At 31.7% G+C, this 72089-nt stretch overlaps 1 protein-coding gene across 4 annotated transcripts; it reads left to right on the plus strand.

Moving 5' to 3' along the window:
• Positions 1 to 6327: 6327 nt before the first annotated feature.
• Positions 6328 to 48295, plus strand: LOC139527870 (neurofascin-like). 4 transcript variants are annotated; one of them, XR_011665472.1, is made up of 8 exons: positions 6328 to 6485; positions 7980 to 8071; positions 9031 to 9070; positions 10096 to 10284; positions 11388 to 11569; positions 13126 to 13345; positions 16943 to 17179; positions 18955 to 19080. XR_011665472.1 is itself a non-coding variant. In XM_071323546.1 (8 exons), the coding sequence occupies exons 1-8, from the start codon at positions 6416 to 6418 to the stop codon at positions 48179 to 48181; spliced, it is 1029 nt and encodes a 342-aa protein (XP_071179647.1). In that variant the 5' UTR covers positions 6334 to 6415; the 3' UTR covers positions 48182 to 48295. The 4 variants fall into 4 exon arrangements, 2 of the variants coding, with proteins under 2 accessions (XP_071179647.1, XP_071179649.1); XR_011665473.1 differs by having other exon boundaries at positions 11391 to 11569; XM_071323546.1 differs by lacking the exons at positions 9031 to 9070; positions 10096 to 10284; positions 11388 to 11569; ... (1 more) ...; positions 16943 to 17179; positions 18955 to 19080 and adding exons at positions 22743 to 22785; positions 40975 to 41157; positions 41956 to 42110; ... (1 more) ...; positions 46158 to 46409; positions 48168 to 48295 and having other exon boundaries at positions 6334 to 6485.
• The last annotated feature ends 23794 nt before the right edge of the window (positions 48296 to 72089 follow it).

The following is a 72089-nucleotide window of genomic DNA, read 5'->3' on the forward strand; positions in this document are numbered from 1 at the left end:
GTATATTTGTTGAACGTCTGTAATATGAAAAATTTTACTAGAAGTGTCAAATACGCTTAAGATTGTCAATGGTTCATAAAAATACAGATCTCCCGTAAAAAAAATCCCGTACACCAAGTATAGTTGTTCCGATCCTTACAGTACATTAAAAACTGACAAATGGCAAAGTTATTTTGGCCAATTAATTCGGAACATAAGGTCGAAAGTATACGAACCCTGACCGCCAGCCAGACATAGACATCTTACTATCATTCAATGCATGCATGCATGTCTTTTTTTTTTATTTCATTTCCACATCATCTTCACAATATTCGTGTGTTGTTTCAGCAATGTTATCTGCATCTTCAACCTGTATCATTGGATTGCTTTTTTCGGTGTTTTGTTGACCGTTGTCTTTTCTAATTGCCGTAGTTGTTACTTCTTTTTCTTTTCATTTTCTAAAAATATTAATACTTTTAAATGCTTAAATGTATTGAGGATCTTGACTAATCTAGTTGTTCTCAATACCAATAACAAATATTAATTATCATATGATTGAAGAATAATTTACACGTCTTCGTAGCATTAGATATTTCACGATTTTCAAAAAGCGGTACGTGATCTTTCAGGATCCGAAAAATCAATTTTGTGTAAATATTTCTTTATTTACCAAGTTTCAGATTATGTTTATACAAAATAACTACGAGAACCATTTGATTCATTCAAATAGAATGCCCTTATTCGGATAAAAGTAGTTTATTTTATTCGAATTTGTAAAAAAAATCATGTTTGTTTACATCTTTTATGTAGTGAGCGTCACTGATGAGTCTTGTGTAGACGAAACGCGCGTCTGGCGAACTAAATTATAATCCTGGTACCTTTCATAACTATTATGTCATTGAAATGTCGAGAAGCAATCTGCCTTTTGCTGTTTTCTAAAAACTATGTACTTTTAAAACTGGATTTTTTTTCACATACTGATCATAATGTTGAACCATTTTGACAGACAGTTTTATTTTGTTGTAAATTTGTCTGTGAAATTAATTAAATTAGAATATTTACTGACCTATCATATGTCTTCTCGATTAAATGTCTTTCACGATCCGGTACCAGAGCTTTCACGATCGTCTCGCAATACTTGACCACCGTTGGATATTCTTTAACGATCATTTCTCTCGTTAAACCGAATAATACCCGTGAGTTTGAAATATACTCTGTTTATAACCTAGCAGTAAGTTCGTTGAATATTAGTAATGACAATGGAATCAACTTGTTGGCCCAATATGAATTGGAAACGAATAACCTAACGGGAGATAACACACAGATTGTGTATCCACCAATTGCCATCGTTTCCCTAAAAATGCCGTGTTCTGCCTTTGGGGACCAAATCCAATTGACACCCTACTATCACCAAGAAAGTACATATAAGATAAAATATTATCTAGGTAATCTTTAAGGGTTATCATTTAATAAGGCTTAGCTCAATATTATGGGAACCCCTATACAAAACGTTTCCTAATGTTGAAAACTAAAGTTACCTGCCCAGCTAAAAGAAATAAAACAATTTTCCATGGGGATCCTCATAAATGAACTAGGTGAGGTAGATTCGCAGATGAAGCCAATGTCAATTAGATCATTATCTTCAATTATAAGTGGTAATGATTTTATAATAATTTTTATGATAATTATAATTATTTGTTGTCGCAAAAACATATTTCAATGTTTGAAAATTATTCAAAATTTTAAGTGCTCAAAAGGGGTGGCCAAGATTGATAAGAGTAAACAGGAATTGGTACGTCAGCTGGTAGTGGTCAAACTGGTAATGGTCAAACTGGTAATGGTCAAACTGGTAATGGACAAACTGGTAATGATCAAATAGTAGACCGGATGGAGATTGTTAATCCAAGAGTCGATGGACCTGACAACAGAGATGAGCATGTCACTGCCTCTGCACCCTCCAAAGATGAGATGTCCTTTTCTATAAAGCAGTTGTATCCTAAGATCGGTGTTCAACGTACAGCAGTGAGGCTTTGAAGGGACTGATTTATGTATATACGATGTACCATAGATATACATGGATAACAATATTTAACCTATATAGACATATACCGATGTAAACTACGTATGCCATTCAAAAATTAAAATTACAAAAATACTGAACTTAGAGGAAAATCAATTCAGAAAGTCCATAATCACATGGCAAAATCAAATAACAAAACGCATAAAAAACGAATGGACAAGAACTGTCATATTCTTGACTTGGTACAGGCATTTTCAAATGTAGAAAATGGTGGATTAAACCTGGTTTTATAGCGCTAACCCTCTCACTTTGATGACAATCTCATCAAATTCCGTTATTTTTACATTGATGCGTTAACTAAACAGACACCATAAATAAAATAGTCAAAATATGGGTACATCAGTCATCATCGTATAACAATTTTAAAAGGAACAATTTAACAGAACACAAAAACAGCTATCTATAAACACATTCATTTGATTTGTGTATCTGACGTCAGAAATTTTTATACGTCACACGATTTGAAGCGCAACATTTAGTGCAGAATCATTCAAGCAATAATTACTGTGATTATAACGTGTACATAGTTAGATGGACCAGTCATATTATTTTACTACGATGAACATTGTGACAATAACATTATTTGTAAGTTTCAAACATGGATTGCGAACACAAGAAGTACTAACTTTATAAACTCTATACGACGATGAATAACAATTTTGTTCTACGACGAAGAACGGAAAAATAAACGTTAAAGTGAACAATCAATTATTTCTGCAAAAGTGTTAACAGTTTGGACTTAAAGAAAAAAGCTATCTGATGATATCTTTTCTTTTGTTGGGGATGAGTGTAACAATATCATGTTCAAGAAGGATGCCAGATTTTACAAACATTTTAAATGTAGATAAAATATAGACAATTATAGACTATAGCGAGAGATTTAATGACTATATTAACTTTATGTTGCAATTAATTTGCTATTAACTACTTATTCAAAGTTATGTCCAGTTAAATATGGATGACTACATTTTTCATTATGTGATTACTTCAATTATGTCCAGTTGAACTTTTGCTTTAATTATTTTAATTCCTATAATAGAAGTAAAGGCGAGTTGGAATTATAAATGGATATTCCTGGGATCATTGCAATTCATATAATTACTTTAATTTACATTGTTATAGATTGATATAAACATGAAAATGTTTGTAGTTTAGACAGATTAAAATTACCATTGTACTTAGTCCTTTGCCTTGCTGCTCAATAGACGTCTGTTTGATACCGCTCTGAGTCCTTGCTACTGAAGGGTTACAATATACTACAAAGACGTTATGATATAACATGGAGTTACCTTTTCATACTATTCTATGTCATGAAGATATCATTTCACACTATTAAGAAATCTTGCTATAACATGAAGTTACTTTTTCATACTGATTTGTCATTTTACTATACTATTATCTGATATTGCTACATTTGTATATCATAAAGATACATTTCATACTATAAAGACATTTTAATATAACATTAAGCAACTTATTTATACTATTTTGTCACCTCAGTATATTATAATGTTATGTTATTACATGTATCTTATTACGATAAATTTGTATACTATACAATCTTCTTATTTTCATATGAACATAAGAAATTATTTTTGATGTAAAATTAAATATGTAGAGATAAATGAATTACCAGCACTGCGTAACGTTTCTAGGCTATCCACTTGGGCATTCGTTAAATAATTGTTAGCAAGCCTAACTAAAAAATTTGAAAATTCACTGATTTATAACAATTCTTCTTTTAATTTAAAGTAATTACGTTTAGTTAACATAAAATTATCTTACACAGAGACATAATTATACACAGACTATATAAATGATCTATATATATATATATATATTTATGTCTAAGCTATAAGAAAGACGACTTAATGTGTGTCCATCTAAACAAGCGAAGAAGGATTATCGTCTATCATGTCGTTAACTATTTTAATTGCGTATGTAATAAGCGTTTTTTTGTTGTTTTTGTTGTTGTTTTTTTCTCAACAGGCACTCAGATTGGTGTGAACTGGCCAATACCTTATTTGTATGAAAAATCTATTTTTATCTTAAAACAATTTACAACCGTAGTGGTTGAGAATGTTAGTTTGATGTACTTAAAGTGTGATTACATACTGCTTGGAAGAAAAAAGGAGAATAAACAACATTATTTTATTTGTAAAAATCGAAATTTATAAGTTGAAAAAATAAAAAGTAAAAAAGTTTTCTCATCTAGCCTATTTTTTTTGGCTGATTGATAGATGGCTTTTTTTCACTTTATCATCATCGTGTTATTGTGAGAAGTTTTTCAATATTTAATTCTGAAATGAAAACATACGATTATTTTCATCATATCATTAACAAAACAACATTTTAACAAATAAATTTATATAAATTAATTATTGTTCTTATTATTGTTTTTCTTTAGTCTTTGTAGTTCTCTGTTTTGTTTTGTGAGTCTCGTTTCCTTCTTTGTGTCTAATTTGGTTATTTCCAATAATCAAGGCTAAAAACTAGTACTATGAATAAATATGTACCTAGATACTATTGATATTGACCCAGGAAATCAAATTGTTTTCTAAAACAGTTCAGATTCTACTCTCTTTCTTGAATTATAACTGGTACAGGGTCAATATAAATATGTTGTCTCTGTGAATGTAACTTTGAGATAGTACACTATTTCCTCTTTGACTGTTCTTTATATACAGACCAGGGTGAAATGTTGATAAACACTCTAAGATGACTCCTTGATGACCTTATATTGAATGTCAAATAAAAATGACTTTATAACGAAGGTCAATATAAGAAGATGTGGTATGAGTGACAATGACACAACTCTCAACCCATATCATAATTTGTACAAGTTTTGGATCAATCCGAACAGCAATCTTTAATGGACTCCAAAGTGACTGTGTAAAACCATTCAAACTGGAAAACAAACGGTTTTATCTATAAAAAAAACGAGAAACTACAAGCACTTATGAACCACATCAACTAACGACAATTACTGAACATCAGGTTCCTGATTTAGGAGAGGTGCAAACAAATACGTTTGGTTTAAACGCTTGAATAGGCGTCAACCTTCACCCTAACCTGAAACAATAGTATAACATCACAACATAGAAAGACACAATATTAAGCATCAAATGAAATGGCTCAACTCAATCAATACAAAAGTAAATGAATATACACTGACCGAATACATTTGATCTCACAAAACATGTTTAACCCCGCCGCATGTTTGCGCCCGTCCCAAGTCAGGAGCCTCTATCCATTGTTAGTCTTGTATGTTTTCATAATTTTCGTTCATTTATATGTTTTGGAGTTAAGTATGATATCTTTATTCACTGAACTAGCGCACATTTTTATTTAGGGGCCAGCTGAGGCCCACCTCCGGGTGATGGATTTTCTCTCTGCGCTGAAGATCCTTTGGTGGCCTTCGGCTGTGATCTGTTCTTTTGTCGAGTTGTTGTCTCTTTGACATATTCTCAATTTCCATTCTCAATTTATACTTATCTAAGGTTGTATATTTAAAAATAGTGAGACGAGATAATACACTAAGTAAGTAAACATAAATTAACAAAAATGCATTACAAATTCAATCCACAGGTCAATTTAACACGAAAGTACGATTTGAGAGTACTCGCAGTTACTGAAAGCTAGTTAAAAGCCAAAAAGCAATGAATGACACAAAATCATGCATCAGACACTTATACTAATTAAATTACAACCGAGTTTATATCCAGACTGTTCAGTTGTTATTATCGACATTTACACTGCAATATATTACTTAATGATTTGCAAACATGCAGAACAGTATTGAATTGATTATGAGCAAATTATCAACACAGTACTGAACACGAATAAATCTGAAATTCAACCTGTCAACAGTACGCAACCAATGTGAAACATTTGAATTTAAATTTTACACAAACTCAGAGTTTCTTTAAAATATGGCAAACATTCTTTTTGTTCATAAACATGTAAAATCCTCATTTGATTCTATAAAAATAGAAATAGACAGCTCTGGGTTGCAGTGAGCGTACCTTTCCAAATCTATTTTACAGTTTAACCTTGAATTCTACATGTTCTATAAAATAAAACAAAATTCAGCATAGTCTGTTTGTCTGATCCATAGTTTAAATATAAGAATAAATTACTATTAGATTATCAAATAATATTATTGGCGTTTAGTTTTTGAAAATTTAGCTTATAAATTATACATGATTTATGAATAATTGTCATAAATGCAATTGGAAATTGTTTCTGGTATATAATAGGACCATAATAGCTGTTTAAAAGGTCAGATTGTCAGTAATATCTTATAAAAGGCTACCAGCACAGAGGAGACATACTCTATTTTAACCAAGTGTAGTCATGATAGTCAACAGTAAAATAACGTGGATTAATATAGTTTTAGTTTTATCAGTAGTAGCTGTAAACTCAGGTATGATCTATTTTGTTCGCGTTTATTTTGAAATTTATGTTTTTTTTTTAAACAGATAGTAATGTAAATTACACAGATATCTTTAAGTTCCACCATAACGCAAACAGATTTATTTTCAGTCAATTATTTTTTTAATCATCATATGGAAATGTCCTGAATATATCTATGTCATTCTTTTGATATTTCTGTCTAACATGTCTAAGCATACTGGTATTCAAAAAATATAAATGTATGAATTAGTTTTTTTTTACTGATCTGACAGTTCGCTGGTGTCCAACAGAGGTCTGTGATTTTTTGCATCATATTTATCATGAAAACCCAATTCACATGACTTTAAACGATATAATGCATTGTGTGTACATTAAATAATCAATCATGGTTATTACATTTATACAAGGAACATTAACACGTGTACAAAATAAAATTATATATCCAACGGTACTATATAGTTTATCATTATCCTAGCTATACCATCGGCCGCAATGTTCGTCTAAATGTACAAAGCAAAGCTCTATGTTATAACATATCTAAGACTTTACTTTAATAAATGAGATATAAATACTTTTTATATATTACAGAGTTTAGTATGACGTTCATTGTCACTGAACTAGTATTAATTTTTGTTTCCTGGCCAGCTGAAGCAAGCCTCCGGTGTGGGATTTTCTCGCTGTATTAGGGACCCATTGGTGGCCTTCGCCTGTTTTCCGCTCTTTGGTCGGGTTGTTGTTTCTTTGACACATTCCTTATTTTCATTCTCAACTTTATACTGATTAAATAAAGTTGCTTTTGAAACATATTTTGTCTTTGATCAGTCACGGACGTTACAAGTTACTTTTTTTTTAAAATTTTAAAATTACACAATGGACACCTATGATACTAATTTGTACAATAGTTGATTACTTATATAGCTACATTTTATTTTACAGGTAATACAGTATCAATAGTCATGTCATTGACTGTTGATATTACAGACTCTAATTATTGTTAAGTAAACGGAAACGCTTTCTGTGTATTTGAGATTGGTCAGTGTCGTCAGCATTGTATGTTACAAAAGATATATTAGTTATAGCAGTCGTGACAATTTTGTCTTTTCTATTTCCATTGGTAAAATATTACATCCATCAGAAAATAATTTATCGGCAAAGTTTCAGAACCTTTACATTATTGCGCTGTGACTTAATGCCCTCTTTATTGCGTAGCCTTTTCTATCTTATCAAGTAGTCAATTCGAAAATATGACATTTTGAATCACGAATGTAAAGGTTCAACGATTTAGAAACTGTCAAACTGGTGTGTGCAAACTTGGACAAAATCACGACTTTAAATGTCTACGATAAAGTTTTCATCAATTCACGAAAATAAATGAATCTAAAGTAGATTTAACTGACATAATTGCTTATTATGTTGGTCAAAAGAGTATGCTTGGGATCACCATACTAATGGCAGTCATTTTATTGATTTTATATTTGGATTAAGTTGATGCTTTTTTTTGTAGAAGCAAAACCTGACATTGAGATTAAGCATGAGTTTAAGGACGAAAATTGCACAATAAGTTGTAAAGCAACAGATATGCCAGCAAATTCTGAGGTATATGATTTTGATTATGATAAAATGCTCTTTAAATTCGTACCAGATTTTGCCTTTCTGTAGTTTTGTTTAAAGCTTATTAGTCTATTAAAATAGACGGAATGCAATGTCATTTGTAGCACAATATAATATAAACCTCGAATCTTTGTTTAGTTTTATATATAACATGCATAATGTAATCACGCACCAAAGTTACCATATCAAAATGAACAATTGCAATATTTTCTACTTTTACGCACGTCTTCTATTTGTCGAGCGTTTTATAGTCCACATGCATGTACATATGCATTTGTGTCTTCCTCACGTACACACACATGAGTATAATCGATGAATATTAAACATGGTGGGATGCAATATACCTCACAAGATAATACTTGCTTGACAGTGTGTTGCGATAAGCATTATAATATATCTAGTAAACCGAACAGATTTGGTCACTTAAGACATGTAACATATAACAACGCAGTAGTTAAAAAGGAAGCAACCTCATTTTTTTTATCGATTTGATGATTTATGACTTTTGAACAGCGGGATACTACTGTTGCAGAATTGAAAGTTTCAGAACAGCTTATAATCTTTTAACAATAACAAAAAAGGGCAAAATATATCAAAGCGATAATCAAACGTATGTTTGAAAACTGTCAATCTCATGGCAAAACAATCGCCAAAAGACAAACAACGGTGTACAAACCAATATTTACAAATCTTAATATTGACGACAACAAAAACTACACCAACAGAACAGAATGGTCGCAAGTGACTTTTTAAGATATGCATATCCTGTTACAATTATGAAAATCGTCGTGCTGGTCATTAAAAATTATATTTCAGATTAAAAATGATTATTGTTAACAATAAAACTAGAATCTGCGATGTTGTCATATATATGCTTTCTTTTAATGAAATGAAACCTAAATATTACTAGTAACAATACTAGACTTTAACTCATTTATTTGCAGCTACTTTTATCGAAGATTTACTCAAAAGACCATGTGTATTGTAAGACCTGTTACTTTGATTAGTGTGTTATAAAGCGCATGACAGTTTTGACTAAGATATTTGTTCAGATCAAAATATATCGATACAAGCGCTATACTCAATATGGCGATCTATTCTTAAAAAAAAATCTTTAAGCCTTGTTTTCATGTGTGTATCTAGATATCAATTAACAGTTATTGTATGCTTCTTAAAATAGATTCATCCTGTAATTATGCTGAAGAGATAAGTAGAAGATTATTCTTGTACACTTAAAACTAATTCGTATATTGTGTTAGATAATATTGTTTAATTCTAACGAGAAGGTAAAATCTCCCGAAACGTAAGCTGATTTTTATTAGCTTATGTTCAGAGAAGGGGATGAGGCGTCTGCGCGTTGCCTTGCGGTGTTGTCATATAAGTGAGAAGTGAACAGTACACGTTCCAGCCCCGCTCGAGACGGAAGTGAAGAATCAGATCTACTCTTACAGTGTTATGCTGATTTTCTAGATAATTTATAAAAATTATAACGCCAGGTATTTCTTCATTATAAGGTATAACGTGCTCTTGTCACTACACGTAGAAATACACAAAAAAAAAGTCATATACTTAATTGGATTTAACGGGTAGCATCATATGAGTACTTAGACAATATAGATGTTTTCTTAATAATAAAATTAATGTTCCTTCACAGACATACATGTAGTTAGTTTTTAAAACCAAAATCAGCAAGTCATTAACTGAAATCCTTTATCTTTGTTACATATTTTCTGAATCTGGTTATAGTTCGAAGGCTTAACATTATTGTGATGATATTGAGAGTGATCATATATACCAAGTATATATATTACTGGATCTTGCCACATTCACACAAGCAGTTCAATACTGAAAATCGGTGTGGAACGCTGATACTGAACATTTTAATGTGTATCGATTATATATCGGTTAAAAAGATGGTGTTACTAAATTTAGTTTGGTTTTGGATTCTGTATTTTATGAAAATTTTGTCTCAGCATGTGGTTTTATTAAATTAACTTTTGCTATTTAAGTTTATTCGCACGGATTTCCTCAGTACAGTTTTGATGTGATTTATGAAGATGGTGACGGGCAGGCAAGTGTTCTTGTTAATATTAGTTCAAACTGTATAGAATGGGAAGGTACATACCAGTGTATAGTAAGAGAAAAGACGCCTGATCCTACAACATGGACAACAGAACCTGAATATTTAAAGTATCCAAGTAAGTAACATAGTTGTAAGAAAAAAAAGAGTTTAAAGTATTACTTGATAAAATAAACAACCCTTTAACGATTGTGCAAAGTCAAAAATAAGGAAAACAGCAAACAGAATAATTATGTAGTGAATATCCTGGAGGTGCCCACTATATACAGTTGTAGGATGATTTTGGCACTCATTGGAACTACTATGTTGCCATGGAAACTACTCCAAAAATTTCAAAAAGCTCAAAATGTTCCAAACTTAATGAAACTTCACAGTAACAATGAGCAACATTGGAAGATGTGGCATTTGCAGTTGAAATTTCCAAAATGGCTGTTGTTACCATGGAAACAATGCAAAAAGATCAAAACTTTGAATTTTCACAGAACATTCCAGAACATCAATGTTAAATTTATTCTAGAGACATTAAATGGAATATGATGGTATATATGATTATGGAGGGAAAAAATTGCAGCGGGGGTTTGACTTTGAAATATTCAAAATGGCCGCCGTTACCATGGGAAGAGCAAAATTATGAAAAACTTCAAAATGCTTTAAATTTTATGAAACTTATAACAAATTTTGCCTAGCTTATGTAGACTTAACTTTTGAGTTACGAATTTTCAAAATGGCTGCCGTTGCCATGGAAACAGCAAAAACTTTCTACATGGCTGCCGCTTGCCTGGCAATGGGGAAAGGGTGCCATCCGCTATTGCTTGCAATGGCAAATCTAGTTTTTATTGAAATTGTTGCCCATTTGTAATAACATTAATTTTTTACACATGTCATATGTAATGTCTTCTAAAACTAATGTCGCTACAATTGAGGCCAATCGAATTGAGAAAATATATCAAATGCAACGTACAGATTTTGAATTCAGTATTGTTCATTTGAAGAAAATAAAATGTTCGTGTGTGGAAATATCATAGAAGTTATCTGGTTTTGTCATCACTAGGGTTATTATCAGCTGATTAAACATCTATAGACCATATGTCGTGTACGTTATCAACCATACGTCTCCGTATAAACTTCAACATCGACCGTAAACTGGTACATGTAGCAAGCCACATAGATTCTTTATATAAATATATGTTTTTAACGCTATCTCTTTTCATTTGACTATAGCAGGTACTCCAAAAATCACAGGATACAAGTATGATAGAAATTTGTATATTGATTCCATAATTAATGGTTCTGATGTTCTATACGAATGTATAGCCACAGGCATCCCAAAACCCAATATATCATGGATAAAGATTGGCGATGAACAGTTTCAAAATATTCAAAAGGAACACAGTCATTCCCAAGTAAGAACAAAATGATATTGAAAGGAAGATATACACCAAGACAATAAATAAATAATCTTTATTTCAAGAGAATAAGCCCATTAGTTAAAACTAAATAGCCATAGGCATCACAAAAATCCCTATGCGCTATATGTTATATAAAAATATGACAAGCATAACGTCGCTGGGCTTCTAAAATGTTGTAAATTACAAACTTTCCAATAAAAAAATATCTCACAAACAGGCTTTGAAAATTTTGGTAAAATGCATGCTTCCAAAATGTCGTATGTGAACTTGAACATTTTTGTAAGTAGCAGTGAAATAAAAACTTTTACATTTCTGGATTATCCAAGAACTTAAACTATTTTCACAGAAATAAAGAAATGTGCAATTATTTTTTTCCCAAAGCCATTCTACAAAGATTTTCAAGTTTTCATACAACATTTTGGAAGCAAACTTTACAAACAAATGACATCGGCAGTTTTGCAATATGTCTTATTTCACACATTTTGATTGGTCTAACTGTATGCTATTTTGGTATACCAAAGATTTCCTCCCGCCGAGACCATTGATGTCAAGAAGTATTTTTAGCCAAAAAAGTCATAGACGACATTTTAGAAGCCCAGCGACAATAACAATTTCTGCGAAATAACAAGTAAAGTAATAGGATCGTAAGTCATGTCATATTTTAGGAACATCCATTAAAGTCATGGTATATTTTAGGACCAACCATTAAAGTCATAGTATATTTTAGGACCAACCATTAAAGTCATGGTATATTTTAGGAACAACCATTAAAGTCATAGTATATTTCAGGAACAACCATTAAAGTCATGGTATATTTTAGGAACAACCATTAAAGATATATAAGATTATATAGTTCAGTATGTCATACGCTCGTGACGCCCTCATAAAAAAACAGGCATGTAACCGTATGTTTTAATTATATACATTCATTGCATATCATATTTAATTACTAAAGAACACTACGTGTCTAAACAAACAACTGTACCTTTCATATAAAAAAGAAGATGTGGTATGATTGCCAATGAGACAACTCTCCACAAGAGACCAAAATGACACAGTAATTAACAATTATAGGTACCCGTACGGCCTTCAACAATGAACGAAGCCCTACCACATAGTCAGTCTTGGCTCTACTGTCAGTTGTATATATTCTTAAATTTGTTTTTCAAATATGCCTGTCTGAACGCAATGTACGCATATGGTTACACCCTTTTATTTGATGGCTTCGTCTATTGAGAAAATCAATTGTCATTGATGGCAATTGGACATAAGAATGGTCAGTCAAAATATCATTTATTCAACGGATATCGTTGTAGATATAATGTGTGCCAAGGTGAGTAAAGTATAAAGATGATCGTCAATGTAATAACAGACATATCTTGTTCATTATTGCAAAAAAACGACAAGCTTTAACCCTAAAAACAATCCATAAGAAATATGTTCATAAGATGTGAATCGCTCTTTGACAAGATAACAAATTGTCAATGGAATAATTAATGTTGTTGATACTCCAAATCTTTTGTTCAATTTCTTCTTGCCTATTATGACAGGGCCCCCTGTTACATTTTTCATCAATGACTGAAGCTGACAATGGATACTATATTTGTATAGCTGAAAATAGCGTAGGAAGAATAGAAGGTCATTGGAAACGGTTTGAAGTAAGCAGATACAAACCGACGATGAAATATGATTCCGTTCCTATTAGGACATATACAGAAAATCAAATATTAAATGATGGGGTAGATGGAAAAATGGAAGTCTTAGTTAATGGTAAGATTACATAACAACAAGTCATTTAAAATAATATAAAAGGGTATAATTCTTACATGTCTTATATGATTTGCATTTCTATAAATACTTGATTTGGATTGGTCAATTAAAATTTTTCTCTTGGTTTACACTTCGATAAACCGTGTTGGCGAAACTACTTTCGTAACTTTCACTGTGTTCTATTCATGCGCGATACACATGCATGTAGGGATCCCGGTTTTTCAGCAAATTGAGATTAAGAAACAAATACGTTACACATGTTACAGTTGTTTCTATTTTAATGCACATAAAACAAAAAAGAAATGTATTGAAGCTTCGAAAATGTATAAAATTTAAATTTAAATAAAAATCCGCGAAATTTCATGAATGATTTAGCGAATTTTCGTCATGGCAAAACACGTCATACGAATGAAAAATTTCAAGGGAAAGATTATTTCGATACTTGTACGATTCATATTCGGATAATATGACATTAAAATGAAGTTTTTGATGTAGGTGCTACTTCATTTTAGATTATGTTGCATTTATCGAACATTTATAGATTTTAGTAAGTCAATATGGCGACCAACTCCTTAGTTATGACCTGTCTGCATTTGATGGTAATTATAGTAGCCATTACACAAACAAAAGTTAATTAAAAATCGCGGATATTTGGCTGAAGAATTATAAGGATTTAACACTTTTTTTCTAGAGGTTATTTATGTGTTAACTAGGTCGCCTACTCACAAGCTTAACGTAAAAGTCCCGGTTTACACATCAATAACCTCTAGAGGAATTGTGTTTAATCCTATTATAAAGTCTTTGTGTTTGCTCTTTAGTAATATCAATAGTATGAACGAAATACTGGTATTATAAGTAATGTAGATGTCACTTTACCTTGTTTTCTTTAGTCTAATGACACGGTTCTTAATAGACACACGTCGATTAAACATTTTTGATTGAAAGTGTCAATATTTAAACAACGAATCAATGACAGAAAGATCTCTACAGAATCCAGACATTCTGATAGGGACGTCTTAATTCAATGCAATTGGAACCTTAGTTTCGTGTTAATTTCTTACGTAATAAACCGTAAATCAGATAAAATAAAGGTAACCTCAGTTTTGATATATAAGATGAGTTTTATTGATTTAATTAAATTATATTCGTTCAAGCCTGGAAAATTGGAACAAGCTAATTCCTTTTTAAAACTGTGTCTGGCCGACGTTTTTTTCTGGATTATGATTAACAGAGAAGCATATCTAGGTGGACATTTTTTTGGCTCGTCCGGATTAATGCAATCGACATTTTCAAGTACCAAATCATGAACACAGGAGTTGGGTTAATGAAAAAAAACAAAAAACAATGACAATTGGAAACCAAAATGGATCCTCGTGTCATGATTTTTTGAAATGCGGATGCAAGAAACTCAGCTGTAAATGCTACCGTTCTGACCTTTCGTGTACAGGTTTGTTTATTGGTAACTGTCAGATAATTGTTAAATAAGCAACCTGGAGTTCTACACAAACTATATATGCATTTGAACCTAACAAAGTTAATGATATCTCTTGGTAAGTTAAAAGACAAGAACAAAATTGACATTTTCCATGTTTTGCCGGCATTTTGGGACCGGAAATCGCTTTTTTCTTCATGTAGGTATTGTTTTTTCGTAATTTAGGAATTGTTATTTAAGTTTTATCAAAACTTACATCGGCTTATACCTATTACACAGCTTTCAAAAAGATTTACGAAATGTAACCAAATGGATCTGACGCCATCTTGAAAAAATGATTTTTTTTATGGCAAGCAACTGAATTTTTTTAATTATCATTTAGTCTACCCATGTACCAAATGTTATGCTTGTATCACGATTTGTACAATTATGGTCATAATATATCCCACTATAACCGTAATCAAGAATTTTGAAACCTATGTATTTGAATGGCTTGGTGTATATTACTTTCTTGTGTGAAGTTTAAAAACATGTAATAATTGTCACGTTTTGGAAATTGTGGATTTGACAGTATATAACTATTAAGACGGCAGCAAATGAGTTGCAAACTATGCATATATGTTGTAATTATTTAACGTTTTGATATATCCTTTTTATCTTAAAAAAATTCGTTATGGTAGAGGTTAGGAAGCAGGGGATACGTTGCAAATGATACTTCGACCTTATTGATTGCATTTCTTGAACAGCAAAAATATTTTTTAAAAGACTTTTACTGAGTGGCCGTCGGTGTACATGTTTTAAAAAGAATTATATAATAGGCAGCTTTAAAATGTTTAGCAAGTATAAATATTATAAAATTTAAACTAGTGCATTCTTTACATATCCTACATTCAGTTCTTTTGTTTATCTGTTTGGTGACACTGATAGGTGACTAGAGAACAATAATAAGTATAACGGCAATCATTATTATCACAAACATTTTCAAATAGCCTGTGCCTATGCAAATTAAAACATAAGCCCCTCCCGATCAGTTGAATTAACATTGGTAATAAATACGCTGAAACGTTAGGAATTTTATGACAAAAAGGGACATAAGTCAAAATCTAAAAAAAATATTGTATGTCAACTTTTCAGATAGTATTATTTATTTATAAATAATGGGTTAATTAAATAACGTCATTAAGCAAAATTCATAATTTGGATCGTGAATTTTATTTCGACACTACATGTTTGAACATTTGACGATCCGGAACGTATTCGAAAATTCACATTTTCTTAATTTAGGCATTTTTAAAGGTGACTGCATGGTGAATATTTTGCCCATTACTCGTTGCTTTTTTAATTACTAATGAATTGGTTATTCACATGTTCAGTCGAATTCCGGTTGTCATTTGTGTATATAAAGGAATTATATACATGTAGCATATTGTCGATGGCCTAACAATGTAATTTTAACACACTATTTAGTATGTAAATATTAGAATGTTTAAAATATTAACAATGCGATACAAATAAACGCAATATTTCGCTAGAACAACCAGCTTTATCAAGCATGCATATATCCAGGTGATATCGGATGTAGATGATAAGAAGCTTTTGCAACTCAATGTATATATTGCACATAAATTACGCTGCCTTGTAAATAATACCAAGATTATTTACAAAATTGATGGTTGAAATTTGCAACGTTCATTGGCCAATATTACAGGATAAAATGTAGCATATTGTCAATTTGATAATACCATTTAATACTTTATGAGTTATATGCAATCCTATTGTTTTCATATTACTCTCATATTAAACTTGGCTTTTCACACTTATAATGTATTACTTGATTATCTATATACGATCATATTTATGCCGAATGTTTTCTCTTATTTTTGAGTGTAATTTCACATTGCGAGAAGACGTGTCACGGTACTTGTCTATCCCAAATTCATGTATTTGGTTTTGATGTTATGTTTGTTATTCTCGTGGGATTTTGTCTGATGCTTGGTCGTCCGTTTCTGTGTGTGTTACATTTTAGTGTTGTGTCGTTGTTCTTCTCTTATATTTAATGCGTTTCCCTCGGTTTTAGTTTGTTACCCCGATTTTGTTTTTTGTCCATGGATTCATGAGTTTTGAACAGCGGTATACTATACTACTGTTGCCTTTATTTATTTCAGGTTGCCCTCAAACAACTGTTACTTGGTGGAAGGAAAGTGCAAATGGTAGAACGAAAATAACCGAAGAAAATAATAGTAATGAACATGGCTTTTTTATTCAAAGTGGACCGGACTGGTATTGTTCTAGATATACTAACAGTTTGAAAATGCACAGGTTCAACAAATCAGATCTTTGAACCTATGTTGCAAAAGTGGAGAATAGTCTTGGTATAGTTGAGTTAAAGTTCATAATCAAACGTAAGTTTGTTAACAATGTCAACGGGATTTAACATGTGAAATGTACTCACAATTGATAGATGAGGACAAATGTATGACTCACCAGATTCATATGATAAAATATTGCAAAATATGGTTTACCACGATTAATAAACTGTACATTTTCACAATGATTATTATGTTCATCACAACATGTATTAACTATCTGCAGAGGCAAACACAAAATGTCTGTCGTTATTGTCAATTATTAAAAACGACCATTTGGTGTTCTTTGTATATTCTCCCCATCGGCGATAAGGAATATTAGCTCTATATTGATACATTATGACGACCTCAAAACTGGAATTTTATTTAACTGTATTGCATCTGTTCATTCTAAGACTTTTTGACTAAGATTTGAATGACTGCACATACTTTTTTTAAAAGTATTATTACTCAAGTTTTAATTGAGTGTAAACAATACAGACACATTTGTTTTTTCTTATTAATAAAAATTCAAATCAAGGGTAAGACATATACAATATATCAATGTTTTTTTCTTATATGCTGTAACACATCTAGAACAGGGCTGATATGCATAACACTACTCAAATTAGGATGATTTGTTCCGAATGTATGATTTTTTCCGAATGCATGATTTTATCTACATGTCTTATGATAAGTTTGTACAACGGTTGTATACCTTAACATATGTGGTTTTTAGCATACCAGCAATTACATGTATTGACTTAAGTATTCTGTGATTCATTTATTGTGTACTAAAATGCACTAACTATGATAATGAAATATTTATTTATACATAAGTACTTATGTTAACAAGACAAGGATAAGAACATCAATTTTCTGTGAAATTATTACATAAGAATTATTATGAATAGAAAGTAGAGTAATTTGTGTGAGAAACATCAAATGGGTCGTTTATTATCATATGGAAAACTATAAACCATAAACGATAGTAGGTGGTATTCAATTTTCACTATATATGAAACCTTGCATTGCACAAGTACATAAACACGAAGGTAAGGAAATTGTTTTGAGTTATTCATTTTTTGTATTATTACTCCGATCTATGAGATTGTAAGACACACAAAAAAAAAACACAATACGAATCCTGCAATATAAAGAAATAAATCAACAATGATGAAATTATTTATCAGAAGTTGGTATTTTACCTGTCTTTTTTGGTTTGAAATAATGTAATAGATCTGTGGTGTCATGTTACACTATTGTATCAGGTTGGGTGAAATCTGGCACCTATTTAAGGTTATGGTTGTTTTTTGAAATGGTGTTACATATAACCCTTTATTGTATTGGTTTTGTATTTACATTGTGTCATAAACCAAATTTATTCGTCCAGTGTATGATCACTTGTGTTAATATGTATTCTGATTGAGTTAGGCCAATTCAATTGATATTCTATAGCGTGTCTTTCTATTTTGTGATGTTAAACTATTGCTTAAGAGAAGGGTAAAGGTTGGTAACTATTACGATTTTTAAACCCATTGCATTTGTTTGGACATTTCTTAAGTCAGGAACGTTATGGTCAGTGGTTGTCGTTGTTAATGTTCATAAGTGTTTCGACTTTCTAGTTTTGTTATACAAATTAGACCATTGATTTTCTCGTTTGAATGGTTTTACTTTTACAAATTGTGACTTTGATGGACTGCTATGTTTTTGGCACTCATACCACCACTTCTTGTATCTTTAAAGTATATATGGTATTATATCATTGTTTAGATAAAAGGTAGTTGAAAATTTCATAATTACTATATTTATTTTCATTTTTGCTTTTACAGTTGATACTGACTAATATGAAACTTTAAAAAGTCGAAGACCCAAGTGATGACGTCAGCAAAACACACTGAAAAAAATATTTATCAATCTTTCATTTGCTTTACGATGTAATAAAATTTGTATCTTCATGTGAAAGTATTATTGTCTTTTTTTTAAAATAACAGACTATGAAACATTACTGTATAAAACTTAAGTAAGTAGAATTATGTCTAGCTTATATACATATTGAAAAGTTGAATCATAAAAATACCTAGCTCCGAGGAAAATTCAAAACGGAAAGTCCGTAATCAAATGGCAAAATCAAAAACTCAAACACATCAAACGAATGGATAACAACTGTCATATTCATGACTTGGTACAGGCCTTTTCTTGTGTAGAAAATGGTGGATTGAACTTTGTTTTATAGCTAGCAAAACCTCTCAATTGTATGACAGTCGAATCAAATTCCATTAAATTGACAACGACGTGAACAAAACAAACAGACCTAGTAGGGGAAAATGTCAATAATATAGCAGTCAACATTGTGCTATACTCCTAATCACTAAAACAACATACAAACATGTAACAAAGAAGCGCAAAATGACATACAGACCAAGCATATTTAATATAGTAAAAATTAAAGACAAGAATATACAAATTTACCATGGTACAATAACACAATTATGGGATGTATAAGTACAGAGCCAAGCCAAATATATAACGAAGAAACATACCATTAGTAGTCATATTTTTTTGACAAATTAATCTATTATCAAAAACAAGTGTTTATGCATTAATCATGTTAATTACTTAAGTTTTAATATTTCCTATCTTCTATATGCAACACAAACTTAATGCTATGTAACCTACATCTAACATTATAAAGCTGTACAAGTTCTTTGCATTGTGTATCGATTAAAATTGAGAATGGAAATGGGGAATGTGTCAAAGAGAAATCAATCAAAGAGCACCAAACAGCTGAAGGTCACCTATGGCTCTTTAAAACAGAGAGAAAATCCCGCATCCGAAGGCGGGCTTCAGCTTGCCTCTAAAGAAAATGTGTACGTTAATTACAAATAGTCATCAAACTTTTGTGAGATCTCAACCCTCCCCTATACATCTCGCTAGTATAGGAAAAACAAACACTCATCAATACGCACAGCAAAACTAGCTTAAAAAGAAGTCCGAATTCGATGTCGGAATAGGTAACAAAAAACATTATAACTAAATTGCAATGATACATAACCTAACAAGGAACTACTAGCAGTTACAGACATGTCAACTACATGCCTATATTACTTGATTGAAATAATATGTCTTCATCATATGAAGATCATGCACAATCTCTCCCGGTAGGGGATTAGTATCATATCATCTGAAATTTTTCGAGAAAAACATAACCCGTATCGTTCATACAACGGAATAAAATTGTTTATCTTTTATGGAAAGACACAATTAGTAAATCAATTTTTTTTTACCAAAATATGCAATCTTTAATTATCTGACAACAGCATCATAACTATATCCCTTCTGAAAAAAGAAATTCACAAAAAAAAAATACACCCCAAGGAAAATTCAAAATCCCTCGTCAAATGGCAAAATCAAAAGCTCAAAACACAACATACGAATGGACAATAACTGTCATATTCCTGACTTGGTACAGGTATTTTCTGATGTAGAAAATGATAGATTAAACCTGGTTCAATAGCTCTATAACCTCTGACTTGTATGACAGTAGCATGAAATTCCATTCGATTGAGAACGATGTGTGATACAAACAACCAGACATAATGTTTAAATGTTTTAAAGACCCATTGCTGGCCTTCGTCTGTTTTCCGCTCTTTGGTCGTGTTGTTGTTTCTTTGACACATTTCTCATTTCCTTTTTCCATTTCATACTGATTAAATAAAGTTGCATTTGAAACACATTTTATCATTAATCAGTCACGGACGTTACAAGTGACTTTTTTAGATACTTATAGGCAATTTATTTTATTCATCTTTGTAAAAATTTGTAAATATTGAAGAGACATAATTATGTAATTGCTTCGGTTAAAAATTATAAACATCTTCAAGTCTTTATCAAATCATTAGTTTTCTATCTATTGATTAATTTCTAAATCAAGATTTTGAAGGACAAATATATTTTGATATTCGCAATCAATCTTTGACCCGGATGCGTTAATATGAAAGATAAGTGCGTCAGAAAGGCAATAAGTGTTTCAGAAGGGTTCGGTTTATATTTCATAAAATAACCAGATATATGTGCAAATTAGTTAAAGCCAGCAAAATCTGTGTAAATGGACACCTATGATTATAATTTGTAGTTACTTATATAGCCACATTTTTGTTTACCAAACTTGTACAGGTAATTGTAAAAGTTAATTGTTCAAGTCATGGCATTGACTGATACTATTACAGACTCTCATTATTGTTTAGTAAACGGAAATGCCTTCTGTGTATTTGATATTGGTCAGTGTCGTCAGCATTGTATGTTAAAGAAGAGATATGAGTTAAAACAGTCGTGAACATTTTTTCTTTTCTATTTCCATTGATAAAAAATTACATCAATCAAAAATAAATAATTTTGACATTTTGAATTACAAATTTAGAATTCAATGATTTACAAGTTGTCAAACTGATGTATGCAGACTTGGACAATACCAGCGACATAAAATGTCCACGATAAAGTTTTCTTCAATTCCACGAAAATAGATGAATCTTAAGTAGATTTAACTGACATAATTGCTTATAATGTTGATCAAACGAGTATGCTTGGGATCACAATACTATTGGCAGTAATTTTATTGATTTTAACTTTGGATTAATTTGATGCTTTTTTGTAGAAGCAAAACCTGACATTGCGACTAACTACATTTTTAAGGATGACACGTGCTTTCTGGTTGTACAGTATCAGATATGCCAGCAAATTATGAGGTATATGATTTTAATTATGATTTTATGCTTTTTAAATTTGTACCATTTTTGCCTTTCTGTAGTTTTGTTTAAAGCTGATTTGTCTAGTAAAATAGACGGAATGTAATCAAGAACCAAAGTTACAATGTCAAAATGAACAACTTCAACGTTTTCTACTGTTACACACGTCTTATATTTGTCGAGCGTTTCATAGTCCATATGCATGTACATATGCATTTGTGTCTCTCCCACGTACACACACAGGAGTATTATCGATTAATATTAAACATATTGGGATGTAATAGCCCTCACAAGATAATACTTGCTTGACAGTGTGTTGATATAAGCATTATAATTTATCTAGTAAACTGACAAGATTCGGGTTTTAAGACATGTAAGATATCACAACGCAGCAGTTAAAAGAAAGCAATCTCCTCGATTTGATGAGTTATGACTTTAGAACAGCGGTATACTACTGTTGCAGAATTGAAAGTTTCAGAACAGCTTATACTCTTTCAACAATAACAAAAAAGGGCGAAAGATATCAAAGCGATAATCAACCGTATTATTTGAAAACAGTCAGTTTCATGGCAAAACAATAGCCGAAAGACAAACAACAGTGTACACACCCATACCTACAAATCTTAAAATTGACGACAACAAAAACTACACCAATAGAACAGAATGGTTGCAAGTGACTTTTTAAGATATGCATATCCTGTTACAATTATGAAAATCGTCTGCTGGTCATTAAAAGTTATATTACAGATTAAAAATGATTATTGTTAACAATAAAGCTAGAATCTCCGATTTGTTCATATATATGCTTTCCTGTAATGAAATGAAACCTAAATATTACAAGTATCAATACTAGACTTTAAGTCATTTATTTGCAGCTACTTTTATCGAAGATTTCATCAGAAGACAACTCTGTTTATTGTAAGACTTATTACTTTGATCATTTATATATAATGTTATAAAAGCGCATGGCTGTTTTGACTAAGATATTTGTTCAGATCAAATTATATAAATACAATCGCTATACTCATTATGGCAATCTATTCTTAAATTTTTTTCTTTAAGCCTTGTTTTCATGTGTGTATCTAAATATCAATTAACAGTGATTGTATGCTTCTCAAAAACTGTATGCTGAAGAGATGAGTAAATGATTATTCTTGTACACTTAAAAATAATTCGTAAATTGTGTTATATAATATTGTTTAATTCTAACTAGAAGGTAAGGAATCAGATCTACTCTTACATTGCATTGCTGATTTTCAAGATAATTTATAAAAGTTTACACGCCAGGTATTTCTTCGTAAACCTGTCTCGCAAATGACGTTGCGTTATCAAATTCTATTGACGGTGCATTGTCACTAAATGTTGATCTGGTCATTGTTGGTCAGAAACAAAATCCCATCTACCTGTATCGTTGGCGGAAGGACAGTATTACGATTTTCTGAAGTCAATCTTTTTTTTTCGCACGTTCACCTTTTGTTGTTTGCAGTTTTCTTATGGGCTGATTCATTTTTTCCCCTCAGTCTTCACAATATGGAGATGCAACATTTTAAAACTGATTTAAGAGTGGCAAAGGATTGAAAGAACTGTTACACGAAGAAAACAAACCTGACAAAATCTTTTATGGGTTTCAGATTTCGCTATAAGAAATTTGTGCGGCTTCTAAAAATCCGGTATGCTCAATAAACACAGGTAAGTCAGATGTTGATTGGTTCTAAAGAGAAAGAAGTATGGTAAGCATGAATAGTAGTTTAATGAGAATCAAACGTGATTTGGTAAAAGAAATCAACAAAATGAGTGTTGCGATTTTAAAGTCAATCAGAATAATAGGCAATTCCGTCATGTAGAAGTGCATCAAGGTTGCACGCGTAAGTCAATTCACATCAATTTACATTAACTTATCAATGAAAAACACGCGATATCAGTCCTACACATAGGAGACACGTGTTATTTAGGTTAGCTTTGTTCATGTCGAAGATATATTATATTATTACGAGATAAAAGTCAGTGAACCCACAAAACTTCAATAATATTCCCCCTTTAAACATGTAAAAAAGAGTTAAGTTACCTTAAAAGAAGGACGAATGATACCAGAGGGACATTCAAATTAATAGATCGAAATGCAACTGACAACACCATGGCTAAAAAAGAAATATAAAAACATTCAAACAGACGAATGATAGTAAAACATTGAAAACTAAAGACTACGCGTAACACGAACCCCATCAAACTCTTGGGGGTAATATCAGGTACTCCATTAGGATAAGAAGCCCCTGCTTCACCTGTGACACACGTCCTGTTGGTCATGATATTACGAACCCTGCAAATAGCATCATTGTTCTCAATACTGGCATAACATTCCAAAATAAGTCAATTTGTTTAGAAACTGTGTACCTCAACAGCCTGAACGCTTTTTAATATGTATAAAAGACAGGAGGGAGGTAACAAACAGATATGCATACTCGTAACGAGCAACGCCACGACAATAACGTAAAATAAATCCAATCAAAAGACAAATAAAAGTATATAAAACACGTCATAGAAAACTTAAGACTGAACACAACTCAACAGTTTTAACATGGATGTTAAAAATTATTTTACAAACGATGAAAAGGTATTTAACATCCAATATATATTTGTTTATTCAAGGAACACAGTCGTGTTAATGAACTTCATTTTATTAAGTGTGGAATTTGTTAAATTTTATAAATGACTCGCAACCATGGAAAACACTACCAAATATTATAGTGACATCACCAACCACAAATACATTTACCAATAGACTAGACAATTACTGGATGAACCAAACAATGGTGTACGAAGACTATGAAGCAACACTCACCTGAAATGAAGACGATTTAGATATAGAGACTGATGAAGCGGAGTTTTAGCTCATGTATCAATAAAAGAACCTAAGTTAACCTAAGTAAATAAAGGTCTTTTATAAAACATTTCGATATTCGTTCTATCACATACACACAGTTTTTGGATAATGATAATAATGTTATAATCTTCTTGCATGTGAAAATTGTTTCAGATATAATTTATGCTTAACATTTCATTCTTTAAAAAAAAATACAAGTTTTTATAAACAAACATTCACATGTTCTCATCTTTAGATACATAAGAACAGCTCTCTTAAGACAATAAACACATTTCTAAACTGCCTCAATTGTTTGGGTGAAATTTTCAATCATATTAGGATCGCCAGTCTTTACAGCCTCCTGCAAAGGCGTGTTCCCCAACCTACAGTAGTAAAATATAACACATCACATTTTGTCAAGATGCTTTTTGTCTGGTTTGAAATTCAGGTTTTTAGATTAAAGGTCAGCTGCACCTTAGAAAATATTCGTTGTAAAATAGATGATTGTCTCAATGAGAAATATATATTTGATATACCATTAACCAAAATCTAAATGACATATCTAAATAGGATTCAATGCGTATAAAATTTACACAACTTGCTGACCTTTATGCAGTTTTCAGTATTTCATACTTAAAGAAAAGAACAAAACAGTTTGTTAATTTATTAGAATATTACTAGGTCAAATCGTTGAAAGTGTAGATAGTGGAAAAACGTCGGTATTAAAGCAAAGTACAACATAGTATAGATTACAGCTGTAATTTACATATTTGTTTTGTAAGAATTGAAGAAGGTAGTACACCGCAAAAAATATTAGAAATATGTATCTTTTATACAATGTTATAACTGGCACAGGCGTATGACGAAAAAATTAAAAAAAAGTATCAATATGAATGAATATAAATGTAACGGTCTTACCGGTCTCTTATATTTAATTGATCTTCATTACTATAAGCAATAAGGAATTGGACTAAACCATAGTGGCATTCCGTGACAGCTATATTTAACGCAGTTTTCTGGTTATAATTGCATGTGCTAAGCAGATTTTTGTCAGTCACTATAAACCTGTAATATAATATATATACATTCCATTTACCCTATGTTGTGGTTAATGTAGATTCATGGTATACCGCCATCTTGGATTGTACAATCACGGTACAGAATCGGTCTAGTTATTTGCCCAAATCAGCAAATTTGGAAACAGATTTGCAATTTAATGGTTAGACTGTTTATTTATATAAAAAAAACTTGCTAATTTATTGTATTTTGCATAATATTTTTAAAAATATCAATTTTTTGGGATTTTAAAATCATTTTTTTCGAAGGAGCCATTTAAGGGGAAATAACTCTTTTAGCACAAAATTTATACTGGGCTAATAGGATTTTTTTTTATTTTTACTTGTGGCAAGAAAACAAGTTCAGTGACACCATGTTTCCTTTTTATTTTCTTAAAACATATTAGAAAACCTATCTTCTCACAATTTATTTCAAAATTCTATCTCATAGATTTTTTTTTATGCACTGTTATGTGTTTTTTCAAGAACAAACTAACCAAATTTAGGCAATTTTCAACGACTCATAGCTTGAAAAATAGCACGGTGACCCATACTTTTTATTATATTTTTTATAAAAGCATATTAGGAAAATCTTCATTTTGTCAAATTATAAGAAAATTCTGTCTCAAAAACATTTACTTATGATCTTCTTAAAATCATCCGAGCAATGTGTACAAAGACGACTTCTACAAAAAAAAATTTTTTTTATTAGTCTAAGGTCATTATTTTATTTTTTCCTTTCATTTTTCAATCAGTACTCACACAATATTGTTTTAAATGCATGTATAATTGAATTATATGCGATTGGCATACAAGTGAGAGCTTTGGGTAGCTATAAAACCAATATGTGCATGTAAACAGTCAGGAGCCTGTAATTGGTGGCCGAAAAACAATTCCAAATGCACCAAAAAATATCATTTTTTTAAACTTACGCAGGGAATGATTTACGTATATCAAAAAGACCACCACTACATTTCCAGCTTGAAAATTCAAATTCCTTGAAAAACTACAATCATTTTTTGTTAAATCAATAAATGTGGATTAAGATTACCTCTTTATTGCTTTGAGATCTCCTTTGAATGCTTTGTTCAAAAACACAAATGTCCGAACTTCGGAATTGTATTTCCAAAAGTCATCGTCTTCCTAAAAAACGTTAGTATAAAAAAAAATAAAAATTGGTATATGATTGTACTATACCCGTATTTTTACAAATAACTTTTGTCATACTGAACCGATTATCTTATGTAAAAGACCAGATGACTTTGTTATTTACCGGAAATATGGCAAAGTCAATACCAAACAACATTACTACAACATAAATCTCAATTATTTAGAAAACTATATCAGAATTTAAAAAAAAAACCAGCAAACTATCATTTCTTTGTATATGTCAAGTCAAGAATATGAAAGTTGTTATCCATTCGTTTGATGTGTTTGAGCTTTTGTTTTGCCATCTGACTACGGATTTTGGTTTCGAATAATTCTCAAAGGTCAGTATCTAGATTGCTGGTGACCTCAATTTCTAGGAAATTAATAAAAATATAAAGAACATACCATGAAATATTTCAATATTCATATTAGTGGCAAACATTATAGGAGTGACTATCAGGCCAACCTTTTTGATTTGAAACAAAACATAATACTATCCTTTACAGTTTCAGTTGATTAGTACATGCGTGAAGTAAGCACACAACAACAACTTACAAAAGTGCCCAACATGTGGCAAAATTTAAATTTCTTAATTTCCTTAAAGTGACCACAAACAAAATTGCTCTTGAGAGTTTCGGTCACCCACGTTAATGGCCTCCCCTTGTTTTAAGTAAAAGGTATCAAAACAGACAATTATTAGGTATATGCAGAGCAAGAAAATCATAGTGTCCTGTGAGTTGGGACACAAACACAGCATATCGACCAACCTATGCATGATAGTGACAATCAAACTAATGCCGAGTTTTTTTTTTCTTCCTCATAAATAAATTGAGCAGTTTAGTTTTTATCCATGGATTTATGAGTTTGAACAGCGGTATACTACTGTTGCCTTTATTAGTCATGTACGAAACACACTTACAACAAATGTGTGTTAATAACGTTAGATTAGTGGGAACTTAACATGAGCGTAATGTATCAATATAAGTATACATCATAATTTTGCGTTGTTATATAAAGGGCCGTTGGTTTCTTATCTGAAATATTTCTCATTTTAGGAATTGTTATAGCAGATTACATTGTATAATTGTTGATTGATTTAGAGTATCCAATTAAGTCGTTTTTCACTTTTGTGAAAGACGTCTTTGTTGCCCGATACACCGATGGGTTTGAAAATATGTGCATACATGTGAACAATGTGGATACTTTGTATTTATTTCTAAGTAAATGTCTTTACTATTGAATGCAAATGTGGTACCCGTTACTTCAATCTTTCAACAACTAACATTCGAGCTACAGGTGTGAGTATACATTTAAATAACAACGCTCAAACGATAAACGAAAGATACTACATAAAGCATATATCTAAACGAATCGCGAAAAAAAGAATATTTAAGTTGAAATGTTTAATGAAGACGGTCCCTATACATGTATATCCATTATATATCTAGGCATATTTTCATTTTCCCTTAATATCTTTGGAGTTAAAGGCGTATGTCACCCTAAAGTTATAAGGAATAATACTTATTTATTAAACCACCATTGTTGTGATTATGACTATTTTTATTTGAATAGATTCTTACTTCTATATAATCATGCTGTGATTTCTTTATGGTATCTACAAGTACTTGTTTGATTTTCTCGTACTCATGTCTATTTGATGTGTATGAATTACTACCCACATGCAAGGATGGGCCTTTTAAATGGTTTTCATTCTTTTGGGTCTCCATGATCTCTTTTTGCATCAATTCATAAATGTTTTCTTCAACTATTTGCATAGGTGTTTTTCCAGAGCTCAAATAAAACAAAATATTTGGCAATTTAACGATATTATTAATGATACTTTCATTACCAATATAAACAATAGACATAAAGTTGTACACTGTAGGCAAAGCAATACTATTCATTAAATGAACCATGTTGGTCGGAAATAATATTTATTTCTATTCGATCTTAAATATTTGGCGACAGGTTCTCATATTCTAGTACTGATAATATAAACTAGAAAGAAGGCATGGTGAATGTCAGTTTAGAGTGAGTATTTTTTTGAACTGCTTGTCCAATATTTAAAACGGATGTGTCCCTACATTTTTCAGATAATCTCAATCCATAACGATCCTGTAAGTCTAGTTTAGTAGTAAACAAAAATAAAACAATCGTCTTTGATTACATGTTGCTTGCTTCTACAAACTTACCACTTCAGTTTAAAAGAAATGTGACCGGTAAAATGTCCTTACCCCTATTTCTAAAAAGTATCACGAAATACTTTGTCATATACTTTTTAAATATTTAGATTAGGCCAAGAGTATTTAAATAAGAACTACAGATTGCAAAAATTAAACTTCATCAGATTATTCATTCAAAATTGGTTGGACCTCTTTGGAAACATGATAAGTTTTAAATAAATGAATAGAGAAATGATCAAAGAGAAGAAAAAAAAATAATTACTGGAGGTCTACTGCATTTGAAAACTTTGAACAGTTAACATCAAGATAATAACCGACCAGTAGATGTATACTAATGCATGCTTAACTCAAAGTATTACTTGTAAGTATGTAACGTAGTATGCATTATAATATATATTAGATAAAACAATAATGAATAAAAATATTATATAAGGTCATGTTTATTAGTCAAAAAAAGAAACGATACACAGGTTTGAACTCCAATTCATCGCTATACTAATCATTATCAACATAATACAATTGATATGAAACTTATCAAAATTAAATATTATATGAGTATAGCTTGATTCGATATAGTTTGCAAATCTTTTGAACGGAGCGATCTTTCTGTAATTTTCCATTCTATACAACAAATAAAGATATGCAAAACCAGTTATTGATACAAATTGTTCACCTGTTTTCCTTTGCCAATTGTTTTTTTCAAATCCAGGAAAAAGCTGTGAATACTGGGTCGATACCGCTGCTGGTTGATATTTATTTCCCCGAGGGTATCACAAGCCAAGTGGTCAGCACTTTTGTGCTGACATGAATTATCATTGATATGGTTATATCTATAAATTAACTGTTTACAAAATTTTTATTTTTTTGAAATACTGAGGCTTTTCTACCTCAGGCATAGATTACCTTAGCTTTATTTGGCAAAACTTTTCGGAATTTTGGTCCTCAATGCTCTTCAACTTCGTACTTTATTTGGCCTTTTGAACTGTTTTGGATTCGAGTGTCACTGATGAGTCTTTTGTAGACGAAACGCGCGTCTGGCGTATTATACAAAATTTAGTCCTGGTATCTTTGATGAGTTTATCATCAAAAAGAGAATAGCCAAATATCAAAATGGAGCCATGGGCGAGATCCTTACGTTTTCAGTGTTGTGGAGATCGATATAGTGGCCAGGTGATAATTGTGATAACGTTCATTAATTTTGACAGGATTTTGAATGTAACAAATCCAAAAGTTGGAGTAAAAGTAAACAAAGATGTAACTACGTAAGTCGAAGTTGTTTATCAATTAAGAACCCCCTTGGAATATGTATATACCAATGTGTACAGAAAAGCAATATTTTTCCCTATTTCAACTTCAATTATTCTTGTAAAATTAGTTTAATTATTGTGGTATTACATTTATAATTTCTGTCTGAGCCAATGATAAGTAAATGTTGTGGAGATCTTCTGCCATCTTTTCTGCGGCCACAGCAGACCTTTCTAAAACCAAAAGTTTTTGTTTTCTGTAATCATCAATTTTCTTGTGACTTTCTTCCGCCATTTTCAGGAACTTTTCTTGGACTTCTTGATCATCTTCAATAACAATACAATATATTATATAGCAAATTTCATATTGTGGGAGTTATCTGTAATACGTATAGATTATAACATGGCCTTTTCCATATTGGCCCTGGTATCATCCCGAGACTCCCATATCGGCCTCGAGGCTTTAGCCAGGGCCAATATAGAAAAGACATGTTATATTCTATTTATCACATATCTAAGTTCTGCAGAATAGAGACACAAAGTTCTATTATTACAATTTAATGAAACATAACAGGTTAAATGTTATCGTCTTTTTTGCCCCGGGCAATTTTGAGGTTATTGCAAATGCAAAACCCAACGTATTTGTAACAAATATGTGATAAAAGCATTTACGCTGTACATTTCATAAATAACATGAGTAAGGTCAATAATGAAAATAACGAGAATGCAAGAAGTTGGTTTGTGTGCATGTGTCCAACATATTTGTGCTAATTAGAACACAGCTTTGTAAACAAAGCTACAAAGCGTCATAAGGACCTCATATTAGAATGGTGAAAAATTGTTAACCACCGAAAAGTTTATAAAAAAATTTCCTGTTTTGCTGTTCAAATTACATATTATGAATTCCTTTTGCTTTATAGTGTTAATTCATGTATTGTAATTATTGAATTGAAATTTTTTTTTATGATATAAGGAATTTCAATATTTCATGAACTCTGCATGTTTTTGTTAAAAACAAAATAAATAAACCTACATTATTTATTGACATGAATAGTTGGTGAAAAATTTTGAGGGAGTAATTTCTGCATAAATGTTTAATAAGTCCTGCTCTGTGTTTGAAACTTAAGTTTACGTTTTCTCTCAGCAAGTAGAAATAATTCTGTAATGACGGTGAAAAAGGTTATTAATAACACTTACTGCTGATTGTGTACTTTCGCTTCCTTCCATTGCCCGCAACAGAAATAAATTATTGTTTATCAAAGAATAATACAGGAACTAAGACAAAAAAGAATTCTTTAATTAACTTACAATAAATATATAAAATATAAATATGTGCACAAATGACATTGTTTGTAAAATGAAAAGATAATGTCATCCTTTAGACTACTCAATGTAATTTTGTTTAAATCATTAAGATGAAAGTAAGTCTTTTTATAATTGTGCGATTGAGACTTGTTTGGGTTGTCCCCTGATTTATTTGCAATATGTGATAGGGCTTGTTAGTTACTCACAGCAGGTTGGAAGTTTCCTCTGGGTACTATGATTTTTTTGAAGTTATTAACATAAATTGAAAAAAGAGACATGAATTACTTATACTTATAATCAAACAAATAAAAGATAGTCATTTGCTATATTGAAATGTTGCTTTTGAATGTTTACACTATACCTTTCAAGACAATAGTCAATACAAGTATTTTATGAATAAGGTTTCCTTTTATTTTTATTGTTTTTATCAATTTATGTTTTCAAAGACAATAAATTGTCATGGAAACTAGAAAAGGATGATCAACATTGTAAGTTAAAAAATCATTAAATACCTATATCCTTCTCTAAAAAACTATTCTCCTGAGGAACAGAAGCCTCTTCCATGTCACAAACTGCTTCGTCTTCAGGAGAATTGGCCATTGTGTACGTCTGCTGTACATGATGTACTTGAAGTTAGTCCTATAACAGAAATAATTTTACTAAATGAAAATCAGATATCTTCTTGTGTCAACAACTACCTGTTAAAAATAGGTTAGATCTTCATTTTTTAGTTATACTGACTTTAATTTATAGATTAAAAGTGTCTACTACACTTACGTTGGTTTCCCAGGGCTTGAAAGAGCAAACTGGAGGTGGACCCCCTCCAGTAACTCTGGTTGCAGTTACTCTCGTAGCCTCTTTTGTTTGGTGACACTCTTAACATCCTGCCATATTTTTTTGCAGTCTGCTACACTTCTAATTACACTGCTGGCATTTACTGCATTAACACTGTACATTATACAAATAATAAATGTAATCAAACTTTCAACTTAATAACAAGTCATGTAAACAAAACTTTATTAAATAATAGGCAGGTACAGGAAGCATGTAGTTCTTACCTAACTATGCATTTTTAAATTTACCTCACCAAATTACCCCAACACAATTTCTAATTGAATCGACCATAACTAATTTTACTAAATTTAACGCCTTGTATATTCTGTTTTAAAAAAAAAATGTCAGAAGTATTTATTAAAACAAGGTTTTATATGCAACTGAGTTTTGGGATAATTGTTGGATAGGATATGCTAAACAAAACTTGAAAGTCTACAGCTAGAAGTTGCTAGAATAGTTGCCTATATTTTCAAATACTGAAAGTTTGTAAGAGGACGTTGGGAGATATATTTATTCGACAGCTGAACGAAAGAGGAACATTATAAATGGTTAATGACATGTAATATAAATTTGCTCCAAATGGTTTGCTAATCTGGTTCCGCCTATTGCATGTAGTGGGCAGAACACAACTGTATATCCTTTGAGAAACAAAAATGATATAATTTTTCCTTTTTGAAGATTGTCTCGCACTAAGGATTCCTTCATACAATCAACTATAAAACTATAGAATCAAACCGATTTGTCCGTTCAAAAAGCATACTCTATCTTAAAATTGCATGTCCAATTATAAAGGCTGAATACAGGTTCTATAAATAAAGATGTTACCAAGCAGCACTATTTATATGGACCAAGGAAATCAAATGTATTTCTAACACAATTGAGACTCTACTCATCTTTCTTGAATTATAACTTCTATAGAGTCAATATAAATGCTGATCCATCTTGTCTTTGTTGATGTAACATTGAGTTAGTATACACTTTCATTTTCGAATGTTCTTCAAATACAGTTCAGAAAGAAAATTTGATAAACAATCTATATGGCTCATTTATGACCCTTTATTGAATGTTAAGTTACTAACATCTTGTAGTTCGAATCTCTCGTATGAACCAAACACGTCCTTATATCCAAACACATATTATAGTTTATTAAAAGGTCTGAGAGATTTCTTGCTAAATGATAAAATAAAAATGAGAATGGAAATAGGGAATATGTCAAAGAGACAACAATCCAACCAAAGAGCAAATAACAGCCAAAGGCCACCAATGGATCTTCAACGCAGCGAGAAAATCCAACACCCGGAGGTGGTCCTCACCTGGCCCCTTGATAAACATGTGTACTTGTTCAGTGAAAATGGACGTCATACTAAACTCCAAAACATATGAATGAACTAAACTTAAAAAACTTAAAAGGCCAGAGGCTCCTGACATGGGACAGGTGCAAAAAATGCGGCGGAGTAAATAGTGTATTTGCAGTATTTGTTTTATTGATATTCGGAGCGGACTTCATATGTATGGTTTACGTGTGTCCAATCAATTGCACTTTGAGAAGATACAATATGTTTAAACTAAACAGATGATAACAGATATATTCCGGATATCGTGACAACAATTCCGTCGCCTTTCCCCCGAATTTGACCTACCGAAAAAAACTTAAGACCGGGTTTGTACTAATATAAGCAACACGACGGGAGCCACTTGTGGAGCAGGATATCACGGAACACCTTAGATCACCCCCAGTTTTTTGTTGGGGTTCGTATTATTCAGTCTTCAGTTTTCTATGTTGTGGTTTGTGTACCATTGTTTGTATGTTTGTCTTTTTCTTTTTTAGCTATGACGTTGTCAGTTTATTTTCGATATTATTGAGTTTGAATGTCCTTTTGATATCTTTTACATTTCTTTAATCTCTTGCAGATAAATGGCTTAAAGGAGACAATCGTATAAAATCTTACTTCTAATACAGATCCTGTGCGTCCTATCGGACTGGAACATTTTTGTAAACACATATTAGCACATCCTCGTAACTTAATTCTTTAATCTGATTCAAATGATTATACTTAGTAAAAACATTAGCTTATACCTTGTGCAAATAATTTTCGTTAATACGAATCGAAAGTACCAAGCATCTGAAATATGTATATAAAGGCCTAAAATAAAAACAGAACACTGTTTGACATGTTTGAGTGTACCTAATTTATTGCTCGATCCACAAGGATTACCCAGCGGTCAATTATCTTCAACATGACCTTCAATGCTACGTATACTGATTATTTGTAATGTATTTTGAATCAGCTAAAATGAAAATAAAATAAACAAAATAATGAGTTTAATAATCACTGGTTATATCAGAAACATCCTACTTCGTTTAAGTTGATGTTCCTCTATTTAATTTTTAGAGATTAAATCTTGATGTTAACAATTACCAATCAGAATTCATCAATTAGTAATATGTCGTATCCGTTTTTTATAAATGTCAATCTGTAATGACATTTGATCACAGTTTTATAGTTTGTTCTGCTGTTCCCCGGTGGGTTTCTCCAGTATATGAGATCTAATTATTTCAACCTTGAAAAAGAAAATAGGAAAACAATAAAGCAACATTCTTACTCATCGTGTGATGTCTAACACGTTGACAGCATGACTGCTTGTCAGCTTTACTGAACAAATTTTAGCTGAAACTGTTATTTTGATCTTAAAAATGAAGTATCAAGTCCTATCACTGATCTTTTACTTGCACTTTGCTGGAGGTCAATATAAGAAGATGTGGTATGAGTGACAATAACACAACTCTCCACCAATATCATAATTTGTACAAGTTTTGGATCAATCCGAACAGCAATCTTTAATGGACTCCAAAGTGACTGTGTAAAACCATTCTAACTGGAAAACCAAAGGTCTTATCTATACAAAAAACGAGAAACGAGAAGCACTTATGAACCACATCAACTAACGACAATCACTGAACATCAGGTTCCTGACTTAGGAGAGGTGCAAACGTTTAAACGCTTGAATAGGCATCAACCTTCACCCTAACCTGAAACAATAGTATAACATCACAACATAGAAAGACACAATATTAAGCATCAATTGAAATGGCTCAACTCAATCAATACAAAAGCAAATGAATATACACTGACCGAATACATTTGATCTCACAAAACATGTTTAACCCCACCTCATGTTTGCGCCCGTCCCAAGTCAGGAGCCTCTACCCATTGTTAGCCTTGTATGTTTTTATGATTTTCGTTCATTAATATGTTTTGGAGTTAAGTATGACATCTTTATTCACTGAACTAGTGCACATTTTTATTTAGGGGCCAGCTGAGGCCCACCTCCGGGTGATGGATTTTCTCGCTGCGCTGAAGATCCTTTGGTGGCCTTCGGCTGTTATCTGCTCTTTGGTCGAGTTGTTGTCTCTTTGACATATTCTCAATTTTCATTCTCAATTTATACTTATCTAAGGTGGTATATTTTAAAAATAGTGAGAAGAGATAATACACTTAGTAAGTAAACATAAATTAACAAAAATGCATTACAAATTTTATCAACAGGTCAATTTAACACGAAAGTACAATTTGAGAGTACTCGCAGTTACTGAAAGCTATTTAAAAGCCAAAAAGCAATGAATGACACAAAATCATGCATCAGACACTAATACTAATTAAATTACAACCGAGTTTATATCCAGACTGTTCAGTTGTTATTATCGACATTTACACTGCAATAGATTACTTAATGATTTGCAAACATACAGAACAGTATTGAATTAATTATGAGCAAATTATCAACACAGTACTGAATACGAATACATCTGAAATTCAACCTGTCAACAGTATGCAACCAATGTGAAACATTTGAATTTAAATTTTAAACAAACACAGAGTTTTTTTTAAAATATGACAAACATTCTTTTTGTTCATAAACATGTTAAATCCTCATTTGATTCTATAAAAATAGAAATAGATAGCTCTGGGTTGCAGTGAGCGTACCTTTCCAAATCTATTTTACAATTTAACCTTGAATTCTACATGTTCTATACAATAAAACAAAATTCAGCATAATCTGTTTGTCTGATCCATAGTTTAAATATAAGAATAAATTACCAAATAATATTATTGGCGTTTAATTTTTGAAAATTATGCTTATAAAATATACATGATTTATGAATAATTGTCATAAATGCAATTGAAAATTATTTCTATTATATAATAGGACCATAATAGCTGTTCAAAAGGTCAGATTATCAGTAATATCTTATAAAAGGCTACCAGCACAGAGGAGACATACTCTATTTTAACCAAGTGTAGTCGTGATAGTCAACAGTAAAATGGCGTGGATTAATATAGTTTTAGTTTTATCAGTAGTAGCTGTAAACTCAGGTATGATCTATTTTGTTGGCGTTTATTTTGAAATTTATGGTTTTTTATTACAGATAGTAATGTCGATTACGCAGAAATCTTCAAGTTCCACCATAACGCAAACAGATTGGTTTTCAGTCAATTATTTTTTAATCATCATATGGAAATGTCCTGAATATACTATGTCATTCTTTTGATATTACTGTCTAAGCACACTGATATTCAAAACACATAAATTTATTGAATTCGTTTTTTTTACTGATCTGACAGTTCGCTTGTGTCAAACAAAGGTCTGTGACTTTTTGCATCATATTTATCATGAAAACCGAACCCCATGACTTTAAACGATATAATGTATTGTGTGTACATTAAATAATTAATCCTAATTATGTTTATACAAGGAACATTAACACGTGTACAAAATACATTTATATATCCAACGGTACTATATAGTTTATATTTATCCTAACTATACCATCGGCCGCAATGTTAGTCTAAATGAACACAGCAAAGCTGTATGATATAACATATCTAAGATTTTACTTTAATAAATGAGATATAAATACTTTTTTTATATTACGGAGTTTAGTATGACATTCATTATCACTGAATTAGTACACGTTTTTGTTTAGGAGCCAACTGAGTCACGCCTCCAGGTAAGGGATTTTCTCGCTCTATTAAAGGCCAATTGGTGGCTTTCGCTTGTTTCCGCTCTCAAAGTTGTCATTTCGAAATATTTTGACATTTTGAATCACGAATTTAAAGGTTCAACAAGCTATAAACTGTCAAACTGGTATGTGCAAACTTGGACAAAATCACGACTTTAGATGTCCACGATCAAGTGTTCATTAATCCACGAAAATAAATGAATCTAAAGTAGATTTAACTGACATAATTGCTTATTATGTTGGTCAAAAGAGTATGCTTGGGATCACCATACTAATGGCAGTCATTTTATTGATTTTATATTTGGATTAAGTTGATGCTTTTTTTTGTAGCAAAACCTGACATTGAGATTAAGTATCATTTTAAGGATGAAAATTGCTTAATAGGTTGTAAAGTAACAGATATGCCAGCAAATTCTGAGGTATATGATTTTGATTATGATAAAATGCTCTTTAAATTCGTACCAGATTTTGCCTTTCTGTAGTTTCGTTTAATGCTGATTAGTCTATTAAAATAGGCGGAATGCATGTCATTTGTAGCACAATATAATATAAACATCGACTCTTTGTTTAGTTTTATATATAACATGTTTAATGTAATCAAGCACCAAAGTTACCATATCAAAATGAACAATTGCAACATTTTCTACTGTTACGCACGTCTTATATTTGTCGAGCGTTTTATAGTCCATATGGATGTACATATGCATTTGTGGCTTCCTCGCGTAAACACACATGAGTATAATCGATTAATATTAAACATGATGGGATGCAATAGACCTCACACGATACTACTTTCTTGAAAGTGTGTTGCTATAAGCATGATAATATATCTAGTAAACCGAAAAGAGTTGGTTACTTAAGACATGTAAGATATAACAACGCATTAGTTAAAGAGGAAGCAACCTCATTATTTTTATCGATTTGATGATTTAAGACTTTTGAACAGCGGTATACTACTGTTGCAGAATTAAAAGTTTCAGAACAGCTTATAATCTTTTAACAATAACAAAAAAGGGCGAAAGATATCAAAGCGATAACCAAACGTATTGTTTGAAAACAGTCAATCTCATGGCAAAACAATCGCCGAAAGACAAACATCGGCGTACAAACCAATACTTACAAATCTTAAAATTGACGACAACAAAAACTACACCAACAGAACAGAGTGGTCGCAAGTGACTTTTGAAGATATGCATATCCTGTTACAATTATGAAAATCGTCATGCTGGTCATTAAAAGTTATATTTCAGATTAAAAATAGTGTTGTCAACGATTAACCGGTTAACCGGTTAACCGGTCGAACGACCGAATACCGAATACAAAAAACGCTAACCGGTTAACCGGACTTTTTTTCAATTTTGATAGATTTGATATAAATTTGTATTGAAATCAATAAATAGTTATGTTCTATTTAAAAAATGTCGTCGTGGTAATTAATTTGACAGATCAATTGTCCAGTATATTGATTGCTATTGTTAATCCTAAAAACATAAAATTAATTAGAGCTCGGGCAGGATCTTAAAGAAACATAATTAGTATTACATGTTTTTTAACAGTAACTTTAAATCAGTGATGCGATTCAATTTTACTAATTACTTCATTATTTCGTTTTTGATCTAATATTGTGTAAACCTACATCTAAATGTGCAACCTCCGTAGTGCTAGGCTTAGTCTTATTTTAAACGAAATGCTAACTCAAAAAATAAGAAATGCAAATCAATGTGAATGTACTCAATATATACGTGATAGTACGAGTAACTTGTTGTACGGTACCTATAGTTGTTCATTTCTGTGTCATTTTGGTCTCTTGTGGGGAATTATCTCATTGGCAATCATACCACATCTTCTTTTTTTTTTTTAATGATTAATCATTTCAAATTGAAACGCTCCACATTATTTTCGGAGACAACAAGAGAAAGGAAAGAATAATCGGTTTCAGACATATTCAATTCTACGAGATCAAGAAGTTTCTTTTAATTTTTCAATCTGAAGTTGGTACAACCGCTATATAGATGATACGGTGTATTCGATTATTAAAATTCAAACTTCGCCAGGAATCCTCACAGACAAGCCTTATAATGCCAAAAGGACAAACTTTAATTCCATAAGCGTAAATTTATGACTTGGATGAAAGGTTGTCAAATTGACACTCATACCTCATCTTATCTATGTGTAGGGTACTATTGATAAAGCTTTCAAACACCAACTTAAACTACCGGTTAACCGGTTAATCGGTCGAACGATTATCCGAGTAACCGGTTAGGAAAAAGTGTACGATTTGACAACACTAATTAAAAATTATTATTGTTAGCAATAAAGCTAGAATCTCCGATGTTTTCATATATATGCTTTCCTGTAATGAAAAGAAACCTAAATACTACTAGTATCAATACTAGACTTTGACTCATTTATTTGCAGCTACTGTTATCGAAGATTTCACCAGAGGACAACTCTGTTTATTGTAAGACCTATTACTTTGATTATTATGTTATAAAAGCGCATGACTGTTTTGACTAAGATATTTGTTCAAATCAAAATATATCGATACAATCGCTATACTCATTATGGCGATCTATTCTTAATTTTTTTTCTTTAAGCCTTGTTTTCATGTGTGTATCTAAATATCAATTAATAGTGATTGTATGCTTCTCAAAAACGATCCATCCTGTAATTATGCTGAAGAGATGAGTAGATGATTATTCTTGTACACTTAAAAAAAAATCGTAAATTGTGTTAGATAATATTGTTTAATTCGAACTAGAAGGTAAAATCACCCGAAACGAATGCTGATTTTTATCAGCTATAATCAGAGAAGGGGATGAGGCGTCTGCGCGTTGCCTTGTGGTGTTGTCATAGTAGTGAGAAGTGAAGAGTACATGTTCCAGCCCCGCTCGTGACGGAAGGGAGGAATCAGATCTACTCTTACATTGCTATGCTGATTTTCTAGATAATTTATAAAAATTCTAACGCCAGGTATTTCTTCATTATAAGGTATAACGTGATCTTGTCACTACACGTAGAAATACACATATACTTGTTTGGATTTAACGGGCAGCATCTTATGAGTATTTAGACAATATAGGTTGTTTCTTTATAATAAATTTAATGTTCCTAGATTTTAAAACCAAAATCAGCAAGTCATTTACTGAAATCCTTTATCTTTGTTACATAGTCTCTGAATCTGGTTATAGTTCGAAGGCTTAACATAATTGTGATGATATTTAAAGTGATCATATATATAAAGTTTATATATAACTGGACCTTGTAACGCTCACACAAGCAGTTCAATACTGAAAATTCGGTGTGTAACGCTGATACTGAACACTTTAATGTGTATCGAGTATATATCGGTTAAAAAGATGTTACTAAATAACGTTTGGTTTTGGATTCTGAATTTTTTATGAACATTTTGTCTCAGCATGTGGTTTTATGAAATTAACTGTTTGTATTTAAGTTTTTTCGGACGGACTTCCTCAGTACGGTTTTATGAATGATGATGGTGAGGGGGAAGCAAGTGTTCTTGTTTTTATCAATACAAACTGTATGGAATGGGAAGGTGAATACAAGTGTATAGTAAGAGAGAAGACGCCTGATCCTACAACATGGACAACAGAACCTGAATATATAAAGTATACAAGTAAGTAAAACGAAAATAACATACTGTGTAAATGAAAGACATTGCTAACGTAGTTCAAATTATTATGATGCAAATTATGATCGTATATACGGTTTACCTGGTTAAATTACAAATAGCGCATCAATAGAAGACGATTGGTAAATATTTTTTTCATTGGCAACTTTATTCTTCAATACAAAGAACTTTTTTAGTTTTTCAATGTTAGGATTACAACAAATAGTACACGCTTAAAAGGAGATATTAGTTGACATGAACATAGAAAGAAACGTTATGATAAAACTGACATGAAAAAAAAGAGTTTAAAGTATTACTTGATAAAATAAACAACCCTTAAATGATTGTGCAAAGTCAAATAAAAGGAAAACAGCAAACAGAATAATTATGTATTAAATATCCTTTATAAGAATATTTTTTTACGACAATTTGATGATTATTTTATATTGAAATTTTTTTTTTATATATGTCATATGTAATGTCTTCTAAAACTAATTTCGCTACAATTGAAGCCGATCGAATTTAGAAAATATATCAAATGCAACTTACAAATTTAGAATCTAGTGTTGTTCATTTGAAGAAAATAAAATGTTCGTGTGGGGAAATTTTATAGAAGTTGTCTGGTATTGTCATCACTAGGGTTATTATCAGCTGATTAAACAACTATAGACCATATGTCGTGTACGTTATCAACCATACGTCTTCGTATGAACTTCAACAATGACCGTAAACTAATAGCAAGCCAAATAGATTCTTTATATAGATATGTATTTAACCCTATCTCTTTTCATTTGACTATTGCAGGTACTCCAAAAATCACAGGCTACAAGTATGATAAAAATTTGAATTTCGATTTCTTACTTAATGGTACTGATGTTCTGTACGAATGTATAGCCACAGGCATCCCAGAACCCAATATAACATGGACAAAGAAAGGCGATGAACAGTTTCTGTCAGTAGTAAGTTTGTATAGGTAGAATAAATAACTGCCTGTCGCCATGAATGGTAAAGGGCGACGCTTGCTATTATTTACCGATTTTTTTTTCTCTTGTTAGTGTCATATTCAAATTGTTTCTTCAATTCAAATACAAACATTTTCGGGCACAAACATTGGAGTTTTACTTTAATAGGCTAAATAGTAAAAAGGAATAAAGTCGTTCCCAAGTAAGAACAAAATGATCTTGAAAGGAAGATATACACCAAGACAATACATAAATAAATAAATAAATAATCTTTATTTCAAGAGGACAAGCCCATTAGTTAAAACTAAATGGCCATAGGCATCACAAAAATCCCTATGCGCTATATGTAATATAAAAAAATGACAAGCATGAAAATGTCTGCGAAATTACAATAAATAAAGCAAAAGGATCGTAAGTCATGGTACATGTATAATTTAGGAACAACCATTAAAGTCATGGTATATTTTAGGAACAACCATTACAGATTTTTTAGATTATATAGTTCAATATGTCACACGCTCGTGACGCCCTAGTAAAACAATGACTGCATGTAACCGTATGTTTTAATTATATACATTCATTGCATATCATTTTTAATCACTAAAAAACACTACGTGTCTAAACAATCAATTGTACCTTTTAGTCTTGGCTCTACTGTCAGTTGTATATATTCTTAAATTTGTTTTTCAAATATGCCTGCCTGAAAGAATGTAAGCATATGATAAGTTTCACCCTTTTATCTGATGGCACCATCTATTGAGAATCCCAATTGTCATTGACGGCAATTGGACATAAGAATGGTCAGTCAAAATATCATTTGATCAACGGATATCGTTGTAGATATAATGTGTGCCAAGGTGAGTATAATATAAAGATTATCGTCAATTTATTAACAGACATATCTTGTTCCTTCTTGCAAATAAACGACCTGCTTTAACACTAACAAAATTCCATAAGAAAAATGTTCATAAACTTATTATTGTTAAAGGTGAGAATCGCTCTTTGACAAGAACACAAATTGTCGATTGAATAATTAATGTTGTTGATACTTTAAAACTTTTGTTCAATTTCTTCTTGCCTTGTCTATTATGACAGGGCCCCCTGTTACATTTTCCATCAATGACTCAAGCTGACAATGGAATATATTCTTGTATAGCTGAAAATAGCGTAGGAAGAACAGAAGGTAATAGAAAATGGATTGAAGTAAACAGATACAAACCGACGATGAAATATGATTCCGATCCTATTAGGACATATACAGAAAATCAAATATTAAATGATTGGGTAGATGGAAAAATGGAAGTTGTGGTTCATGGTAAGATAACATAACGACAAATCATTTGAAATAATATAAACAGGTATTATTCGTATTTGATTTGCATATCTATAAATACTAGAATTGCATTGGTCAATTAGAATTGTTCTCGTGGTTTACACTTCGATGAACCATGTTTCCGAAATTACTTTCTTAACCTTCACTGTGATCTGTTCATGCGCGATACACATGCATAAAGGAATTCCGGTTTTTCATCAAATTGAGATTAAAAAACAAATACGTTACACGTGTTTCTATTCTAATGCATGTAAAACAAAAAAAGAAATAATGTATTAAAGCTTCGAAAATGTATAAAATTTAAAAAAAAAAAAAAAATCCGCGAAATTTCTTGAATGATTTAGCGAATTTACGTCATGGCAAAACACGACGTCATACGAATAAAAACTTTCAAGGGAAAGATTATTTCGTTACTTGTACGCGTCATATTCGGATAATATCTCATTAAAATGAAGTTTTTGAGGTAAGTGCTACTTAGTTTTAGATTATGTTGCATTTATCGAACATTTCTAGATTTTAGTAAGTCAATATGGCGGCGAACTCCTTAGTTGCGACCTGTCTGCATTTGATGGTAATTATAGTAGCCATTACACAAACAATTGAAAGTGTCAATATTTAAACATCGAATCAATGAAAGAAAGATCTCTACAGAATCCAGACATTCTGATAGAGACGTCTTAATTCAATGCAGTTGGAACCTCAGTTTCGTGTTAATTTCTTACGTAATAAACCGGTAATCCGAACAAATAAAGGTAACCTCAGTTTTGATATATAAGATGAGTTTTAATGATTTAATTAAATTATATTCCTTCAAGCCTGGAAAATTGGAACATGCTAATTCTTTTTTTCAAACTGTGTCTGGCCGATGTTTTTTTTTCTCGATTATGATTAACCGTAATCAAGAATTTTGAAACCTATGCAATTGAATGGCTTGGTGTATATCACTTTCTTGTGTGAAGTTTAAAAACATGTAATAATTGTCACGTTTTGGAAATTATGGATATGACAGTATATAACTATGCATATATGTTGTAATTATTTAACGTTTTGATATCCTTTTTATCTTAATTGAATTCGTTATGGAAGGGGTTACGAAGCAGGGGATACGTTGCAAATGATACTTTGACCTCACTAATTGCATTTCTTGAACAGCAAGAAGATTTTTGTCAAAGACTTTTACTGAGTGGCCGTCTGTGTACATTTTTTTATTTTTCACATCTTTTTTTGGAAAGCACTTTTAATATTAATCTCACAATTAAAAATATTTTAAACATAATTATATAATAAACAGCTTTAAAATACTTAGCACGTATAAATATTATAAAATGTAAACTATTGCATTCTTTACATATCTTACACTTAGTTTTGCTTATCTTTTGGGTGACAATAATAAGTATTACGGTAATCATCCTTACCACTCACATCTTCAAATAGCCTGTGCCTATGCAAATTAAAACATAAGCTTCTCCCGATCAGTTGAATTAACATTGGTAATAAATACGCTTAAACGTTAGAAATTTCATGACAAAAAAGGGACATAAGTCAATATCTAAAAAGATATTGTATGTCAACTATTTATTTCCAAATAATTGGTGAATTAAATAACGTGATTAAGCAAAACTCATTATTTGGAGTCGTAAAGATCACGATTCTGAACGTTTTAAGACCGCTCTTTGAAACACATGTCTTTGAATCACAAAATAGTGATAGCTTGTAAATATCTGTTGATTTTATTTCGACACTACATGTTTTGAACATTTGACGATCCGGAACGTATTCGAAAATTCACATTTTCTTATGTTAAGCATTTTTAAAGGTGACTGCATGGTGAACATTTTGCCCATTACCGAAAGAAGTATACGTTCCTTTACTTGTCTACACTTATGTTTATGGAATTTGGTGGATTATTGTTCTATTTTCAATCATATCTTCGATTTTTACAAAACAAAAACTCTCTAGCTTGATTATTATGTAAGTAACTGGTAACGTTAATTTGCCAAATATCCGACTGGTGTTTTCCAAAGTTTTATTTGCATTTTATCGCGTTTCAGTAAGCTCGTTGATTTTAGAATTACTAATGAATTGGTCATTCACATGTTCAGTCGAATTCCGGTTGTCATTTGTGTATATAAAGGAAGTATATACATGTAGCATATTGTTGATAGCCTTACAACGTACTTTTAACACACTATTTAGTATGTAAATATTAGAATGTTTAAAATATTTACAATGCGATAAAAATAAACGCAATATTTCGCTAAACCAACTAGCTTTATCAAGCGTGCATCTATCCAGGTGAAATCGGATGTAGATGATAAGTAACTTTTGCAGCTCAATGTATATATTGCACATGAATTTAACTGCCTTGTAAATTATACCCAATTTGGATGAAGTTCAAGATTATTTACAAAATTGGGGTTGAAGTTTGCATCGTCCATTGGCCAATATTACAGGATAAATGTAGCATATTGTCAATTTGATTGTACCCTTTAATACTTTATGAGTTATAAGCAATCCTATTGTTGTCATATTACTCTCATATTAAACTGGGCTTTTCACACTTATAATGTATTACTTAGTTTAAACATATTTATTTATAGTGGATTGGGAAATAAGTTTAGCAACTTATATAAATCCCTTTCCACTTTGCGGGTACTTGATTATCTATATACGATCATTCTATCATATTTATGTCGAATGTTTTATTTCAGGTTGCCCTCTTCCAACTGTTACTTGGTGGAAGGAAAGTGAAAATGGTAGAACGAAAATAACCGAAGAAAATAATAGTTATGAACATGCCTTTATTATTCAACGTGAATCGGACTGGTCTTGTTATACAGATACTATCGGAAATGCAGAACACAGCTTGAAAATGCACAGATTCAACAAATCAGATCTTGGAACCTATGTTGCAAAAGCGGAGAGTAGTCTTGGTATAGTTGAGTTAAAGTTCATAATCAGACGTAAGTTTGTTAGCAATGTTAATGGGGTTTAACATGTTAAATGTAATCACGATTGAGAGATGAGGACAAATGTATGATTCACCAGATTCATATGATAAAATATTGCATAATTGGGTTTAACACGATTGATAAACTGTAAATTTTCACATGATTATTATGTTCATCACAACATGTATTAACTATCTGCAGAGGCAAACACAAATCGTCTGTCGTTATTGTCAATTATTAAAAACGACCATTTGGTGTTCTTTGTATATTCTCCCAATCGGCGATAAGGAATATTAGCTCTATATTGATATATTATGACGAACTCAAAACTTGGAATTTTATTTTACTGTATTGCATCTGTTCATTCTAAGACTTTTTGACTAAGATTTGAATGACTGCACATACTTTTTTTAAAAGTATTATTACTCAAGTTTTAATTGAGTGTAAACAATACAGACACATTTGTTTTTTCTTATTAATAAAAATGTCAAATCAAGGGTAAAACATATACAATATATCAATGTTTTTTCTTATATGCTGTAACACATCTAGAACAGGGCTGATATGCATAACACTACTAAAATGAGAATGATTTGTTCCGAATGCATGATTGTTTTCTACATGACTTATGATAAGTTTGTACAACGATTGTATATCTTAACATATGTGGTTTTATGCATAACAGCAAGTATTGACTTAAAAAGTATTCTGTGATTCATTTATTGTATACTAAAATGCACTAACTATGATAATGAACTATTTAGTACTTATGTTAACAAGACCAGGATAAGAACACCAATTTTCTGTGAAATTATTACATAAGAATTATTATGAATAGAAAGTAGAGTAATTTGTGTAAGAAACATCAAATGGGTCGTTTATTATCATATGGAAAACTATAAACCATAAACAATATTAGGTGGTATTCAATTTTCATAATATATGAAACCTTGCATTGCACAAGTACATAAACACGAAGGTAAGGAAATAGTTTTGAGTTATTCATTTTTTGTATTATTACTCCGATCTATGAGATTGTAAGACACACAAAAAAAAAAAAAAACACAATACGAATCCTGCAATATAAAGAAATAAATCAACAATGATGAAATTATTTATCAGAAGTTGGTATTTTACCTGTCTTTTTTTGGTTTGAAATAATGTAATAGATTTGTGGTGTCATGTTACACTATTGTATCAGGTTGGGTGAAATCTGTCACCTATTTAAGGTTATTGTTGTTTTTTGAAATGGTGTTACATATATCCCCTTATTGTATTGGTTTTGTATTTACATTGTGTCATAAACCAAATTTATTCGTCCAGTGTATGATCACTTGTGTTAATATGTATTCTGATTGAGTTAGGCCAATTCAATTGATATTCTATATCGTGTCTTTCTATTTTGTGATGTTAAACTATTGCTTAAGAGCTTAAGAGAAGGGTAAAGGTTGGTAACTATTACGATTTTTAAACCCATTGCATTTGTTTGGACATTTCTTAAGTCAGGAACGTTATGGTCAGTGTTTGTCGTTGTTAATGTTCATAAGTGTTTCGACTTTCTAGTTTTGTTATACAAATTAGACCATTGATTTTCCCGTTTGAATGGTTTTACTTTTACAAATTGTGACTTTGATTGACAGCTATGTTTTTGGCACTCATACCACCACTTCTTGTATCTTTAAAGTATATATGGTATTATATCATTGTTAAGATAAAAGGTAGTTGAAAATTTCATAATTACTATATTTATTTTCATTTTTGCTTTTACAGTTGATACTGACTAATATGAAACTTTAAAAAGTCGAAGACCCAAGTGATGACGTCAGCAAAACACTCTGAAAAAAATATTTATCAATCTTTCATTTGCTTTACGATGTAATAAAATTTGTATCTTCATGTGAACGTATTATTGTCTTTTTTTTTTTAAATAACAGACTATGAAACATTACTGTATAAAACTTTAGTAAGTAGGATTATGTCTAGATTATATACATATTGAAAAGTTGAATCATAAAAATACCTAACTCCGAGGAAAATTCAAAACGGAAAGTCCGTAATCAAATGGCAAAATCAAAAACTCAAACACATCAAACGAATGGATAACAACTCTCATATTCCTGACTTGGTACAGGCCTTTTCTTATGTAGAAAATGGTGGATTGAACTTTGTTTTATAGCTAGCAAAACCTCTCACTTGTATGACAGTCGAATCAAATTCCATTATATTGACAACGACGTGAACAAAACAAACAGACCTAGTAGGGGAAAATGTCAATAATATAGCAGTCAACATTGTGCTATACTCCTAATCACTAAAACAACATACAAACATGTAACAAAGAAGCGCAAAATGACATACAGACCAATCATATTTATTATAGTAAAAATTAAAGACAAGAATATACAAATTTACCATGGTACAATAACACAATTATGGGATGTATAAGTACAGAGCCAAGCCAAATATGTAACGAAGAAACACACCATTAGTAGTCATATTTTTTTGACAAATTAATCTATTATCAAAAACAAGTGTTTATGCATTAATCATGTTAATTACTTAAGTTTTAATATTTCCTATCTTCTATATGCAACACAAACTTAATGCTATGTAACCTACATCTAACATTATAAAGCTATACAAGTTCTTTGCATTGTGTATCGATTAAAATTGAGAATGGAAATGGGGAATGTTTCAAAGAGAAATCAATCAAAGAGCACCAAACAGCTGAAGGTCACCTATGGCTCTTTAAAACAGTGAGAAAATCCCGCATCCGAAGGCGGGCTTCAGCTTGCCTCTAAGGAAAATGTGTACGTTAATTGCAAATAGTAATCAAACTTTTGTGAGATCTCAACCCTCCCCTATACATCTCGCTAGTATAGGAAAAACAAACACTCGTCAATACGCACAGCAAAACTAGCTTAAAAAGAAGTCCGAATTCGATGTCGGAATAGGTAACAAAAAACATTATAACTAAATGGCAATGATACATAACCTAACAAGGAACTACTAGCAGTTACAGACATGTCAACTACATGCCTATATTACTTGATTGAATTAATATGTCTTCATCATATGAAGATCATGTACAATCTCTCCCGGTAGGGGATTAGTATCATATCATCTGAAATTTTTCGAGAAAAACATAACCCGTATCGTTCATACAACGGAATAAAATTGTTTATCTTTTATGGAAAGACACAATTAGTAAATATTTTTTTTTTACCAAAATATGCAATCTTTAATTATCTGCTAACAGCATCATAACTATATCCCTTCTGAAAAAAGAAAATCACAAAAAAAAAAAATACACCCCAAGGAAAATTCAAAATCCCTCGTCAAATGGCAAAATCAAAAGCTCAAAACAAACATACGAATTGACAAGAACTGTCATATTCCTGACTTGGTACAGGTATTTTCTGATGTAGAAAATGATAGATTAATCCTGGTTTAATAGCTCTATAACCTCTCACTTGTATGACAGTAGCATGAAATTCCATTCGATTGAGAACGATGTGTGATACAAACGACCAAACATAATGTTTAAATGTTTTAAAGACCCATTGCTGGCCTTCGTCTGTTTTCCGCTCTTTGGTCGTGTTGTTGTTTCTTCGACACATTTCTCATTTCCTTTTTCCATTTTATACTGATTAAATAAAGTTGCATTTGAAACACATTTTATCATTAATCAGTCACGGACGTTACAAGTGACTTTTTTAGATACTTATAGGCAATTTATTTTATTCATCTTTGTAAGAATTTGTAAATATTGAAGAGATAATTATGTAATTGCTTCTGTTAAAAATTATAAACATCTTCAAGTCTTTATCAAAGCATAAGTTTTCTATCTATTGATTAATTTCCAAATCAAGATTTTGAGGACAAATATATTTTGATATTCGCAAGAGATCAATATTTGACCCGGATGCGTTAATATGAAAGATAAGTGCGTCAGAAAGGCAATAAGTGTTTCAGAAGGGTTCGGTTCATATTTCATAAAATAACCAGATATATGTGCAAATTAGTTAAAGCCAGCAAAATCTGTGTAAATGGACACCTATGATTATAATTTGTAGTTACTTGTATAGCCACATTTTTTGTTTACCAAACTTGTACAGGTAATTGTAAAAGTTAATTGTTCAAGTCATGGTATTGACTGATACTATTACAGACTCTTATTATTGTTTAGAAAACGGAAACGCCTTCTGTGTATTTGATATTGGTCAGTGTCGTCAGCATTGTCTGTTAAAGAAGAGATATGAGTTAAAACAGTCGTAAAAATTTTGTCTTTCCTATTTCCATTGATAAAAAAATTACATCAATCAAAAATGAATAATTTTGACATTTTGAATTACGAATTTAGAGTTCAATGATTTACAAGTTGTCAAACTGATGTATGCAGACTTGGACAATACCAGCGACTTAAAATGTCCACGATAAAGTTTTCTTCAATTCCACAAAAATAGATGAATCTAAAGTAGATTTAACTGACATAATTGCTTATAATGTTGACCAAACGAGTATGCTTGGGATCACAATACTATTGGCAGTCATTTTATTGATTTTAACTTTGGATTAATTTGATGCTTTTTTGTAGGAGCAAAACCTGACATTGCGACTAACTACATTTTTAAGGATGACACGTGCTTTATAGGTTGTACAGTATCAGATATGCCAGCAAATTATGAGGTATATGATTTTAATTATGATTTTATGCTTTTCAAATTTGTACCATATTTTGCCTTTCTGTAGTTTTGTTTAAAGCTGATTTGTCTAGTAAAATAGACGGAATGTAATCAAGAACCAAAGTTACCATGTCAAAATGAACAACTTCAACATTTTCTACTGTTACACACGTCTTATATTTGTCGAGCGTTTCATAGTCCATATGCATGTACATATGCATTTGTGTCTCTCTCACGTACACACACAGGAGTATTATCGATTAATATTAAACATGTTGGGATGCATAGCAGTGTGTTGATATAAGCATTATAATTTATCTAGTAAACTGACAAGATTCGTTTTTTAAGACATGTAAGATATCACAACGCAGCAGTTAAAAGAAAGCAATCTCATCGATTTGATGAGTTATGACTTTAGAACAGCGGTATACTCCTGTTGCAGAATTGAAAATTTCAGAACAGCTTATAATCTTTTAACAATAACAAAAAAGGGCGAAAGATATCAAAGCGATAATCAAACGTATTATTTGAAAACAGTCAGTCTCATGGCAAAACAATAGCCGAAAGACAAACAACAGTGTACAAACCCATGCCTACAAATCTTAATATTGACGACAACAAAAACTACACCAATAGAACAGAATGGTCGCAAGTGACTTTTTAAGATATGCATATCCTGTTACAATTATGAAAATCGTCGTGCTGGTCATTAAAAGTTATATTTCAGATTAAAAATGATTATTGTTAACAATAAAACTAGAATCTCCGATGTTGTCATATATATGCTTTCTTTTAATGAAATGAAACCTAAATATTACTAGTATCAATACTAGACTTTAACTCATTTATTTGCAGATACTTTTATCGAAGATTTCATCAGAAGACAACACTGTTTATTGTAAGACCTATTACTTTGATTATTATGTTATAAAAGCGTATGACTGTTTTGACTAAGATATTTGTTCAGATCAAAACATATCGATACAATCGCTATACTCATAATGGCGATCTATTCTTAATTTTTTTTCTTTAAGCCGTGTTTTCCTGTGAGTATCTAAATATCAATTAACAGTGATTGTAGGGTTCTCACAAACGATCCATCCTGTAATTATTCTGAAGAGATGAGTGTAGATGATTATTCTTGTTTATATACCTATATGGAGTTATTTTCTTTCAGAACGACATTTCATTCTTTTTCATGTTTCAATGATATATGCTCCAAGGCATAAAATAATGACCTGTGTGCGGTCATTATTGTCCTTATTAATCATGCAATCTATGATTTACTTCCAAACTTTATTGTCTAATAGTTTTTTGTTGCCGATTTGGACATTTATTTTTTAAAGTTCAATCGATGATAGGTGTAAAAGAAAACGTCATTGTAGTCCCGCATTTTAATTTTAGAAACAAACAACGTGGAGTTTTGTTAATTTATTGCTACAATAAAGAAACATTATTAGATATGTCAGATGAATTTAAATGTAGTCTTTCATAAAATAAATCCCGATTTAACATATTCGTGTGTAAGATTTTGAAAATCTTATTTGGTCTAACTGAATAGGTTGATTAATTTTTGGTTGCTTCATTCACGTCCAGTGGCCAATATTTCATGCATATTGAGAACGATACACACTGAATAGGTAATCATACTATGACCTACATGTATTTATATTCGTCTTCGTGTCAGTACTTAACTTTTTGAAATTTATGTATACCTTTTACTCTATCAAATGATCAACTAATAAGATAATCTTATATTCTATTGAATAACATTAACGTAACTCACGGAAGGGTCAGGTGCGGAGGGTATATAATTATATCCTGATTATCTTTTAATAAAATGTATTGCTATTCAAAAGACAATCTTTCTGAATTTTTCATTCGATTCAAGTAAAATTGTTAAAAAAAACACACTTTTCCGCGATAGAAATAACATAAAAATAGAAAAAAACACATACCCCCTCCTCTTTTTCCATAAGCTCAGTGGTACAATAAATTACTTACAATGTGTCTTGTATTTGTCATACACCGTTATCGGATGGTAACAATACACTTGTGTCTTACTTCATGCAGTTACAGTAATATTTTTATTGTGTATGGATAATAATTTTAAAAGGTTTATATCTAAATTATTTAGTGAGTTTTATTTCACATTCTAAATGAGCCGCAGGGCGTATTAAAACCTGAACGCATTAGAAAGGAATATCCCACTTTAGTGTTGTCGGTAAAATAGGATTCTAAATTTTACAAATCTTTATAAAATTAATATTTTTTGACGGTATATAAGTCAGATAATACATATTTTAAGGTTTTTCTTGTCGTAGAACTACGAAATGAAAATGTAAAACAATTCAAACGAGAGAACTAACGGCCTTCTTTATATAAAAAAAAATAATGAAAAACAACTTTGTCACATAAACAAACGAGAATCACTGAATTACAGGCTCCTGACTTGTGACAGGCACATACATACAGAATAAGGCGGGGTCAAATTTGTCAACGGGATCCCCACTCTTTACCTAATATGGCTTGAGTGCCAATAAGAACTCTCAACAAGAGATCGGATGACACAGGAGTTAACAACTATAGGTCACAATACGGTCTTCAACAGTGAGCAAAGGTCTTACCTCATGGTCACCTATAAAAGGCACCGAAATGACAATGTAAAACAATTTAAACGAGAATAGAAACGGACAAATTTATGAAAAAAAAAATGAACGAAAAACAAATATGTAACACATAAACAAACGACAAACACTGAATTACATGTTCCTGACATGCGACAGGCACATACATACCGAATAAGGCGGGATCCCAACCATCCCAATAACCTGGGACAATGCTTATTACCACACAACACAAAATAAAATTTGAAATTTGGTAGCGTCACTTTTACCGTTAATGAGAATTCGTGTCCCTATAAAAACATAGAAAATGCTGAATTTTTCGTTTCCGTTCTCTTAAATACGTTTTACTCAATCAAACGTTATAAACCTTATACGCAATGCTTATTACCCCATAACACAGATCTATGAAGTTCGATATTGGGTGGCGTCACTTTTACTGTTCATGAGACATTAGATGTAAGAAGATGTGGTACGAGTAGCAATGATACAAATGTCAACACGGAGCCTTAAAATAGGAAAAATGTTAAATCAGTTGTTACCATTCTTCAACTTCAGTCTGCCTTAACCAAATATTTTGAAACTTATAGATGATGCTTATTGTCACAAAACGGTCAAAATAACGTGAATCCTGCATCTATATGTGGATGTTTGCTGATGGTTTTTTTTCACAAGCAGGGGCAATTGTTGCCCATTGACAGCAGTCTATCATGATTTTCTTGATAGAGGGTTACTGCTCACAAGGAAGCTATTAAACCAAGAGTTCCAAATGGTGAAGTTGAAATCATCCCTTCGTAAATTTTACGGACGCCATCACGAGTTGGTTGACCGTTATGGAATAACCGTTTCACAAATGATATCGGATATGTTCCTTACGTCGTAACTACAATCCCATTCCCTTTCATGTGACTTACTAAATTAGACTATTTACCGGATTTGTAATCACATAAGCAACACGACGGGTGCCACATGTGGAGCAGGATCTGCTTACCCTTCCGGAGCACCTGAGATCACCCCTAGTTTTTGGTGGGGTACGTGTTGTTTATTCTTTAGTTTTCTATGTTGTGTCATGTGTACTATTGTTTTTCTGTTTGTCTTTTTCATTTTTAGCCATGGCGTTGTCAGTTTGTTTTAGATTTATGAGTTTGACTGTCCCTTTGGTATCTTTCGTCCCTCTCTTATAATGTTTTCATTTAGATTAAAAAAAAATTAAAAAAATTCAGTGAATCAAATGAATTTGTAGCATATTGTTACATTCAAAAGTATTTAATTTTGACTGATAGAATACATTATTTGTATTGCATTGGTCCTAAAATAATTTCCAGTGTCAAATATTACATATCAATAACCACTTAGATTAGTTACTTTATAGAAACTCATTTCCTTGGATGGTAGTACACGCTTGTATTTTGTTCTTTAAAGTTAGTCTGTCTGTTTAATAATTCACAGTTAAAGGAGAATTCTTCGTCATTTGCAAATAGATAAAAAAAAAAGTATGAAAATTTTCTTACGATTGAATTCAGGCAGAGAGAAATATGTTTTATTCTATTTCAGATTAAATAGTACAGATATAAAAATATTCTTAATCTTTTACAATTTACAAATATAATTTGATAGTGGTTTTTTAATGCACATGGTAGACGAAACTTAGATGATCTAACTTTTTCAGAGGTCAGTGAAATATTGAAAATGGTACGTTCCGGAAAACACAAGTCGCTATATAAAATGCTTGCAAAATTCCGTTACATGTGGTACGCTCATATTTAAATACCTTCCTGCTTTATATTAAATAAGAAAGTGAGAAAAAAAAACAGTCATTGAATTTCACCTGAAAAAAGATTAAACGAATATCAAATATTGAATACACAAATAAAATCTCTAATTTATCCACGCTTGCAATTTGTTTTTACTGACAGGTGTCTGCTGGTATTCAATTGGACATCAGTATCAATGTAGGCGTAACAGCCTATCATATTTATCCAATCAACTGTCTTGTATGCGATGACATACAGTCCACCTAGTTTAGTTTTTTTTATAATGAATTATAAATTGATTGCAATAAAAATTATCCAATACACTATAAAACAAACAATATCCTGCCCCAAAATGACTTACAAGACGCTATATTATACTTTTACAAATTAAAAATAAAATAATAACATTAATAACAATTACTATTTAACGGTAGCACTCTGATTTAACTGGCACTATTTTGCTATTTAGATAGTCCCAGCAATTTAACAAATTGATCATCAAAAGGACGGTTGTGCTATTGTGTGCCAGGGACTTGCTAGTACGTCTAAAAACCACCTATAGGCCGCTTTGTTGCACTAAGCTCTCGAACCGACACTAAGACATTGATGGAACACTATAGCGAACTTTCTAGATTAATGAAAAGTCCATGTGTGGACTTGTCAGATAAAAATAGCCAACGCTTATATTTAAGAATAAACAAGTCATGAAAAGAAATATTACTATACATTGTACGGACATTTTGACTAATTCACTAGCTTTGATACAGCGGAAGCAATAACATCGAGTGTAGCAAAGATAAAAAAAAAAGAGTTTAATAATGCTTAAATTTTATTTCAAATCAAAGGGCAAAGCATACGCAATGTCGCCAGGAATCCGATACTGACTACCTAGCAAATTACGACAAAATTAAACAATAACAATTATGAATTCTTAGAAGCTGATTTTAAAGCACATAATATAGGAGATATGGGATATACTTCAATTTGACGGCAACAGAACGACAAAAACACCATAGGTAAATCAAAACCGCATGTTTAGTCTTCAACAAGAAACAGGTGTCTACACGAAATACCAAGCATTTGCCAAGGTCTAAATCGTCATGAATTTGTATAATACAATATTAAAAAAACAACAATATGAAAGTCTAAATAATATAAATATTCATTATTTACACATATTCTACATTTTCTATATCGTTAGAGATCCGTATGCAAAGCCCATTTTACGTTCACATAAATTTTTTGACGGTTTTCCTTTTCTCGATATATGACCGTGAAATGCAGTAGACAGTCCATGTACAGAGAGTGAAGAAAACGTATTGCTTTGCTGAATATTTAATATAAGATATGCCAAAAGAGAAGAAAATATAAGCTTTAGATGATTATATTTTGCTTTGCTCCCACCATCCGTATGGGCGGAAACTCTATCTACCGCAAGACGTACTATAGTAATGGAGCAGAAGCATTCCCCGGGGGAGCAGAAGCAATCCACGGGGAATTATTATGAACTGTTTTATGTATTTCATCCTTCAATATTTGTCTTTTTGGACAATGAAGTGAAGTAACTAGCTACTACATGCATTAAATTAGGAAGTACCCATGTAGCAGCAGTAAGAAGAAAGTATGTTTCAAAAAAGGAAACATTTGCCGTGTAAACTGCCGTTTCCAAGTCCGAATAAAGGTGGAGGGAAATCATTTTTCTTCTAATTGGCGCAATTGAATGATTTCTTTTTGGCGCAAATGATACCATGTAATTTTAAAACAGGTGGCGCAAACGTAGCATTGGAGAAAAAAAGTTGTGGCGCAAAAGGACGCATTTTTGGCGCAAACGGATCTCTCCCAAAAATTGCTCAGACTAGACAGCATGAAGACTAAAACACTTTTACAAGTCAGTGTACACAGTGTATTTTTACAAACCGATAATTTCGTCGCCCAGGGATATCAATTTGACATTTAAAGTCCCTCAAAAGCTTTACAATACCCGGCCGTGTCATTTCCGTTTATTGTAGATAGAACGTGTGATATACATATTTGGCGTTAATATCGATTCACTTATAGGGTCTTTGCATCGGAACTAAACACATTTATTAAAAAAAAACGGTTGTTGGCATGACACGGGTTATTTTCGGACTTCTCTTGAACTGAATTTTAATGTGCGTATTGTTATGCGTTTACTTTTCTACATTGGCTAGAGGTATAGGGGGAGGGTTGAGATCTCACAAACATGTTTAACCCCGCCGCATTTTGCGCCTGTCCCAAGTCAGGAGCCTCTGGCCTTTTTTAGTCTTGTATTATTTTAATTTTAGTTTCTTGTGTACAATTTGGAAATAAGTATGGCGTTCATTATCACTGAACTAGTATATATTTGTTTAGGGGCAAGCTGAAGGACGCCTCCGGGGCGGGAATTTCTCGCTGTATTGAAGACCTGTTGGTGACCTTCTGCTGTTGTTTTTTTCTATGGTCGGGTTGTTATCTCTTTGGCACATTCCATATTTCCATTCTCAATTTTATACACCAGACATACCAATACTGTTGGATTTTACCTTTCTGGAGAACTTCAAATTAAACAGGGGGTGCATTGCATATGCACTAATTTTGAAAAAAATCCAATCTTTTATTTGCGCCAAAAAATAAAAACTTCAATAATATAAAACGTTATTCCAAAAGCATACAGATTATAGGGTACATCAATGATTTACTATACAAATCCTTCAGTTCTTCAATTCTTTAATATTTCTGACAGATAATTTGTATGTAATGGTTGCAACATATGAAAATTTTCCAAAAAGCAAAGTTTTACACTTTTCCACGTCGCCAAGGAGAGTCTGTAGTTTAGCATCGGTATAATATGAATTTTGTCTCTTGCTCATATTCATATTGAAGTAATAAAATAGTTGAACAGGTCGAGTCGAGAACACTACCTTTTAGGGATATGCATGAATTACCATACGTAGGTCCGAGCATTTGTTATAATCTGAGACATATGTGTTATAGTAGTCTCAGTTACATTGTATTTACGTGTGACGTGATTTATTTTGACCTCTTTTTTTTTTACCAATCCACTAAACAAGAAACAATGCATGATGGGCTACAACATGTTTACAATAAAACGAAAACACGTGTTATTTATTTAAGCATATGATAAGGAAAACAATTAATGCAAATTTTTTTCCGCATACATTGAGAATGTCAGCGTTTCATCTCTGTATTCATAATATTGAACAGTCACTAGGGTGTGTAAAACGAAACTATTAGGCCGCATCATCAAAGTACATGTACCAACACTGACATGTCTGAATTCATTTGTGCTTTTTAATAAAAAATGTATTTGAGGTTCTCTTCTGGTAATAGTATACTGTTAATCTATTATGTCGGTTGATTGATTTTGTTTGTAGTTAAACGTCAAGTGACAACTATTTCATTCATGTGCACATATCTCTCGACAAATTTGACGAATTTGACGAGATTGTTGGTGTTACCACATCGTACATATCCGGACACTGTACAACTGTACAATTTTCGTTAGAATATTCTGCGGAAAAAGAATAGTAAATCCAATCCAAACAAGTAGAATAACAATGAAATATCCATGCATGTATAAATGCGTAAAGTAAAAATTATGAAGGGACAGGTAAAAAACGGGGAACGAAATAACGTCGACAAAGATGTTGATATCCCATGATATATACGAATGTTGTTCCGATGCGTTGGATAACCCTTATTTCTATCCGCCTTCTAATTAAAAAAATATGATAGCTCTATGTAATTGACTAATGTTTAGAAGAATATATAAAATAAAAAAAAGAAAGAATTGTGTTGTTATGAATAATGTCTAGTAGAGTATAGCGAGTTAAGAAATTTGCTATCAGAGGCCTTCTTTGGAAGAACAATGCGAATGTTGTTTATACATATTTTAATAAAGCTCAAGTCTGATATGAAAAGTCGCAAAAACGATAACATTTCATAAGCAGACATGTCCCCAGGTCTGGTCAATAGCAGACTTGTCCACAGGTCTGGTCAGAAGCAGACCTGTCCACAGGTCTGGTCTGGGGCAGACCTGTCCTTAGGACTGGTCAAAAACAGACTTGTCCACAGGTCTGGTCTGGAACAGACCCGTCGATAGGTCTGCAACAGTCATAAAAAAGCGGACCTTAGGTCTGGTCCACCGTTGACAACGTTAACTTGCTGGTCTGCTTAACAATTCTCAAGTTAACTTAAAAAGCAGTCAACAAGTTAACTCTAAGTTAACTTTTGTCAAGGTTAGGACCGCACCCATCTGTACGTCGATTTTGGTGCAGGCAAAATGTATTGTTATCCTCCGTTTCTTTTGTTGTTTAGTTGCACAAAGGCAAGTTTTGCTAGTAGTGAAATGTTTTGTACATGTTTTTGTTTTTTATTGTTGATTTCAGTGTTTTGTGTAATGTTTAAGTATGTCAACTTCGATATTATTCACCTTTCTCATTGATTGACATTCCACATTTAGAATTTAAAAGTAAGATATATGACAAATCACAAAACTGCATATTCAGAGATTCATAATGAAAATCAAGAAAATTAGGTGATGGTTCATAAATGACAAATATGTACCAAAATGAAAAAGTGAGTGTATAAAAGGCAATATTAAGCACTTCTAATACAATGTTTACCTTTTTTAAGGATTTTGTCCTTATACAGTTGTTTAGATAAAAAAATATAAGTTGTCAATATTCATGATATTTGAATGAATTTGTGTTATTAGCTATTTCGAGTGTTGTAAAATAACTACAACAATTAAGCTTTGAGAAATCATGAAGTAGAGATTGGATGACTGTTTAGTTCACGCATCATTGTAAGTAAAACGGAATTTGATGAGACTGTCATCAAAGTGAGAGGTTTAGCGCTTTAAACCCAGGTTTGATCCACCATTTTCTACATTTGAAAATGCCTGTACCAAGTCAGGAATATGACAGTCCTTGTCCATTCGTTTTTTATGTGTTTTGTCATTTGATTTTGCCATGTGATTATGGACTTTCCGATTGGATTCTCCTCTGAGTTCAGTATTTTTGTGATTTTACTTTTTATATATGTAACTGTGAACTAGTAACATAAACAAAATTCAAACACAGTGGCCTTATCTTTGTGTAAATGATAAGTAAGTTAATATATAAAGGAAAGTGAAAATGGTAGAACGAAAATAATCAGGAAAAATAATAGTTATGAACACGGTTTTCCTATAGACCATGGAACGGAAGACACTTGTTTAACAGATACTATTCAAAACAAACAGGAAAGACAGATTTAGAATACACAGGTTCAACAAATCAGATTTTGGAACCATCAATCACAGAGCAGTCTTTGTATAGACGTAAGGTTGCTTATACTGTATATGGGGTTTAATATCTCAAAATCCCACACAAGTAAGAAATAAGACGATTTGATTTTCCACCTTATTCAGATGATCAAAAAGTAAAATAAAAAAGTACGAAAATTCAAAACATTAAACTGTTGCAAGATTTGGTTTTACACGATATATAAACTGTAGATTGTAACTATGATAATTAGTTTCATTTGCGTGTCCAAAGTGATACGTGTGGTTATCTTATACTTGTCAATTATGACAACAGCAAGACTGTTTTTTTACTATATTGCATTTGATAATTTTTATCTTGTGAACTAGGATTTAAATGTATGCACATACATTTCGGTTTGTTTAACTTTAATTACTCTATATCTAAATGAGAGCAATTTTTTTTCCCTAATAATGCAAACGAAACCGAATTAATAAGATACATATGATACACCTCTTAAAAAAATTACAAGTTTAAGTGAAACTGTAATCTGGAAATTATGTTTACTGTAACATTTTAAATGGGGTGTAACATCTGGAAATTTCAAAAGGATATTTTTTTTTAATGTTATGTAAATCATTACTTTCAAATATCCTCATGAACAATTTCCCCATAATTTAACGACGATATTTCAATAAAAATGAAACAAACATCTGAATAAATCCCCTTTTCACATGCAATACTACTTTTCGAAAGTTAATATTTATGTAGACGGGTAGAACACATCTAATTTAACGTGTGAATATTGAGTAAAACCTATGCAAAACTGTAACAAAGTAGTCATATGTTATTGTCTACAAATATGTATCCTGTCCTTTTGGATAGAGATTATGATAAAGCAGTAGGTTTCGATAAACAGAAGAGACGGATTAGTTCTCCTTTCGTTGGTTTGTCTTATATAAGTTGAAAATACTCAGGTAAAAATTGTAAACCACAACTGGAAAATAGCCATAATGTCCTGTACGTCATACATGTAATGCTTTTGACGATTACAGACATTTCTTTTGATATGCAAATATTTGAAACTAGTTCATGTATTTGTTACTTGATAACGTAAGAATAGGACTTTACATTTAACAAATAAATACTCTTCTGTTGTTGTGCCGGCCAGAAATTGGTTCCTTATTATGTCCTTTTATGATCCATAAATAAGTTAAAATGGTCTCAAATGTTATATTGTTATTATTCATTGTTGTTAAGATATTTCGTTATTCACACCCCTGTTAAATCCCATCTGCTTTCATTGTTATTTATCCGTTTGTTTACATCTGATGTTAAAGTACATTTCTGGAATGTCACCGGAAATTGATTGTTTACATGTCGTCTATGCATGTTGAAGGGACTCCACAATTAGTAGTTTACGCTTGTTATGCAATAATTATGACTTGATGTTGTAGAAATCATAGAATTGTGTACTTCTATATTGTTTAATTACTTATTCATGTGAATATTTACTCTCATATTGTAGTTTTTAGTCTACTTTCACTTTTAACTTGCAGCTCAGAATGTCCATTTTTGTCGGGACACGAACCACTTCCATTGGGAATTTCACTTAGATCACTTTATATTATGTCACGACTTTTATCCTGTATAAATAACTTTGTAATACATTTATTTATCCATCTAGTTAGATGTGGACCCTTTGTGAAGTCTGAATTATTTGTAATATTGTGCATAAGTGCCCGGAGGATACATAGAACCACCATCTTTGCGCAAATGAGCACGTTTGCCCGGAAATCGCAAACCGAATTATTTGATTGGTTAATATTATTCTATATATAAAGCGACGTTAACGTACTCGTGACGTCATTCTTCTCAGTTCACTTTCTTGAGACACGTTCATTTTTAGCCGCTTAAAGTTTAACTTTTAAAGTATTTCTTATAATGTCGCAGCAGAATATTTCTTCAGATGTAGCGATGGTACGTTTGCGTAATAGTTTAATATAATTATGCCTTTTTCGGTATCTTTATTTGAGTGTTTCTATTAAAAGAAACCATTCTTTTACTTTGTTGGCACCGGGAGTCAAACTGTAAATTGCACCGGGTGCATTAGTATTTATTAAATAGTTCCGTGAATTATTGATCCGTTAGAGAAAAGTTATGAATATAAATTACATTTTATATTTAGATGATTTTACCAATCAACTGATTCGTTTACTGCATTTAAACCGTTTATAGCGGTACTCAAATTTAGCGGTGCTTCCAAGTTTGGATTTGGCGCACCACATCTATTTTCGGGGTCTCTGCACCGTATACGGCAAAAATTATATACATTGCTAAGGCAATGCACCTGAATAAGAGATGACCATTTATTACTAAATTGTAAACCTTGGTGCAACAGCACCTCGTTTTTATACTGTCACTCGAACCTCGGGTGCACAGGAACTTTGGGTGTAACTAAACCTTGGTGCAACCGCACCTCATTTATATACCTTAATTAAATGAACCTTGGTGCAACCGCACCTCATTTATATACCTTACTTAATTGAACCTTGGTGCAACCGCACCTCATTTATATACTGTAACCAAAACCGTAGGTGCAATTGAACCTCAGGTGTTTATGCACCTCATTGGAAATATAGCAAGTTTACTATGAGATTGATAAAGCTCATTCCTTTTTAAGTTTTATGTATCCTCTTGGGACTTCTTCTGTTTATATAAGTCATACAAGTTTATAGTATAATTATTTACTATTGTCAAACTACATAAATTCATGTTGTGCCTTACTACCAGAAGAAACAGGGTGTGAACTTTTATTAGTTTTATGTCTCTGTAAAGCCTTAACAGTTAGAGTTATATCAGCAGATAGAACCCCTTTTTAGAAGTATATATTTAATATATATACACCTTGATATGTCGTCGTCCTATAAGCGGTCAATGCGCTGACTGGAGATACACGCCTGTGGTGGCGACGCAACATATTTGGCATCCTCGGTGGGATCGATAACCAACTGAGTTATCTCCCATTTAATGTATTTAAATTTTTGACCCACTGTTTTGATTGTGGTGATTAAATTTTTACCAACTGGTTACTATTGAAATTGATAGATTTCTGTGAATAATATTTACAATGGATGATTCGGAAATTATTTTTAATAACAGAATCTCAGACTCTTTGATTGAATTTGATCAAGATATGAGCTGTCCATCTAATTTAATGGACATGCATGTTGTTGATGAAGTTACTTGCAATACCCCTTCTGCAAGTGCTTCTACACCAAACTATAGTAATGTAGAGAGACTAATGCAAAACAAATTTGATGACTTTCTTCATCAAATAGATCAAATGTTTATGAATACCAAAGAAGAAATGCAGCATTAGACCAACAAGGCCATGGATAAAGTTGACAGAGACATTGCAGCTTTACGTGCTCAGGTCGTCCCGCCTCATGTTCAAAGTTTGGGGTCAGGTGATCAAACTCATGTTACCAGGAATTCGTTGGTTGATTTTGACCAACGAATAACTGATTGCAATGGCAGTACATTTAACCCACACATGCAAGGTGAACGTACATCTCAATATTTAGAGCAGGCAACTAGCTTTAACAATATGTTTTCCACCCAAAATGTTTTATTTAACAACAATAACAATGACAATTTAGCAACTGCTAACAGATGGTCTGGTCCATCCACGCTGGCTCCTGGAGTATCTAGCTTGGTAGCTGGTAGATCAAATTCAGGGGTACGTACTCCACATCAGAACCAAACGTCCAATTCAAATATTAATGGTTCCATTAAAATAATACCTCAATATTATGATGGTACCGAAGATCTTGACGATTATCTGTCTCAATTTGAGAGATTAGCAGAGTTGAACGCATGGAATTATGTCACTATCTCTCTGTATTTAGCTGGTAGCCTCAAAGGTGATGCCAGAACCTTGTTGTCTGAACTTTCCCCAATAAAAAGGAAAGATTATCAAAGCTTGGTTCAGATCCTCAATTTAAGGTTTGGATCAATGAACCGAGCTGAGATTTTCAAAGCCAATTTACAGACACGTGTCAAACGTAAGGAAGAGTCTATATCTGAACTGGCGCAATCCATCAAATAGCTAACTCGTCAAGCGTATCCAAATACGCCACCAGCGCTTATCTTTACTTTGGCAAAGGATCACTTTATAGATGCTTTGCCGGAGGCAGATATGAGGCTCAGAATAAGAGAGGCTCGGAGCAAGGACATTGCTGAAGCTGAAATTTTGGCACTACAGCTTGAGGCCTATAGGGTTGCTGATAAACAGAAGACCAATCGGTATTGTGGTCACCCAATTAGTGCAGTAGCTACTAATGAGTCAGCTTGTCTGGATGATCCTGAGTCCTTTACAAAAACTTTCATGGATGGTTTCCGTCAGGAAATGAAGTCTTTGACGAATGACATCAAGCAAGTGGTCAAATCAGCTCAGAGTTCTCAACCTGGAAAAACAAATGATAATTATAGCAATAATAAACAATGGTCAAATAATTACCATAATAAGGGTAATCAGAACAGGAATAATAATAATGACTCTGGAAATAATAATAGGAGCAATAGTTATAATGGTCAAACTAATAACAATAGCAGGAACCAAAATGGCAATATCGCTCATAATTATGGGCAGGGTTACTCCGGAAACCGGGACTTGTCGAACACGGGGGCCGGTGTGAGACAAATGAGTCAGGGCCCAGGATAGTTGCACATAATGTGTCTAAGTTCGGAGATGAGGGTTTATTTGTTTCAACAAAAATACAGGAATTTCCTGTAAATATGTTGGTTGACACTGGTGCAAGTGTCACTGTAATTTAAAAAAAAAAGATTTTTGAGTAGCTCCTCCTCTCATCTCAGAACTTAGTTACTCCAGTTACTTTAAATTTAGTTACTGCTATTGGAGAAACTTCCGCATTTATTGGAAAATTTACGGTGGAAATAAAAATTGGTAGCCATTTCATAAATCATGAAGTTTTGATTGCTGATATGCATAATGATGGAATTTTAGGGGTAGATTTTCTTACCCCTAATAACTGTGATGTTTTGTTAAATGAAAGTTGTTTGTCTATAAATGGTGACCGGATACCGTGTTACCATTTTACTGAAAATATGCAACCTATTATATATGGGATTGCTGTAGCTCATGATGTTGTTGTACCTCCTGAAGCTGAAGTTATTGTCCCTATTAAAGATTGTTGATTCTCTTGTGAATATTGAAACTGGCATGGTTAGTGCAGTTTCAAAAATTTGTTAACAAGTTAGGTCTCTTAGTCTATCTGGAAATGGAGTTATTTTCCTTAGACCAATCCAAAATTAGTTCAGTATGATAAATAAAAGATGTACCCTAGCAGCAATGCCCCAACATGGTTTAAAATTAATGCTCAAAGAATAAAACTAAAGTAGAAATACAATATTTCTTTTTAATGAAAGAAATAATGATTGTGGAAGCCTCTAATGTAGAGAATGCTCTCTTAGACGGTACAATCATATTTGTTCTGGCATATGATTTTTTATGTTTCATGTATGATGCATTGCTGCACAACATTAAATTTTGGCAACTTATAATCAGCTTGTTATAGTAACTTTGGAGTTCAGGATTGTGGATCATTCAACATACGAAACATCCGGATGAAAGTAAAGATGTACACTGGCAGCAATGCCCCAAAATGGCTTAAAATAAATGCTCAAAGAACTAAACTAAAGTAGAAATATAATATTTCTTTTTAACTAAAGAAATAATGATTGTGGAAACCTCTAATGTAGAGAATGCTCTCTTAGACGGTACAATCATGGTTGTTCTAGCATTTGATGATTTTATGTTCTATGTATGATGCATTGTTGCACAGCATTAAATTCTGGCAACTATATATCAAGTTTATTATATTAACTTTGGTTTTAACATAATTTTGAATGTAGATCATTCAACATATGATTGCTGTAAACATAGAAACCAATGATTGGTAATTGCTTGTTATTACTGACAGCAATTTGAGTTTATAGAAGCATCCACTGTAGAGAATGTGCTCGTGGAATGCATTAACTTAAAACTATTCATATATTGGTCTACATGTAGGCAATTTATGTATGTTATTTAACGAAACCATAAGTTCAATATTAATGTCTTAATATTCACTTATTTTTCATTCTTCATGAGTGACCACATCAATTTCATCAGGATTATGTACAACAGGTGTACATGGCTTATAATTTCAAATTGCGGTACAAGAGAGTACCACTCTATATTATCAACTTGTGATCTCACTAAAACCCTACTGGCCTAGACTAAGAAGACCCGGAATGAGAAGACAAGAGAAAACTTGGAAGAAAGGAACTTTATGGACTGATAAAGTGTTGTTGTTTTTCTATTCATGTATAAAAGTTAACTATAGTTAGGAAATATTGTAAACATTTAATATATTGTAATGTTTTTTTTTAATATAATTAAATGGTAATGTTGTTAATAGAGTAAAATGGTATATATTATAAATTTTTATTGTATATAGTGGTCAGAGGACCATTAATAATGTATATTTTTCTTGTAAAATTACAAGAAAAATATACATTATTAATGGTCCTCTGACCACTATATACAATAAAAATTTATAATATATACCATTTTACTCTATTAACAACATTACCATTTAATTATATTTAAAAAAAACATTACAATATATTAAATGTTTACAATATTTCCTAACTATAGTTAACTTTTATACATGAATAGAAAAACAACAACACATTATCAGTCCATAAAGTTCCTTTCTTCCAAGTTTTCTCTTGTCTTCTCATTCCGGGTCTTCTTAGTCTAGGCCAGTAGGGTTTTAGTGAGATCACAAGTTGATAATATAGAGTGGTACTCTCTTGTACCGCAATTTGAAATTATAAGCCATGTACACCTGTTGTACATAATCCTGATGAAATTGATGTGGTCACTCATGAAGAATGAAAAATAAGTGAATATTAAGACATTAATATTGAACTTATGGTTTCGTTAAATAACATACATAAATTGCCTACATGTAGACCAATATATGAATAGTTTTAAGTTAATGCATTCCACGAGCACATTCTCTACAGTGGATGCTTCTATAAACTCAAATTGCTGTCAGTAATAACAAGCAATTACCAATCATTGGTTTCTATGTTTACAGCAATCATATGTTGAATGATCTACATTCAAAATTATGTTAAAACCAAAGTTAATATAATAAACTTGATATATAGTTGCCAGAATTTAATGCTGTGCAACAATGCATCATACATAGAACATAAAATCATCAAATGCTAGAACAACCATGATTGTACCGTCTAAGAGAGCATTCTCTACATTAGAGGTTTCCACAATCATTATTTCTTTAGTTAAAAAGAAATATTATATTTCTACTTTAGTTTAGTTCTTTGAGCATTTATTTTATCTTACCTTACCATCCTATATCGGATATGTTCCTTACGTCGTAACTACAATCCACTTCCCTTTCATGAATATGACCTACCGAATTAGACTATTTACCGGATTTGTAATCACTTAAGCAACACGACGGGTGCCACATGTGGAGCAGGATCTGCTTACCCTTCCGGAGCACCTGAGATCACCCCTAGTTTTTGGTGGGGTTCGTGTTGTTTATTCTTTAGTTTTCTATGTTGTGTCGTGTGTACTATTGTTTTTCTGTTTGTCTTTTTTATTTTTGGCCATGGCGTTGTCAGTTTGTTTTAGATTTATGAGTTTGACTGTCCCTTTGGTATCTTTCGTCCCTCTTTTACTACGCAGTCCTGTGGCATCCTTGGCCCTCTACTGTAAATCCTGAAGTTAAAGGTTAGGAAGTTAAATGTTAGGTAATTTAATAGTACTGGTATGTTTATATTGTAAATAATAATTATTGCGCATGAGTATGCGTGATAGTGATAGACTATGTGTGTGCGACTGAACATACAGCATGAACATTTACATTTTTATTTATGTGTATAAGTGAATACCTTTCTCAGGTTTTCAAGTCTGAGAAAACATTATAAATGGCTATAGGTAAATGTATGTGTAAAATATAATGCAATATATTCTACTTGTTAGTCATAACAAGTACAGAGATCTGATAATTTGTGATGGTAGATATTCTTTAACTTATTGTATGGTTGAAAAATAATGTACATATTTTTTTTTAATTAATAGTAAGCGCTAAGGCTTGTATAGATGTTAATATATTTTTATCTTACCTTACCATCCAATTGGAGACCAATCCATACTAAGGAGGGGGCAGTGTTGTGCCGGCCAGAAATTGGTTCCTTATTATGTCCTTTTATGATCCATAAATAAGTTAAAATGGTCTCAAATGTTATATTGTTATTATTCATTGTTGTTAAGATATTTCGTTATTCACACCCCTGTTAAATCCCATCTGCTTTCATTGTTATTTATTCGTTTGTTTATATCTGATGTTAAAGTACATTTCTGGAATGTCACCGGAAATTGATTGTTTACATGTCGTTTATGCATGTTGAAGGGACTCCAAAATTAGTAGTTTTTAGTCTACTTTCACTTTTAACTTGCAGCTCAGAATTTCCATTTTTGTCGGGACACGAACCACTTCCATTGGGGATTTCACTTACTTTATATTATGTCACGACTTTTATCCTGCATTACTAACTTTATAATACATTTATTTATCCATCTAGTTAGGTGTGGATCCTTTGTGAAGTCTGAATTATTTGTAATATTGTGCATAAGTGCCTGGAGGATACATAGAACCATCATCTTTGCGCAAATGAGCACGTTTGCCCGGAGATCGCAAACCGAATTATTTGATTGGTTAATATTATTCGATATATAAAGTGACGTCAGCGTACTCGTGACGTCATTCTTCTCAGTTCACTTTCTTGAGACACGTTCATTTTTAGCCGCTTAAAGTTTAACTTTTAAAGTATTTCTTATAATGTCGCAGCAGATTATTTCTTCAGATGTAGCGATGGTACGTTTGCGTAATAGTTTAATATAATTATGCCTTTTTCGGTATCTTTATTTGAGTGTTTCTATTAAAAGAAACCATTCTTTTACTTTGTTGGCATCGGGAGTCAAACTGTAAATTGCACCGGGTGCATTAGTATTTATAAAATAGTTCCGTGAATTATTGATCCATTAGAGAAAAGTTATGAATATAAATTACATTTTATATTTAGATGATTTTACCAATCAACTGATTCGTTTACTGCATTTAAACCGTTTATAGCGGTACTCAAATTTAGCGGTGCTTCCAAGTTTGGATTTGGCGGACCACATCTATTTTCGGTGTCTCTGCACCGTATACGGCAAAAATTATATACATTGCTAAGGCAATGCACCTGGATAAGAGATGACCATTTATTACTAAATTGTAAACCTTGGTGCAACAGCACCTCGTTTTTATACTGTCACTTGAACCTCGGGTGCACAGGAACTTTGGGTGTAACTGAACCTTGGTGCAACCGCACCTCATTTATATACCTTAATTAATTGATCCTTGGTGCAACCGCACCTCATTTATATACCTTAATTAATTGAACCTTGGTGCAACCGCACCTCATTTATATACTATAACCAAAACCTTAGGTGCAATTGAACCTCAGGTGTTTATGCACCTCATTGGAAATATAGCAAGTTAACTATGAGATTGATAAAGCTCATACCTTTTTAAGTTTTATGTATCCTCTTGGGACTTCTTCTGTTTATATAAGTCATACAATTTTATAGTATAATTATTTACTATTGTCAAACTACATAAATTCATGTTGTGCCTTACTACCAGAATAAACAGGGTGTGAACTTTTATTAGTTTTATGTCTCTGTAAAGCCTAAACAGTTAAAGTTATATCAGCAGATCGAACCCCTTTTTAGAAGTATATATTAATTTAATATATATACACCTTGATATGTCGTCGTCCTATAAGCGGTCAATGCGCTGACTGGAGATACACGCCTGTGGTGGCGACGCAACAATGTAGATGATAAAAATAATTATGCATGGTACTAACAATTTTCATACTACTTTAATTTTTACTATGTATATCGTATTTCATACGTATTAACAGAAAGCAAAACAATGTAATGTATACTAATTAAGAAAGAAAAAGCATTATAAAATACTTAATTTGATCAGTGCAAATGTGACAACATACACAAAACTGACTGCAGAAAAAAAAACTCTCAAAAATTCCAATCAAGTATAGATATTCTTCATATGTTCTTGTGTTTTCAATTTCAATGCTTATGATACACAATTCTTGAAATCTGTGGTTTTATTTCTATTGTTTCTTTTTTGTAAATATATAACAGATAAATGTTTATTATAATATCCTGTAACAAATCTAGAACAGGGCTGATATGCAAAAAAAAACCCATTAAATTAAGATTTGTTCTAAATGGACGGATTTTTCAACATGTCCTATGATAGATAAGTACTACGATTGGATATCTTAATTGAAGTTGTTGTATGCATACCAGCCGTGGATGAATACTGACTTAAGTATTCTGTATATTATCGGTATCCGGTCGTTCCGGCCCCAAGTCAATCCGGCCCAAAGTCGATCCGGCCCAAGTCGATCCGGCCCACGTCAATCCGGCCCTATAATAAAATAAGAAATAACTATATTGATTTTGGAGGAATTTGTGACACATTTTAACAGTATAAATGGAATTTGTAAAAAGGTGTCCGATGATGGAAGACAACAGGTAAGTGAAGTATTGGAGTACCAGTTAAAGAACTATTTTAAATCGATACGAAAATGAGTGTTATTGTGTTGCTGGTTGTATAGCAGCTTCAACATATTTTAAAAAATGAAGCTATTTTCAATGATAACTTTAACTTTGAATGTCATGGCGATCTTTTTTTAGTTCATACACAGAATATCTAAATAAATATTTACAGTCCACTGGAACCTATAAAATTAAGCTCATCATAATGAGTCTATGGAATAAGCGATTAGATAAAAACTTTTCTTATATCAACGAGCGATATTGTCTTATATTAACGAGTTGCATTGTGAGAAATTTCAGACTAATGTTAGCATTTGTACGAAGAAAGGCAGATTTCTCGGTATAAAGAAATGACTCTTTTCTTAAAACAGGGTGACATTTAACACGACATACGTCTGGTGTATAATTTCCATGAATTATTTTATGTAATAACATGCAAGATGTATTTAGACGAGAAAATTGAATTGTTAAATAAATGCAACATAAATGCACGATTATTCATTTGTAGATGTACACATTCTATAAAGATCATGTAGCAAATTCAGTGGAATGCAATTGAGATGAATTCAATTGTTTGCTAAGCCAAAATCACCTACAAATGTATAAGTCAAAGATACTGCT

Source organism: Mytilus edulis, chromosome 6 (assembly GCF_963676685.1).
Source record: "Mytilus edulis chromosome 6, xbMytEdul2.2, whole genome shotgun sequence".
NCBI classification, from domain to species: Eukaryota; Metazoa; Mollusca; class Bivalvia; order Mytilida; family Mytilidae; genus Mytilus; species Mytilus edulis.

Excerpts from the sequence above, each read along its gene's own strand:
- LOC139527870 (XM_071323546.1), top strand. The coding sequence starts at position 6,416 with ATGATAGTCAACAGTAAAATAACGTGGATTAATATAGTTTTAGTTTTA. Across the intron at positions 6,486-7,979 it reads AGTAGTAGCTGTAAACTCAG|AAGCAAAACCTGACATTGAG; the intron begins GTATGATCTATT and ends TTTTTTTTGTAG. Across the intron at positions 8,072-22,742 it reads ATATGCCAGCAAATTCTGAG|CTACTTTTATCGAAGATTTC; the intron begins GTATATGATTTT and ends ATTTATTTGCAG.